This window comes from Arachis hypogaea, chromosome 5, assembly GCF_003086295.3.
Source record: "Arachis hypogaea cultivar Tifrunner chromosome 5, arahy.Tifrunner.gnm2.J5K5, whole genome shotgun sequence".
Classification (NCBI taxonomy): domain Eukaryota; kingdom Viridiplantae; phylum Streptophyta; class Magnoliopsida; order Fabales; family Fabaceae; genus Arachis; species Arachis hypogaea.
The window spans coordinates 16,171,418-16,236,755 of record NC_092040.1 but is presented as its reverse complement, the minus strand read 5'-3'; the positions used below and the strand labels follow the sequence as shown (position 1 = coordinate 16,236,755).

General features: G+C 34.2%; 4 protein-coding genes and 1 long non-coding RNA gene across 7 annotated transcripts; all 5 read right to left on the bottom strand.

Annotated features, from left to right (window-relative positions):
* Positions 1-13,354: 13,354 nt before the first annotated feature.
* Positions 13,355-19,109, bottom strand: LOC140184838 (uncharacterized). The gene is made up of 8 exons (XM_072238024.1): positions 18,900-19,109; positions 18,591-18,684; positions 18,345-18,404; positions 17,800-18,238; positions 16,759-17,681; positions 15,560-16,639; positions 15,422-15,504; positions 13,355-15,028 (listed from the first exon to the last, which is right to left on the bottom strand). Exons 1-8 carry the CDS (start codon positions 19,107-19,109, stop codon positions 13,355-13,357), a joined length of 4,563 nt encoding a protein of 1,520 aa, XP_072094125.1.
* A 5,064-nt stretch (positions 19,110-24,173) lies between these two features.
* On the bottom strand, positions 24,174-25,406 carry LOC140184837 (uncharacterized). Its single transcript, XM_072238022.1, has one exon. The coding sequence runs from the start codon at positions 25,404-25,406 to the stop codon at positions 24,174-24,176; it is 1,233 nt and encodes a 410-aa protein (XP_072094123.1).
* Positions 25,407-30,234: 4,828 nt separating this feature from the next.
* LOC112800905 (replication protein A 70 kDa DNA-binding subunit C) lies at positions 30,235-33,300 on the bottom strand. Of its 2 annotated transcripts, none has more exons than XM_072236745.1 (11): positions 32,799-33,300; positions 32,409-32,675; positions 32,238-32,337; positions 32,022-32,146; positions 31,840-31,924; positions 31,610-31,745; positions 31,376-31,539; positions 31,183-31,297; positions 30,902-31,087; positions 30,721-30,801; positions 30,235-30,636 (listed from the first exon to the last, which is right to left on the bottom strand). In XM_072236745.1, the coding sequence occupies exons 1-11, from the start codon at positions 32,950-32,952 to the stop codon at positions 30,451-30,453; spliced, it is 1,599 nt and encodes a 532-aa protein (XP_072092846.1). In that variant the 5' UTR covers positions 32,953-33,300; the 3' UTR covers positions 30,235-30,450. The 2 variants fall into 2 exon arrangements, with proteins under 2 accessions (XP_072092846.1, XP_072092847.1); XM_072236746.1 differs by having other exon boundaries at positions 30,721-30,824; positions 32,799-33,299.
* A 3,564-nt stretch (positions 33,301-36,864) lies between these two features.
* Positions 36,865-45,950, bottom strand: LOC140184667 (uncharacterized). Of its 2 annotated transcripts, none has more exons than XR_011881831.1 (4): positions 45,842-45,950; positions 37,880-38,835; positions 37,175-37,235; positions 36,865-37,051 (listed from the first exon to the last, which is right to left on the bottom strand). It is a non-coding gene; the product is annotated as an uncharacterized lncRNA (long non-coding RNA). The 2 variants fall into 2 exon arrangements; XR_011881830.1 differs by lacking the exon at positions 45,842-45,950 and having other exon boundaries at positions 36,871-37,051; positions 37,880-38,357; positions 38,629-39,187.
* Positions 39,297-40,598, bottom strand: LOC140184636 (uncharacterized). The gene is made up of 3 exons (XM_072236569.1): positions 40,475-40,598; positions 40,203-40,417; positions 39,297-40,122 (listed from the first exon to the last, which is right to left on the bottom strand). The coding sequence occupies exons 1-3, from the start codon at positions 40,596-40,598 to the stop codon at positions 39,418-39,420; spliced, it is 1,044 nt and encodes a 347-aa protein (XP_072092670.1). The 3' UTR covers positions 39,297-39,417.
* Positions 45,951-65,338: the final 19,388 nt, after the last annotated feature.

The following is a 65,338-nucleotide window of genomic DNA, read 5'->3' as shown; positions in this document are numbered from 1 at the left end:
AAGCCCTCACGTTCTGCATCTGAAAACCACAAATTCGCATGGGTACAACCGGAGGTTCAGTATTGTAACAGTGCCACATATCTAACATGTAATGTCCTGGGAAAGCAAAGCAACCTAGAATTCCAACAGATAATAAAGCTTATAAACAGACTAAACCACAAATGGCAACGATAAGATTTTGTCAACTAATATTCTTTCCAAACTTTAGACCTAATCACCAGCAGGAGTAATATGGAAACACAATTATATCAGACATGAATATCAATAGGAATAGAACAACTTGTGATTGCATCAATTAGGCAATCTCCATCACTATATGCATATTGTTCCTGTGATGATCATTTTTTGTGTGGTAAAGATTTCACAATAAGTTATCGTTGAAAGTATAGCTTCTAACAACAAGAACTCTCATACAAACATTTGGTTGTCACAAGTAACAAACCCTATAAAGTAAACCAAAGTATTCAAACTCAGGTCGTCTCTCAAGGAATTACAGGGAAGTGTACTTATAATTGGTTATGAGATTGTATCTTTTTGGGATTTTAATATAAGAAGCAATAAATGTAAATTGCAAGAATTAAACTAATAGCTAATAAAGCTCTTGGCAGGTATGAGAACTAAAAGTCCTATCCTCATTATCCTCATCAATTGTGATGACAAATGTCTATTGCTCCCACTTAGTCAACCTCTACCTATGAAGGAAAGTCAAGTGGATAAATCAATTTGATTCCTCAAGTCCTAGTCAACTCCGAAGGAAAGACTAGCTTTAGTGGAATTCAAATCAACTAGCAACTTCTAATTATCAATCAACAAAAGCATTAGATAAAGCAAGAGTCACTAATTACTCAACCAAAGCTAAGAATATAAAAAGCTAATTCAAAATCTTCCCAAGCATTTCATCAAACACTTGGAAGGCATAAAATAAAAGCATAGAAAGTAATAAGATAACATTAAATCTAAACAACTAATTGCAAATATAAATGGGGACAATTGAAGGAAGAAGCAATAAACATAAAATATCTCTAACTGCATTAATAAGAAAATTGAATCTAACATAGAGAATTCATAAACTATATTGGGAAAATAGAGGAATCAATAAGAGGAATAGATGAACTAAAATACTAGAATAAATAAAAGTAGAAGAGAAATGAAACTAAAGGAATATTGAACCCTGGATCTGAGACGAAATAAATCTAAAACTAAGATAAACCCTAAAACCTAGAGAGAGGAGAGAGCCTCCCTCTCAAGCGAACTACATCTCAAACCTAAAATTATGTGAATGAGAAGTGAATCATTGATTCCCCACTCTGCAACCTCTAATCAGTGTTTTTGGGCTTGAAATTGGGCCAAAAACAGCCCAAAAATTGCCCCCAACGATTTCTGATACATACAACACGTGGCTCCTTCATGCATACGCGTCACCCACGCGTATGCATCACTTGTCTTCCGCAATATCCATGCGTACACATCACCTAACAGCAAGGCATCTACGGAAAATTGCATATCATTTCGAAGCCCCGGATGTTAGCTTTTCAACGCAACTGGAACTGCCTCATTTAGACCTCCGTAGCTCAAGTTATGTCTGATTTAGTACGAAGAGGCCAGGCTTGATAGCTTTGCAATTCCTTCAATTTCTTGTATTCCTTCACTTTTACATGCTTCCTTTCCATCCTCTAAGCCATTCCTACCCTATAAACCCTGAAATCACTTAACACACATATCAAGGCATCAAATGATAATAAGAGAGGATTAAAATTCACTCAATTAAGTACAAGATGTACCACGAAATAGTGGTGCATCAGCCTGTCCTAATGGCTGATGCGTCTCATCTGTCAGATATAAAGCCAACCAGACAAGTCTTGGTAGCTAACCATTGGATTGTCCCTCTGTCGTGCATCCCCAACTCGAGTTATACTCAATATAATTCATACTGATAATTCATATCCAACACCCTCACTGGTGTATATTCACGGGGGCGAGCTCATCCAAAACTTTCACAGTGTCCGCCACACTTATGGTGCACGAAAATTACACTCACACTATGTAATTCCGCACAACTAACCAACAAGTGCACTGGGTCGTCCAAGTAATACCTTACGTGAGTAAGGGTCGATCCCACAGAGATTGTTGGCTTGAAGCAAGCTATGGTTATCTTATTATTCTTAGTCAGGATACCAATAGGGTTCTTTAGTTTCAATGTAAGAAGTAAAAGAGCATGAAATTAGTAATTGTTACGCAGTAATGGAGAATGTGTTGGAGTTTTGGAGATACTTTGTCTTCTGAATCTCTGATTTCCTACTGTCATCTTCTTCACGCACGCAAAGTTCCTTCTATGGCAAGCTGTGTGTTGGTGGATCACCGTTGTCAATGGCTACCATCCATCCTCTCAGTGAAAATGGTCCAGGTGCGCTGTCACCGCACGGCTAATCATCTGTCGGTTCTCACTCATGTTGGAATAGGATCCATTGATTCTTTTTGCGTCTGTCACACGCCAAACACTCGCGAGTTTGAAGCTTGTCATAGTCATCCAATCCCTGAATCCTACTCGGAATACCACATACAAGGTTTAGACTTTCCGGATTCTCAAGGATGCTGCCAATGGATTCTAGCTTATACCACGAAGACTCTGATTAAGGAATCCAAGAGATACTCATTCAATCTAATGTAGAATGGAGGTGGTTGTCAGGCACGCGTTCATAGGTTGAGAATGGTGATGAGTGTCACGGATCATCACCTTCTTCATATTGAAGTGCAAATGAATATCTTAGATAGAAACAAGCGTGTTTGAATAGAAAACAGAAATAATTGCATTAATTCACCGAGACGCTGCAGAGCTCCTCACCCCCAACAATGGAGTTTAGAGACTCATGCCGTCAAAGAGTACAAAGTTTAGATCTAAAATGTCATGAGATACAAAATAAGTCTCTGAAAGTTGTTTAAATACAAAACCAGTAACCTAGGTTTACAGAAAATGAGTAAACTAAGATAGCATCAGCAGTCCTTTTTCAACCTGAATCAGATTTTTGCTCAGCTCCCTTAATTTCAGCCAGAAAATACCTGAAATCATAGAAAAACACAAACTCATAGTAAAGTCTAGAAATATGAATTTTGCCTAAAAACTAATAAAAATATACTAAAAACTAACTAAAACATACTAAAATCTATATGAAATTATCCCCAAAAAGCGTATAAAATATCCGCTCATCACTTACGACATAGGGTCAGCAGAGTATCGAGTCTCAACCTGGAGCACATGGTGGCTAGCTACTACTTTAACCCAGGGAAACTCATCTCTCAAATAGTGGAAGTGCAACATTCACATTTCATTCAAGACGCATATATGCAATTATACTCAGCCATAAATCAATAATGGCTCTGCCATAATTCAGCAATAACTCAACCATCCGGCTCATAGTTCAATCCAGAACCAGCCAATTTATTAACAAATACAGCCCTTCGGCTCATGGAACAAAAATGAACTTTTACCGTCATCCTCCGTATCTCATATAATCATATTTGATAATCATTGATCATTAATTCTCCCAATTCTTCATTCACAAGTACCACATCCCCTAGCTCCTTTCTTATTGCTAGGCATATCATAATGATTTAAGGCATAGGGGTGAGATCAGAGGCTTAGAAGTATAAAATTTGGCTTTGAAAACTCAAAAATCAACTTTGGAGAGAAAACAGGGTCACATGTGCGCATCGCCCACATGCACGCATGGAATGCCAGAAAGTTCATCGATGCGTATGCGTCGCCCACACCCACGCGTGGATGGGAAAACAGCCAAGTGACGCCTACGCGTCAGCCACGCATACGCGTGGGTGCGGTTTGTGCCCCACACACAGAACTGGCACGATTCTCGCACAACTCTCGGGAATTAGGCTGGGCAATCGGGTGCAGTGCATCAACGCGTATGTGTCGGTCACGTGCACGCGTGGATAGCGAAAATGACGCGTACGCGTCAGCCACGCCTACACGTGGGGGTGCATTCTACCAAAAATTTTACTAAGTTAAAAGCTGCAGAATTTACAATTTTAAACCCCAATCTTCCGACGGACATAACTTTTTCGTTTCAAATCATTTTTCACCCGTTCTTCAAACAACATGAACATCCTGGATCCAATTTCATTTCTAAACAAGTTTGGCACAAAACAGGGATCCGGAGCCCAAGTTACGCTCCGTCAAAGTATGTCCAAAAATCATATTTTCATACAAAATCACAAAGTACCATTTTCAAAAGAAACCAATTTCAACTCTTTTCAAAATCAACCAAAACATACCAATTTCAACTCTTTTTGAAATCAACCCAAAACATACCAAAACCGAGACAATACCTTAGCCGATTTCCACCACTCAACCAGAGCACTTTCAAATCACTTTTTCACAAGCTCTCAAGGTCTCAACACCTCCAAGAATAGATTTTTGGCACACCGAAGCCCCTTTCCAAGATTTCCAAAAATCTCAATCAAGCTTCAATATTCACAAACACACAACCTAAGCAACAATGATCACATCCAACACAACAACTCAATACCCAAACATCATAGAACAATAATTTCCACTAGGGTTGAGAATCTTACCACACCCAAGGTTCAAGAAAACAAGATTAATCTTCTTCTTCAAGAGAGTTGGGTCCTATAACATCAAAGAGCCCAAAATCTCAAAACTTTTCTCCATGAAATTCAAAATTAAGGGATGAAGAACTGAAATGAATTCGTGGCTTACCTCAAAAATAAAGTAGTGGGTTTTGTAAAGCTTGTCGCAGTGAACGCGTGGCCGCAAATGGTGCGGCAATCGGAGCTCTAGATCAAAAGTAATGGTGGTTTGAAGATCAACCAAGGGTTAAAACTTAAGAGAATGTTCTTCCCCTTCCCATTTCCTTTTTCAGCGTGTATGAGTGTGTAGAGAGGAGAGAGAGTGCTATTTTAGGGTTCTTTAGATTTAGTTAGGTTGGGCCAAGGGCCCAATCTGGGTCCGGTTGGCCCGATTTATCCCGTTCGATCCAATCTTAGTCCGATTTCTATAAAATTGGTGTCGAAATTCTCGTCACAATCTCCTCTATCATATTAAGCCATAAAATTTACCTTTTTTGGCTTTCTAAAATAAATTCTCATTTATGGACTAATTAGTCATTAATTAACCTGGTTTTACAAGTTTGATAGCACAGTTTGTTGATTTGGACTAGAAATTACATAAAAAATACTTAATTTTGTAAAACTATATCTTTTGTTAAAAAAATCTAGTTTGGAAATTGGATTTTTAAAAACTGGTTTTAAAACTGGATTTTAAGAGAAAAATCGAATTTTAGATTTGGATATTAAAAAACTGGATTTAAAATTGGTTTATACATAAAATAGGATTTAAATATTGAAATTGGTTTGAAACCGAATTTTTATTTTTTCAATTCGGTTTAGAACCAGTTTCTCTTTTTTATCTGGTTCTAGTTTGGTTTCATGAACCCGAAAATTGGTTTTAAAGTGGATTCAGTTTGGATTTTTTGAAAATCCAAACCATGCCTACTCCTATATACAGTTATAGTTTTTACTTGCCTTTATCATTATATTTGTAAGAGGGATAAAAGCTATAATGATATGTATGTATGTATATCTGCAACTTACTTGTAAAAGAAGTTTTGTACATATATGTATATGTATATGTATATGTATATGTATATGTATATGAGGATTGTGATATGAATTGAGTTTTTTATGTATGTTTGATTGAAACAAAAAGTATTACCAGTTTTTCAAAGAAAAGAGCGATATGATTTTGAGTTAAAAGGTTCATATCTTATTATTAAATATATGGAAATCGTCGTAATATTCTCAGTATCAGAGTGGTACAGCTGAAAGTATGACATTCTGATAGTGAGAGTGTTAAAAATATGTTCTATGTCAAAAATGCATAGATTGCACTTTTCTAGCATTGATTCTACTTACAATGAACCTCTTGAATTGGTATTTGGAGATATTTAGGGTCCAGTTTTAATTAATTCTAGAGATGGATATAGATATTATGTGTGCTTTATAAATTCTTATTTGAAATTCACATGTATTTTTATGCTGATCAATAAGTCTCAAGTACTTCTTGTCCTCCAAAACTATAAAACTTTAATGGAAAAAACTGAAAAAAAAATTAAAATCACTGCAAACTGATATGGGAAGAGAATTCCTCTCTAAAGCTTTTACATCTTTTCTTGTAGTAGAGGGTATTGTTCATCAGAAGGCTTGCCCACACACTTATCATCAACAAGGTAGTGTGGAGCGCAAACATCATCACTTAACTGATATGGCTCTTTCTTTGTTGGCTATTGCTTCCTTATCAATGACCTTTTAGGCAGATGCTATCTCAAGTGTTGTTTATATCATCAATCGATTAGCTACTGTTGGATTGGGTAATAATAGTCCTTTTGAGATTTTGTTCAATCAAAAACCAACCCAAACACAAACGACTCTAATAACATAGATACACCTTATCAATCTGGGCTAGCTACACTACCAATATTCAAAACACACTCTACCAGAACACCAACCTTCTAAGTCTGACCTGGTACCCAGAGTCTAACCACTCCTATAAACATGCTCATATATTTAAATATGAGATCTCAACAACCCCTAAATAAAAAGGGAGTAAAAGTCATAAAGTTGTGGACATGATGATAAACTTACTTGCTATTTAATTACTTCAACTCTCTTTTGTTATTGAATATTTTGCAAAGATGATATAGTTAGAGCTTGTTATGACTTAGACTAGTATTATGATATTTTGCAAGGATAATATAATGTATGTGTGTGGATCTTATATAATACATTATTAATCAAATTTGATGGTAAATGTTCTATTAGTTTTCTTTACAAATTTGATTCAAATAGTTAAGGTTATTTATTGGAGTTAGATCTTAAAGTGGTCCTTAAACTTGCAATTGAGCCTCAAGCTCGTCCCTCAACTTAAAATTTCTGCAAAATTATCCCTAAACTTAACAATGGTCGTCTCTAAGAGGAAGTTCATTGAATTGAATAAGGTGTCAGTCGGGTTTAGGAAGAGGAAGTTCATTGAATTGAGTGAGAAGGTTTCGAGGTTCGAGAGCGAGACTACTGAGAATGAAAAGCTGGTATCTTTGGATGACATGGAGGTGGTGGTGGTGGTGATGGTGATGATAACGGTGGTAGGAGCAACACCGAAGAGAATAAAAAGGTTCAGATTGATGAGGGACGAGATTGAGCTAGAAAATACAAGTCCAGTGTGACCTCCGTCCAACCACATCATCAATCCGTCACTGAAAAATATTTTAGGGACGAACATTGTTAAGTTCAGGGACAATTTTGGGGCAACTTTAAGTTGAGGGACGAGTTTGAGATTCGATTGCAAGTTTATGGACCACTTTGATTTTTAACTATTTATTGACACTAAATTAAAAAAAATAGATGGAATACTAATTTCAATGTAGCATGAGAAAACCATTGGAATAACTACAAAAAAACTATTGTCAAAAATTGAAAAAAGCAATGGTGTTAAAACTGTTGTCAAAGGCAGATACAAAATGGCAATGGTATTAAACCATTATGAAAAAAATCACAAAAGACAATGGGTCATAAACCGTTCTTAAAAGTCATCAACAAGAGACAACGGTTTTTAAAATATTGTCCAAATTAGTAACAACGGCATAAGACCATTGTCTATCCTATTATGGTTTTAAACCGTTGCATAATGATAGACAACGATAAAAATCGTTCTTTAAAAATTGTTGTGAAAACCGTTATCTATTAGAGAACAAGGGCAACTATTTTTTTGTTGCCGTTGCCTTAGGTAAGAAGCTGTTGCCTATTAGCATTGGTAACAGCTGCATATAAAACAGGTGAAAAATCATTGCCAAAGCGTTGCCTAAATTTTTAAGAACAGTTTTTCGATTTATGGCAACAGTTTTAGGCCGTTGCGAAAACCTTTATTTGCTGTAGTGACTCAACTCTAGTCTATGCATAAACCTACCTAAAAAGTTCTTGTTAACTTAAGCATCAGAGTACCTTATAGGTACCACCCCAACCTCTCTGGAGAATTCAGATGGCATCACTTTGCCATAGGAGACGTTAAAGCACCTCACTAAAAAGGAGTTTGGACCTCACGTTGAAGTTCAAATCACATCGATTTCATATAACTGCTAGAATAATTTATATTTCATTATATATTTTATACTAATAATTAATTTTGATAGATGATTTTAATGCATATCTAGCCTTGTTAAATTATTATTTAGATAAATTCAATATATTAAGGTTTACTTTCTCCTATAAAAATTATGCTATAATTATGTAATATTAATTAATTGATCCGAATAGATACCATATTTAATAATATACACAACTTAATATATAAGGGCAGCACATGTATGATGAACAACTTATAACTCACAACATCAACCTCGAAGTTAGATGAAATTAATTAAAATAACACTTGAAATAATTAAAAGCATGGATAAGTTGTTAGCCATATACATGTTCCTTTGAAACCTAGTATATTATATACTAGTGGAATACCCGGGCTACGCCCGGACTAAATATTAATCTATTACAAAAATTTAGTTTTACTTATATGTTGATACTAAGAATTATACTTTCGTAAGATTTAAAGTTTTTAATATAATAATTATTTGTACAATTTATAAGACTGTTTTATTATCGCTTATATAGACTATAATAAATAGCTTTATAGGTATTTATCTAAAGTTTATGTAAAAACTGAAATTAAAAGGTATTTATTTATAGTATATCAGAATTATTTATACAATATATAAGATTGTTTTATTTTTGTTTGTACAGAGTAAATAATTAAAAACTGAATTTTTTTTTTACATTTTAGTCAAACAGACAAAATTAATGTAGTGAAACTTTTTTTTATATTAATAGATCCTATTGTATAGTCTAAATTACTCGCGGTTGGTGTGTTTAATACTTTTAATGGTATTTATCTAAAGTTTATCTAAAAAAGAGATTCATATATTTTAATGGAAACAAATTGCACGATCATAATATCAAAAAAAAATTAAGTGATTAAACTTTTTTGATATATTGATATATAATTCGGTTAATAAAAATATTTAAAAGGTAACCTTTAAAACAATTTTTATTAGCATTCTTTAATACGACGTTAGAATCACTTTTACGATTCGTGCCTTGTTTAAAAAAAAATATATACATAAAAGGCATTTTATTAAATATTGCTTAGATTAAAAAACCATTCACAATAATATGTTCCTGCTGTCTAATGTTTTCATTAACGTTTTTTTAATTTTTGAAGAGAATTAGACACCATAATAATTTTAATGAGATATATATAAAAGAATAAAGGTTATCATGTCTAGTTAAATATGTAAAATAAATAAAGTATAATCGTACATGAGTAAAATATATTCCCAAAATTATATATATTTTTTATGTTAAATTAAATTGTGAGACAGATTTTTATGAAACGTAGTTATCTAAATACTTATCAAATATTTAGCAATATTCAATTAAAAAATTGTAATTATAACGTGAAATAATTATTTATAATTCTCTATGTCGCATCTCATTTATAGAATATAAATTTATGTTTTATAAATAAAATTATTGTTAGATATATAGGGTTTTTTCATTGTGTAAACATGAATATGTTATATTAATCTTAAAAAATATATTAGGTTCAATTACAAATAGTTATGGATAAATAAACAATAGAAAAAATAAAAAATGCAACTTATATGTTTGAATGATAAATTTTCTTAAATGGTAATTTTTAGAGTATACTTTAACAAATTAAATTAATAATTAACTAAACGCGTATACGAATAATGTTTTATAATTTTTAAGTATAATTTGAATAACAGATGTTATCATTTTGAGTCATAAATAAATATTTTTAAGCATATATTTATTTTTCAAAAAATTGATACTATCATGTACTTTAACAGATTGTGTTTTATTTTAAAACAGGTTAAATTTGTACTATTTAATAAGCGCATTAGAAATACTTTTACAATTTGTACCTTGTTAAAACAAATGTCTACATAAAAAAGTATATATACAATAGTGTCTATTTATATAAAAAAGTTCCACTACATTAATTTTGATCTGTATGACTAAAATGTAAAAATTTTTTAAACTTGATTATGCTCGGTGGATTTATATAATATAAGTATTATATATTACATTACCATTTAGAAAGAAATGGAAAGGCGTTAAAGATGATTTATATTAAAAATAATATACCCGTTATCTATCCTATAATTATAATTATGTGATCTCATTAAATAGTTGCCCACTTCACATAGAGTGAGACATTTGAATTCTTATCTATTCATTAAATTTGAATTTATTGCAACCCGCCCGCCCCCACCAACTACAACAGTCTTCTTCTCCAAATATTTCACAAAACATATCAATCTAATAATCTTAAAAAAAAAAACCATGGGCATCAGAAAACCAAAAGCAAGGGAAAAAGGGTACTGGCACCACTTGCTTCTGGCTGCCAGGTTCAATTTGTCTGGTGTTGTAGCTTAACTCACTGTTGCTTCACACAGTTAATATTGGGGGCACAAATTTTTTAGGATCTAGTTAATCTATAGATGACGATTTCTATGGCTGTTGGAATATGATTGAATCCTTCCGTCGAATCCATTACTGCTCCAGTCTTCGTGAAACGTCTAGATCGGGATCAGGTACTATGTCTTCAAGTATAAACATATTAAATATTAGAAATATAATTTTCGATTGTTTAACTGCTGATTTTAAATCTACTACAACTGAATACATTTAAATAATTTCTTATATGAAATACATAATGGGATTGTATTTGGCGTTGATAGCTGACATTTCTTGGTGCGGTGACAGTGTTTAAGAAAATCAGAAGCTTTGTTACTTTTTTATGCATCAAGAATTGCAATCTCCTGCGTTAGCGTTTCCATGTGGGATGACCGCGCTTTGAGAAGGTTGGTGGAAGGTAGCCGAATGGGTAGGGACTTTAATTTCCAAGAGAAGCTCGCTCCATCCGCTCTTTGGGGCAAAGGTCGCCGAAATGGGTAGAATCCGATTCAAAAAGATTTGGTTCGAGATGTATGTAAGTATACCACGGCCATCTGATACATATAGTACATGTAATTTTGCTAGTAGTTAAATCATATATTTCTAGCTGGAAACTTCATGGTAGTTTGCTATTAGATATAATTCCTAATTAATGAATAAGACCATTTAAGCATACAGACACATCGAAAGTAACTATGTCTGTGTTAAGGATTACATTTTTTTCTTATCTAGTCTTCTTTGATATTAGCTAGTATGATAACTATAACTTCGAATACAATCTCCCAACCATGATGGCATTTGAATTGGTTGTTTCTGCGGGTTCCATAAGAATATATATACTTGAATTCAAGCTTAATTGGTTTATAACTTTAACTTAGTTCATCATTTGTCTGTTATTATTCATATATTGACATGTATTTAGGTGCTCCTTGATTATCATGTTTTTATCCAATTGGGTATACTCAATCAAATCTTGTAATAAACTACAACTGCTAACTATGGAACAGTGGATCAAGCTGAATGTAAAAATTACTAACTATGGCTGTGGTAGGTTTCTGAAAGCAAAGGACTTTGACATTGAGAAGACTATTCAAATGTGGGAAGACATGTTAAGGTGGAGAAAAGAATATGGAACTGATACCATCCTTCAGGTTAATGCTATGACTTTATGAATCTAAAAAACTTAGTAAAAGTTTCAACTTTCAATGGATGCTTCAAAGTGTTGGAGATTAATTACTTCAGTCCTGCCAATTTTTTTTTCTCTTTTTCGAAGGTGTCGGTTAAATATTCCCGGGTTTCTGTTAAGGGAGGATAGAATTAATTTATATAAGGGAAGAGTAAAAACACTTAAAAAAATAACTTATTTGCTACACTGTTATATTTAAAATATTTCTTACAATTATCTAATCTTGGGTTGTTGTGAACCTTAGTATAAATGTTTGACTTATATATATCATCTTAGTATAAATGTTTGACTTCAATAAATATCATCTTTATAGTTGGTACAAAATGAATACAGGATAACACTCACTGAATCTGTGAATCTGAATCATATATTGATTCATGAATTGAAGGGATTGACCTCTCTAGAGTAGATGATAGACGGATTCTTAAATGAGTACATAAAAGTGGGTACTAATTTTATTCAAGATACTCACCCATTCACAGATCCCACCTACTTTTATGACAGAAAACTTGTGCTATAGAACAATTTTTTCGGTTGATGAAGTAAAATAGGTTACTGTAAGTTTTTACTGTTATACAGATTCATATACTCTTTGTATGATTTGTATATTTTAGCATTAGCATGGATTCTGTGCTTGGTTGGAAGCTATTTCCTAATTGTTCATGAATTTTCACAGTATGTGCAGCTTATCTATTATGGAATTCCTTTGCATTTAGTAGTGTTGCAACCCATGGCTGCTGATTAATGTAGTAGAATAATATTTTGCTCTTATCTAGTCTTATTTGATATTATCTAGTATGAAAACTATCACTTTGAACAAAATCTTTCAACTATGTTGGCATTTGAATTGAATGTTTGTGTGGGTTCCATAAGTTTTTTTTTTTTAAATTTAAGCACGACTGATTTATAACTTTAGCTTAGTATTTGTTGAATAATCATGTCTTCTATTTTACTGAATATAACATGTATTTTGGGTGCTCCCTAATTATGATATTTTGATCCAATTGGGTACACTGCCACAAATCTTATAATACACTACAAATGATAACTATGGGAAGGTGGATCAAGCTATTTAATTGGAAGCTATTTCCTAAATATTCAAGGATTTCCGTGGTATGTATTTGGACATCAAGTCTAATTATTTTCCTAATCAAAGGGATGGTACAATGAAATTAAATTTGTTCTATAGAGGTATATAAATTAGATTGCACAGATCCAACTGTCATTAGTTTGTTATACTGAAATTGTGTCGGTAGCTAACTGAGAGTTATACAGGGTCTCGATGGGCATTATTTCTAACACTACTCATTTGTTTGACTTTAGGGTGGGGCTATAATGAGGACATCAGATTGCATATCACCCCAATAAACCTTCTAGCTGGACAATAAAGGTAATATAGTTCCTATAATGCAAAACATATTTTTCAGAATAGTTTTACTTTGGTTAAATCCTGCCAAAGGCACTGATTGTATACTGGTTTAGTTCTCTACACCTAAAATGGCTTTTTAAGAAAATTGTAACATGAAACAACAACTTAGTTGGTAGGCGCAAGTACCTCGTTTGTGTAACCAATGACTGCTGGATCTTTTCCTGGAATACTTGTAATGTTCAACATATGTTTCTGAATACTTCTTTGAAAACGACATTCTCTGTTTCTTTCTTTTGATCATCATCATGACACAACAAAATCTTGAGTCCTTCCTTATTTGTCACCCTGGAGATAGCAACATAGAGCTGGCCATGTGTGAATACGGGTTTCTTCAATATTAACCCAACCTTTGATAATGACTGACCTTGGCTCTTGTTTATAGTCATCGCGTATGAAACCATAATAGGAAATTGTCTCCGTTGGAATTTGAATGGTATTCGATGGTCAGAAGGACTTAGTGTCATCCTTGGTATAAACACTTTCTGCCCCTTATTCTTGCCCGCACACGTTCGTGCTTCAATTATGTGTTTTCCAAGTTTAGTAACAACCAATTGTGTTCCATTGCACAATCCTGCGGAGTGGTCAATGTTTCTTAACAGCATAATTGGTGTTCCAACTTTTAGTGTTAACTCATGGTTAGGGACACCTGAGCACTTGATTGTGTTTAGGAGTTCAGGAGTGTGTATTGAAGCCAATAAATCGTTATTAGGCTCTGTGGGACATGCCTTATCAGAGCTCAAATATGTTTGCGCTTCAGCCGGATTTAAACTCATCATGTAGTTGTTGATCTCATCAACTAACTGTAGTGTTGGTGCAAGGATAGCTCGATCTTCAATCTGTTGGTCAATATTTCTTCCTGAAAGGCTTTCAGGATAAGTTACTCTACATATTGCTTCAATTGGGTCTACCCAATCGGAAACCAATATGTCATCGGGAATGACAACCTTTTCACCTGTATTCGATCGTGACCCTTGGCTGCCATCACCAATACTGAGTATCCAATCAGCAAATTCTTTCAACTCAGATGACCTTGAATTTAAATCACTTGATTTTAAGCGCATGTTCTTTGAAAGTGTCAAAAGCTTGCAGTCATCCCACAAGTATGATGAGTTGATAGTGGCATTGACTATTTCTTGCCTAGACCCTTTCGGGATGACTGGAAGTATTTGGCGAAAATCTCCCCCAAAAACAATTGTCTTGCCTCCAAATGGCTGCTCCAAGCTATCTTTGTTATTGAACCTTAATATGTCACGCATGGTCCTATCAAGAGCTTCAATACAGAATCTATTTACCATAGGTGCCTCATCCCAAATTATCAACTTTGTCTTAATCAAAAGCTCAGCTAGTGCACTCCCTTGCTTAATATTGCATGTTGAGAATTCATCTATGTTAAGCGGTATTGCGAAACGTGAGTGAGCTGTCCTGCCTCCAGGCAACAAAAGTGATGCTATCCCGCTAGATGCAACTGTTAGAACAATATGTGATCTAGACCTCAATGCAGAAGCTAGTGTCTTCCAAACAAATGTTTTTCCTGTCCCACCGTACCCATAAAGGAAAAATACTCCACCTTTGCCGGTTTGAACTGCAGTGATGACTTTGTTATATACTTCTTTTTGTTCATCAGTTAATAGTCCTAAGTAGGTTACATGCTCTGCAGCTAGTTTTTGCCGATCATATCTGAGTTCATCGCAAATTAACCTATTCATGCCATTGGGATACAATAAATTGTTACATTGGTTTGTATCTGGCATTGGCATTGGTGGAAAATCTTTCAGACTTTTGTTGTATTTGTTAAGTATATTCTCAATCTCCATTAGGGTCAAATCTTTGATCTCGGCCTCTGTGAGGATTAACTTTGTGTACATAATAGCAACATATATGTCAAATCATGTATATGATTAAGAAAAAATTGTTAACTCAAATCGTAAACACTTGCAAAACCTTGCTTCAAACAATTGGTCAAATTTTTTGAAATTTTATTTTCTTTAATAAAGTGAATCTAATAAAATGAGTCCAAATCACTAATAAATCTAATACCATGTCTATTAAATTTTATTTTCATATCCTCTTTATTCATACTATTTATTATTAATTATGAAGTTATATGTTTAAGCAAGCCATAGCTAGTTGTACATAAATTGATATACACTTGTATTTTAAAATTTCTACCAATAAATATGTAGCTGTTAATTCTTATGTCATAATTAATCACACTATTCTTATAATGCCACAAAGTTTATATATACCTTGATTATCGAGTAGTCTCCTCTGTCTATGAAGTATGTCATCACATAATAAAGTCCATGTTTCTTCCCATACATGTTCGGGTCTGTCCATTGAATTGGAAAATAACAATGTAGCAAAAAGATTCCTCAAGTATGTACCTGAGCCCCAATAACTTGCTTCCACTATTGCTTCAACATATTCCTTATCATCATCTAAAAGACCACGTGCATAACATGCATCTTTGAATGATGAGTATACAACACCGTCTATAGTTCGAATGTCTTCATAGCAAGTTGGTCCCCTAACGCAATTGAGTAGTAGCCTTAGGTAATATCTCTCACCAGATCCAGGAGGCACAAAGAAGATTCTTCCAATTACAGCATGGCTCTTCCGAGGCAACCACACCCTTTCCTTTGCCTTCCACACAAAATGTGTAGGAAATTCTGCAAAAGTGAGCGACCTTGCTTCTGAGTAGATCTTGTTGGCTTGAAACCAACCGAGAAACATAGACTCCTTAACAGATGCTTCTCGGATCACATCATCGAGCTTTTCATTATCTTTAAAGATCAAGTTTTGTTCATCGGGTAAGTGAAATCCTAGACGAACAACCGAGGGATCCCTGTAGTGTATGTTGTAACCAAAGATCCTCCAAGCAGCTTCACACGGAGAAATATACCTGCAATCATAGTACATACTGACTTCATCATAGTCATCCATGTTCTCTTTGTCTGCAGCACTTTTATAAAATGAAGCCGTTACACGGTCATGACCTTTGTTCACATATTTGAACAAATACTTAATAGATCTTGACTGGTTACACCACTCAACATTAATATGGGCACCATATCTCATGAGTAGAAACCTATTGTGTGGTACAACATAACGATTGTCAAGATCGACTCCTGATTTGTTGATAGTCTTTCCATCTTCTCTTCGTCGGTATACCGGGTACCCATCATCGTCGATAGTAGTATTCTCAACAAACTTCTTAGGGAAGTGTCGAATGCATTTAGAATTTTCCATACATGGTGAATCTTTCCTTGCCACTCCACATGGACCGTGCATCATGTGCTTTTCGACTGCATCAAAGTATTCCGGGTCTATCTTTTTATCGGGTATCTCAGCTGATATAATCTTATCAATATCTTCGGCAGTGGGAAATTTGTCATCCTTGTGTAAGAATAGTAGAATGTGTGCATGTGGTAACCCACGTTTCTGGAATTCGATTGTGTATACCACTGCAAGATTCATAATGAAAAATTCAAATCCATGACAAATAGACTATCATACATAAAACATTACAGCTATTGCTATTGGAAACTTGAACCATGACATAATTGGTTTTGATTGGACATACCTGCAGCAACTCTACCAAAAACTTTGTTTGCTCGTACATCTTTAATTAGTGTATCTAATTTTGCCTTGAAAACCCTACAAATAATGTCGGGTCGATCTTGTGGATTCAGCTCTCTATTGTTCAAAAAGTCTTCAACCTCAGGCCACTTCGGATTGCACGTGAAGGTTATGAAGAGGTCTGGATAACCAACAACCTTACATATTGCCATTGCATCCTGATAGTTTTGTATCATGTATCTTGGTCCACCTGTGAATGACGAAGGCAATATTATACGCTTGCCACATGATGACGGCGTTGTTTCTCCATTCAGTACTGCTTCCTTTACTCCCTTGTACATCTCACACCTTAATTTCTCTTGGTCACTGCGTATGTAGTTTAGCCTTGATGACTCAATCATGGAGTACCCATCAACCAAAAACTGTTGAAAGAGTCTTCTTGAGTATAACAGTGGAGATCCGTCGGCTAGTCTTTCTTGTATACGAAAAGCAAAAAATTCTCTCATCGACACCTCCTGTCGTCCTTTACCACGGTTATGGTGTCTTTTGTTTAGCGGTATATCTTCCTTGTATCCATCCTCGCCATAAGGAAATAGCAGGGGATATTGTAATCCCAGATATGCTGGATTGAGTTGATTAATCCTTTGTAATCTTCCGCTCTGTGTCTCCACAACAATGTCTCTGTCTGTCTTGTCAATGTCAAAATCACCGACAATCAATGCAGCAACCTCATCTGTTGATGGTAAGTTATATCTTCTACCATCCTTTCCCCTTTTTCCCAATAGTCTAAGTTTAATTGTTGAATTTGATTCTTTGCCCATTGAATCCCTAACCATGCGGAATGCCTTCACCAACACATTCTTTTCATCCAGCATCTTCTTAAGATCTCTTACAATGTCTTCATCTATGTTTTTGTTATCTTCACCCCTGCATGTTTTAAATAATGTCAAGTTTTTTAAACAACGCTCAATTATATAAGGTTAATTAGTTTGATCTAAACCCTTGAAAATATTTTAAGTAAAATAAAAAGGTTATAGATACTTGCCTGATAGCTGACATCCGGTTGTGCACCTCATTTTGTGAATCAACTATGTATAATTGGGCAAATTTCGCATTATTCCCTTCTGGTGGAATTAGGCTACCTATTAGATGGTAGTTTTCGCCACAAAGAATGAATGTAGGTGGACCTCTAGAAGTATTTATACCGCGGTCTATTTTGGCACCCATTGAAGTGAATTGAAACATGCTATTATATGACCTGATGTTATCACGAAAATGCTTGCTCTTGGGGTTATTATTGAACAACAACTCATACAAAACTTTTGGTGCTTCTGGTAGGTGTGGCAGTTGGACTTGACCTCCTTTACAACACATCGTAAATTTTGGTTGGTCTGTGTTATAACTTTTGTTTATCCTTTCATCGTACCAAAAAAGGGCAAAGCAGTGTTCGCATATATACATTGCATCTCCCATGTGCAAATACTCTAAAATTTCAATATTAACATGAACGGAAAAATCCATTAATTACATGCATAAATATAATTTGCAGTTTTAATAATAAATTGATCCTTTGAATATCTCTCAACATACCCTTGCTTGCCTGCTCCTTACAACTGGCAACTCTAGCATCCCTTGTTGAAGCCCTTCCACCTATGTCATGCATTGGAAGATCATTTCATTATTAGAACGGCTTTGACAAAATTTAATATATATTATTAAATATCTTTCCCTAATTCTGATGTATATTGCTAAGAATGGCTTAAATTTTGTAGTTAAGTGAACTTGTAAACTATTCAGTTTTTGGATAGTGAAATTCATAGCCATTTAATATCGTACCTTTGTTATTTTCTTGTCGATGTATGACAGTGATTCCTATTTTGCGAGTCCTTGACTGCTCTGCATCCATTTTACAATGGGGCAAAAAGCGGTTCTTCATTATTTATAAACGGATATGACAAAAATATCTAACACATATAATAAACTAATCTTGGTTGATATTGAGTTTAGGACCATACATCAATGCTTAAGTGTCATATATTCTATATCTATTTAGTATTTAGGGGGTTTAAATTCTCTGGTTGTAACTTTTAAACCTCATATATGAATTTAGTAGTTTTCATGATTTTGAAGTTTTATTCCACAAACAAAGATTAAGGCGTAGGCCTTATAGTTTCGCATATTAATGTAGGCAAATGCAGATCGGACATATTGAGCGGAGTCGTTGAAGCTGGCAACTTGGGTAGAGTTAAAGGGCACAGAGTTAATATCTCCAAGGGCTTCGAGATTTACATATAGACATATGCTAATGCGGTAAGATTGACCATTTAAGCATATATTTCTAGCTGGAAACTTCATGGTAGTTTGCTATTAGATATAATTCCTAATTAATGAATAAGACCATTTAAGCATACAAACACATCGACAGTAACTATGTCTGTGTTAAGGATTACATTTTTTTCTTATCTAGTCTTCTTTGATATTAGCTAGTATGATAACTATAACTTCGAATACAATCTCCCAACCATGATGGCATTTGAATTGGTTGTTTCTGCGGGTTCCATAAGAATATATATACTTGAATTTAAGCTTAATTGGTTTATAACTTTAACTTAGTTCATCATTTATTTATTATTATACATATATTCACATGTATTTAGGTGCTCCTTGATTATCATGTTTTGATCCAATTGGGTATACTCAATCAAATCTTGTAATAAACTACAACTGCTAACTATGGAACAGTGGATCAAGCTGAATGTAAAAATTGCTAACTATGGCTGTGGTAGGTTTCTGAAAGCAAAGGACTTTGACATTGAGAAGACTATTCAAATGTGGGAAGACATGTTAAGGTGGAGAAAAGAATATGGAACTGATACCATCCTTCAGGTTAATGCTATGACTTTATGAATCTAGAAAACTTAGTAAAAGTTTCAACTTTCAATGGATGCTTCAAAGTGTTGGAGATTAATTACTTCAGTCCTGCCAATTTTTTTTCTCTTTTTCGAAGGTGTCGGTTAAATATTCCCGGGTTTCTGTTAAGGGAGGATAGAATTAATTTATATAAGGGAGGAGTAAAAACACTTAAAAAAATAACTTATTTGCTACACTGTTATATTTAAAATATTTCTTACAATTATCTAATCTTGGGTTGTTGTGAACCTTAGTATAAATGTTTGACTTATATATATCATCTTAGTATAAATGTTTGACTTCAATAAATATCATCTTTAAAGTTGGTACAAAATGAATACAGGATAACACTCACTGACTCTGTGAATCTGAATCATATATTGATTCATGAATTGAAGGGATTGACCTCTCTAGAGTAGATGATAGACGGATTCTTAAATGAGTACATAAAAGTGGGTACTAATTTTATTCAAGATACTCACCCATTCACAGATCCCACCTACTTTTATGACAGAAAACTTGTGCTATAGAACAATTTTTTCGGTTGATGAAGTAAAATAGGTTACTGTAAGTTTTTACTGTTATACAGATTCATATACTCTTTGTATGATTTGTATATTTTAGCATTAGCATGGATTCTGTGCTTGGTTAGAAGCTATTTCCTAATTGTTCATGAATTTTCACAGTATGTGCAGCTTATCTATTGTGGAATTTCTTTGCGTTTAGTAGTGTTGCAACCCATGGCTGCTGATTAATGTAGTAGAATAATATTTTGATCTTATCTAGTCTTATTTGATATTATCTAGTATGAAAACTATCACTTTGAACAAAATCTTTCAACTATGTTGGCATTTGAATTGAATGTTTGTGTGGGTTCCATAAGTTTTTTTTTTTTAATTTAAGCACGACTGATTTATAACTTTAGCTTAGTATTTGTTGAATAATCATGTCTTCTATTTTACTGAATATAACATGTATTTTGGGTGCTCCCTAATTATGATATTTTGATCCAGTTGGGTACACTGCCACAAATCTTATAATACACTACAAATGATAACTATGGGAAGGTGGATCAAGCTATTTAATTGGAAGCTATTTCCTAAATATTCAAGGATTTCCGTGGTATGTATTTGGACATCAAGTCTAATTATTTTCTAACATATAGACATATGCTAATGCGGTAAGATTGAGCAGAGTGGTAAAAAATGGCAAATTGGGAAGAGTTGGAAGGCACAAAGTCAGTGTCTCTGTGGGAGGCATAGGTGAAAGGGGAAATTGAGAGAAAGAATGATCGGCCAAGGATGGAGACCAAGGTTAGTACCTTCGTTTACATACAAATTTGATAAGTTATATAACTTTGATTTGCATTTATCTTACAGTACTTGTTAGTTGGTATGATTCATTAGCTAATTCGATTACCATTTGTGTATCAAGCCTATATATATAGACCATAATTAAATAAAACTGACCTTTAAATGGGCCATTTCTGGGAGCACAATTCACTTGATTTTCATTTGAACATATGTTGTTTTCCTTATTCACAATCAACCTTTGCTTCTGAATGTTAACCAACTCAACTACAAATTTTATCATGTTAGAAAACATATAAATTAATACAAAAAAGATAACTCAGACTAAGTTGCGACACAGATTCATATATAGTAACTCTGAACTGTACCTATTATAACTCAAGTGGAATAAGCAAGTTATTCTACAACATACTTTCTATAATTCCTACCTTGTGGGGAAGACGTTCCCATATATTGTCTTTTCTTTGCTAGCTTGTTCGCTCGTTCCATCCTAGCATGCCTAGCATTGTCTGTCAATGAAAGATGTTTGCTAAATTACTATATTTAGAATGCATAAATTAGTCGGATGTGTAGTTTGTTACTATTAGTCCATTACCTATACTTCTTAAATTGTCTTGTGTTGTTAGATTTGATGGCAACAATATCCATTTTTGGTTGTTTTGTAAGTTACTGTATTCATCCCTCTTCATGGTTTGCATAACAATACTTGGATAGAGTGTGCAATCTGCTAGAGTAGCTGTTACATTCCCTGTGATGACACAATCTATAGCTGAATTTGCCGCTAAGCAATAGTAAAATACACTTGGCATAAGTGAACAATAATTACCTTATAGTGATTTAAGAACAAATTAAATTAATTATTATTGCACTTTGTATATAGTTATGTAACTCAAGTTGGGTCTATACATATAATTTTTTCAGAAACTGTTTTCAGTTAGATCCCTTCCCACACCATTCACACAGATTTACAATTAGATCACAATTTGCACATTAATAATTGGATAGTAGCAAGAGCTGAAATAAAGCATTATTTATTCAGGCTTTACCTTGAGGTATATGTTCTATTGCACGTTGTTTTTTCTTGGCTAGCTTGTTAGCTCGTTCCATCCTAGCATGTCTTGTAGTATCTGTCATATAAAGATCTTTTCTAGTTTACCTATCCATAATCTAAGTAAGATTTTGATTTCTATTTTGCTAAAATATAAGATTACCTGTGTTAGTTATATCTGCTAGAACATATGGTTTTGTTGCCAAGCTTTCCCGGATCTCATCGTTTTGTAGATTGTTATTCTCGGTAAAATACCTAAAGTTGCCAATGGTACTGCTAGAGCTAATCTGAACCCCTTTGTTGCATTGCATATCATCAACTGGCTGACTCCAGTCAACCGATAATAATGTTGATGACAAAGTCCCTGCCATGATACCTTTGTTACCTTTCTCACTTATAACACCATTTTATACAACTATTTAGAGATATTCAAGGTACTCTTGTAGTGGTATACACACTATAACTGAAATTTACCTTATTGTGGATAAGCTATTTTCCAACTGTGATGAAAATAAGTTCGTTTATATTATGTTAAATGAAAGCATGTTATCCATATTTCGTACCTTGAATTTCACTGTTGCTTGACCATTCATTCATACAAAATTGATCAACCTTTCTCTTATTTTTAAGCGTGTTTCTTTCCTCCATCTCTGCACATTTCAGATTAAACAGGATTGTTAATATTCCAAACATAGAGAATATAAGCAAAAGAAACATGTATGCTAGAAACCATGTCTTATTTATGTTAGAAATCATTATACTTCGATCTGTATACACTAAACTTTGTTCCATTCGTACTAACCTAAATGGAACCAAGATATTTTGACTTTCTATTCTAAAACTCATTATGAAAAATAAATCTACATTTACTTATACCTTTTGACCTTGAGTTCAGTGGGATATCTTTTAGTAGCCTTCCGCTCATAACTATATCTGCATTTAGTCCTTGTGATGATTGTATTGCGTTAGGTTTTCTTCCCCAGCTTTAACTGTTGAGGACTTTTGCCGTGGAAGGCTCCACTTGTGTCTAGTTTTTTTTTTATCTCTCTTTCTCTTCACATGCTATGCTTTGGTATCTGTAACAATTAACTGGTAATAATGGTTGTGTGGGTGTGCCAGGTAATTTTAATACGGTTAAGTTGGTCTTACAAATCTATGTGAAAATTTAAAATACTATATTGTTCATTGATTGGCCTCATTGTTACTACTTTATTCCACATCTATCATGATATTAAACCTTTATTGATATAAACCGGTTAAATACCATGCTGTAAGACTAAATTCATATGATATATAATTATAAATCATTTTTTTACTACCCTAGTAATAGCTATCATTGGTATATATTATGAATTATGTAGTATCTTTTTTATAGTCATTAAGTCAGACTAATTTTAGCAACCTATTACTAAACACACCTCCACAAGGCATCCTAACTTTCTTTTTAAAGATGATCCATAATATATTATCTGTTTTTCAAATCATCCACAGCCAATGATTTCTTTCTATAAAACCCAAGTATCGTACTTATAAGGCCTAGTTATTGTACATGTCTACAAACCGTAGTTTAAAGTCGTTCTTAGCCTTGGGTGTGAATATGTCATATACAAAATTTATAAAGTCCAGTATATGATAACTTGTTTATGAGCCGAATATACTTTTTATGTTAAAATGATATTAGTGTAATCAATCAATTCTGTTTAGTTAGATCTAGGTAATGTATTTATTATTGATAATAGATAACCATTATCAACTTAGTATTAGGGATATTAAATTAAGGTGGCATGTCTTAATAAATTTACAGATAAATATGTAAAAATTAAGTATATACAAATGGGTATATATAGGAAGTTAACCATATATATTACCTGCTACAACTAATACTACTACTTTAATATCAAAAATAAAATGATAAAGAAACCTGTAAACCCTAAACCTTTAAGTTGTTACAAAATTTAGAAGAGTGCATAACATTGATTAACAAACTAACATTGATAACTCTTTCAAAATCAAAACGAACCCAATAGATGGTTATATTGAAACACAAGGGATCTAACTACATATATTCTACCCTATTGTCTAAATAAGCAAACTAAACAAAATAAATTGCATTTAAAACTCAGGAAGATCATCTAAATTGATCATAGAACTCTAAACCATGTATAGCCCATCTGAATGCATTGTAATTGTCTTCACGTTAACATGTTCCTGCCATGTGCGTTGAACCAAATGCTCCCTTCTTGATTCCATATATTTTAGCCTCGAAATCAGGAAGTCTGTTCGCACGGCATCATTTGCACTTCCTGACCCGTCTCTGCACTCCATGACTGTTATTATGTCATTGCCTAAGAACAATGAAGGAGTGTATGGGATTCCAAGACCAGAAACTCTAATCATCCTCTCCCAATGGATGCTGTGATCACCATTTCTTTTCATTTGCCAGACCAGGACTTGCCTGCTGAATGCAAGATTACGGTATGAAATATACCCGACACCATCGTTGAAGTAAGTTAGTGAGTTGTAATCAGATGGCACGTCTGGGGGGATCTTTGCCTCATGGAACATCTGGATGCGGAGGTTGAACGTGACTATGGATGCTGGCTCAAAGAAATTAGCTCCCTGCCACCCAATCCAATAGACTATCCCATTGTGCACTATATATTTGGGCCCAAGTTTCTGGACATCACTCTTAAACATACCGGAATGAGTCCATTCTCGTTCAAATGAAGTGTAAAGAGACCATGACATATTTCTTTGTCTAAATGCACGCTTGTAGACATGCACAATACGGTACTCGATTTCGTCCTCCAAAAAACCAAACGCATATAGAGAAACGGCATGAGCGGAATGCTTGCTTGCTTCATCGGTTACGTATCGCCTCTTATCCGATACTGGATTCCATACAAGAAGCCGAGAATTAAGGCCACCCAATGAGATCTTTATGCATATGATTCCGTTCTCAGACCCAATGACTGAATATAAGCCATATTGGTTAGCATCCATTGGGACATTGAACTGAACCTGGCGACCCGAATGAAGATACGCTCGAACGAACCAAATCGAGTTGTAATCACCTGGGGGATAGCCAATGCCTACGATCACACTCTTGCTTCGATCTTTGTTTTCCTTATAGTTTGCCTTCACGAACAAATTAGTACACAGCCTGAAATTCCAACCCTTGCTTAGCGTTCTGCACTGTCCAACTGTCTTAGGATCTGCCTTCACCATGATCTTCCAGATAAGATCCTCACTAAGGTGTGGAAGTTTTTTCATATTGGGTGGAGTGTCACTCATTCTAGATATACAGTTTATTACGGAGCCGCTAATGGCTCTTAGTGTTTTTGAGTAGAAATTATGGTTCTTGTAACCTTTCTCACAACTCATGACATATATATGTTTTGAATGAGAATATCAATAGCTTATATTGACATCTAGAAGGTGTCATGCAATGGGTAAGACAACAAACTGCAAAATAAGATATTTATATTAAATATTTAAATAAGATTATATTGACTCTATGCATGAATAGACATTGCTTTGTGATTACCTTAATAAACACAGGCCAATTGCTTTATCATCCATGCAAATCTAATGACCATTGGATATTAGTAACATTAATGGGTAAAAGTATTTATCTACACTTTTTGTCATTTGTGCACTATTTGGGGCACCTCATATACTTCTTTTAGAAACTGCTAAGGATGTATTGGAAGCAACAGAGTAGTACCTAATTTTGTGTATGACTTGTGCCATGAGTCTTGCATTTAATTAATCCATCAAGAAAACTTTAAAAAAGTTCTTTATATTGATGAGATTTTTATCATTCTCTATATGTGTCGTTACCCTATGCATGTGTGATAATCATTTTGCATTACATGTTACTGCATCATAATTTAATGACCATTGGATATTAGGGACATTAGCTAATTAAAGTATTTAACTATAAGTCTTCTCTCTTGGGCACTCTTTCGGCACCTAAACTCCTTCTATTAGAAACTGCTAAGAGTGTATTGGAAGCAGCACCTTAGAACCTATGATTGTGAATAAGTTCTCCAATGAGTCTTATATTTGGTTAATCAATCACGAAATCTTTAATCAAGTTCTTTCAATAGATTGGTGACCTGTTTTTCATTCTATGTGTCATTAGCCTATGTATGTGTCATACCCATTGTGTATTATATGTTATTGCATCATAATTGAATGACCATTGGATATTATTGGCATTTGCTAGATAAGGTTCACCATTACTGGTTTTATAACTTGGTATGAGAAATAATTTTTTAGTGGAATATGTTTTATAATGTTAAGTCTTCTCATGTAACTGAAAGCCCGACTGTATTGTATGCCTTGTTAATCATGATCCACAATTTATATTTATCTCTTAAAAGTATCTAAATACAAAAATAGAGATCACACACCTCTTTATTCTTTTACAGTTGCACAAATAGAAATGATAACTTATTTGACTACATACCTCAACAGGTATGATTCATAAGGTGCTACATTATCTTATGTTGCAATGTCCTACTTTATGTTGAGTTTTTTTATATTTATTTAAATATTGCCTGCTGCTATATTCCCGATAAAATGCATTTTTGCCTTCTCCTTGTTAGTGAATTAATGCAAATCCTGGGAACATATCAACATTGCATTTTTTTCGATGGTCCTTATGGTTTTACTGGGTCAATGCACTAATTGTGTTTCACATCATTAGTTTGCATAATTTTGGCTTGGACAAAGTCTCTTTTCAAAAAAGGTAATAGCAGTCTTGTTTGAACAGAACCCCATGTAAACAAAGATGGGGATAAATATACAGATAATTGCTTAAATTTGACAGATTTACGATGAAGTATTCATCTTTATTTATCATGTTATATTATAAGAATGTGTGCCATTTTGTCCAATTTAGACTATGCCAACTCACTGCATTCAACTCGTTTATTTAATTGAAATCTTTCAGAAAAAAAATGCTTCATTTCAATCCTACTTCACCATTTTGAGCTTTAGTCACTTTGAAATATCTTATGATGTGTCAAGTTGATACCTCAGATTTAAGTGCAGCGTATCTGATCAGCGTTGATTTAAAATGGTGAGGCTCTTGATGTGTGTCAAAATGAGCCACCCTATCTACTATTACCTTAACCATCATTTAAACTCTCAGGATAGTCCAGGCTTTCTTTAATCGTTTCCCAAAGAAACCGACTTTGAACAAAGTCCTGCATTTCACTAAAACATTAAGGCAGCTTTAATCACGTCCTTTGATAGTTGTAGACGGGTGACATTTTTATCATTGTATGCATATTTTCTCCTATATGTGTGATAGAGATTTTGCTTTACCTGCTACCACATATAAATCTAATTGAATCCAACTGTTGTCCACTTTCGAATTTACAGATAAGTGGTCTAAATCGGTTAACCATTCATGGTATTATCACTTTTTTTAAGAAACAACCTTTACTTGGGATACAATTTAAAGATATATTAAAATTAATTATGCATCTATGTGAATTTTTGTGGGATCAAGTGCCCATACTATCATTCTTAAAAAATGTTAGACAGTAAATGTGTGCATATATATACCCCCATAAAAAAATTAGATTTGACCCCAAGTTAAAATAATGAAACGATTTAATTAACTCATGTGTGAAAGAAAATTATAAAATTTAGTATCACCAAATAACAAAATTTTAGATATATATATATATATATATATATATATATATATATATATATATATATATAGATAAATAAATAAGTTCTGCCAAAAATTATATAATATTAGGATACCATTCAGTTAGAAAATTTTTTCGGTTTAAGATTATATTGGTGATTATTTTTTCTACTAAACTATAATATTAACTTGTAAAAAAAAAACTCTTTGGGCTCATAATATATAACGTTTTTAATTTAGTTAACACTCTTTAAAAATACAAAGAATTGTGTATTTCTATCCATGTACATATGTATCTGTTTAACTAACAAATTTGATAGTGGTTGTTGCCAGTAACAATGTTATTAAATATCAAGCTTATTTTTTTATTTAAATAGTTGAATAATGATTAGATAGACTATAAAATATATAATACCTTATGAAGGGGTTGATGGTCTTATTTTAAATAATTACATTGCAGTTTTCATCATATAAAATTCATAAAAAGCGTATAAATAGTAAATACCATTCGGAAGACTCGTCTAAAAATTTTCTCGTTAAAAGTTAACATATTGGTGGTCTTGATTAATATTATATTTATTATTATTATTAAATGTTGACAAAAATATACTCAAATTATACTATTAATAAAAATGCGTTCAAATAATTTAAAAACACAATAACAATACCCAACAGTAAATGTATATTTTAAAAAAATACCTTGGAGATTGAATTTGATATAATTTTTTTTAAGCGTAATTATAAAAATAAGATATTATTATACATAAAAATTGGTGATTTTTCGTTGAGTATATATTTTTTTGTAATTTTTTGGTTAACAACTAATAATTCTTTTAATAAATCACATAAAATTATATAATTAGAAAGAAATTATCAAATCTTAAGAATACTAATATCTCATTTTTTTAATTATGCTGGTGAAAATCTACATCAAAATTCAATCTCAAAGACATATTTTGAAAATATATATTTACTGTTGGTATTGTTTTTGTATTTTTAAATTATTAAAAGACATTTTTGTCCATAATAAAATTTGGGTACAATTTTTTCAACCTTTGAAGAATTTGATAGCGTTTTTGCTGGTTAACCCTAAATCTAAAATTTTTCGCTTTTCCAAAATATGTAGAACAAAGGTTGCACATTGTAACCCTAATGAAGTGCTTTACAGTTGCACATCGTAATACACATCGTATTTCACACCATGTTATGTTTTTCTTTGATCAAATTGTACATCGTGTTTCACACTATGACTTTGCATGAATTTGGCTTACATTATCCCCTTCCTCAAGAAAGACAATAAAGGTTTACTTGTTTTAATTTTATGGTGTGGATAAAGATTTTGTTTCTTCCTTCACTATGAATAAACTTCACCGAATAGTTCACATATTTCTTCATCGTTTCCAAAATAAAGTCACATTTAAAAACCTCTTGGAAACTTGTGCCACACAACTCAATGTAGATATGTTAAAGATCTTGTGATGCAATTTATCTGCTTTATATAGTTCTGATAAGGTTTTAACAGCTTGGTATAGAACACTTTTATGGAAAAAGTTTCTTTTTTATCCATCTCATCAATTATAATTTCTCACTCCCTATGTAAGTTGACCTTTCCACATAATTTAATATAGTTAGATGTGTAAATGACGTATATGACACATTTTTCCTTTGGTCTTTGTGGGCATTAGTAGTCTGAACCTAGAACTGGCACTACATTAAGGATCGAGATTCTGGTTTGTAAACTTAGCTAAAATTGTTAGCACTACATCTGTTTAAATCCAGCATACTTGCTGATTTTGCATTCATGTGAATATAAAAATGTCTCGCGTCTATTTGATTACAATACTTCAATAACATGGACTAATTCTTTTTGTCATATATTTTCACTAATGACATCAATCATAAGATATTAAAATGATAAGTTGATTCTCAAATTCTCACCCTTGCATAAAAGTGTCACACTCTCTTATAAGTATACACTTATAAAAAATGCAACAGTGTTTGTAATGCCACTTTATTAGTTACATATATCATGGTTATATTTTACAAAATTTGCAAGATAGGCTAATGCTAAATTGATTAGTTTAGCACTAATACCTCTGCATATATGTACACACTCTCTTATAATTAGATACCTATCAAATTCTCCCTAATTCTTTGCTTAATGGTTTTTTGGCAACTACAAAACTATGATCACATCAATTATGTGTAATGTTTAATACTCATATGTGGATAGTTATTGTTATCTAGCTTGTTGGTTTGTCAAATTTAGAATGATTGGCATTGACTATTAATGAAACTTGTTTGATAATGTACTTAAAGAGGTTTATGATTCAATTAAAACTTTAGCTTTAATCAAGTATTGACCCTTTCCCTATGGAAAATAGTGTCTGATTCTAGCATGACTTAGCGATAGCCATTGCTATTGTATAAAGTATCCATTATTATTCATATAATAAGACTTTTTTTTTCTATTACTTAGCTAGTCATTTTATTATGTAACTTAACACAAAACAAATATATGAAATCACTATTACAGCCACGTGAAGAAAAATCCAGTGCCTGAGTTGTCATTCAATACTATTAAAACATATAGAATCCATCTTAATCAATATCTCTATTGTTAAGACTCTAAATCCTCATTACTAATTTTAGTTACATATAAATAACCCTAATAAGAACATTATCAAAACATGAAGACAATAATAGCTAAGCAAAAAACAGTTTATAGATATCTCTGAAATAAGTATTTCATAAAGCTCATTCATTGTTATCATGAAGTTGCATCTTCTGTCTTTTTCGACGATTGCGGGTAAGTTTGTTGGTTGAAAACCCCAGTTCTTCTTCATTCTCAATGTTGATGGGAATTTGTTGCTTTAAAACCATGGTAGCTGTTTTGGCTGGAGTTTTGCACTTGAGGCTTGTAACACTATCCTCCACAACATCCTGTCCCATGAAAAAAAACTGTCAATTTCCTGCAGATTTAACACAAAATAACCAGTTCTATAAAGTATATAGCACAAGAGTTACCACAGAATATTGAGAATCACTAAGATTGTTGATATCAACCATAGTTGCTGACAAATCCACCGAGTTACTGCACCCGGTATCCTACAACCATATTGGAGATATTCCTACTTAGATATTATAGCCAAATAAACTGCTCAAAGTCTCAATATAATCAAGGAACCTACAAACTTTTAGCACATACAGTTACAGTGGAGAACGTTTTATTTGGGAGATGCATTTCAAAAATTGTATCATCCTCGCAGACCTTCATCACTGTATACACCTGGTCATAGAGCTTGATGTTGGAGGATTTGACATTCACCTTAAAAAGAAGTTTTCTTTCTAACAGGCTCTCAAGAGCTGCAGGGTATCCTTCAGCATAAAGTTCCTGAAATTAAATCACAAAAGTCTAAAGTTATAGTTTATTTCATTGACATTTATATAAAGTACATGACATAATACTTGTTATAATTTACTATGAACCTCCTCATCCTTGATCTGTTCTGCTTGTCTACCACATAGTTGAACCGTTTCTCGATCCCATAGAAGCAGTGTTATGCTACCAGTGCCATCATAGGCCATCACCTCAACCTTAAACCTATTATATAAATTGCACAACTTAGTAAATTGCAATAACATAGTCCATCCAAAACATATTGTAAATCTGAACACAAACCTTAACGATGCACTTCCGTGAGTGTGGCCACACTTTCCACACTCGTATCTATTTCCAATTGGTGTTTCAACCTTCTTCGGACACTTTCTACATGATTTGTAAAACCAATCATCCTTGCCAGAATTGATTGCCACAATTGTTCCAGCAATCCACAAAGGGCCTTCCTGCAAATACATGAGGGTTTATGTAAATGCCATATCATGTAACGTGGATTTAAATAGGTGATGGTATGACCTGTGTTGAGTTTAGTGCTTCCTCTATTGTGTTCACCGTCACATCACCCCGCTTAAGTTCATCTGCCCCAGAATGTGAGTTGTTTGTGTTGACTTGACTAATTCTGACCAAATTTGAGGGTATAGCGGCAAGCCTCCTACGCGGTACAACGAAAGTATTTTTTTAATGCTTGGCTACATCTGACCGTTAAAAAAAATTTGAATCTATAGAAATTGAAATGTGGATCAAACCTGTCACGAAAGTCGCGAACCTCCTCGAGATCGGGATTGATGCGTAGCTTAGAAATGTCGAAATGACTCTGTACTGAGGTTTTCTCTGTTTATTTATAAAGCTGATAGTGAGAAAACTTCTGACATCACTTAATGTGTACATTGTATTTATATAGTATAGGATAAAGGGTTTAGATTCATACCATTCCATCTACTCGGTCGGAAGAACTGCAAGACCACTATCAATGGTTCAACTCTTCCATCATCTAGGTATGGTAGTATTTGATCAACCATGTCCCCAAACAACACACACCCAATACGATAATTACTGCAAATCAGTGTGATTAAACAGGTTTAACCCTTATTATCATTATAACACAACCTATATTATGTCACTATAATTCACGAACACAACTTACTCAAGATCTTCAACCAAAATAGCTAGACGCTTCGTTTCCTTCCCTTTGCTTGTGATGAGTTCCTTTGGATCTTCCTTTCCAACCACTTCACCCATAATATCTGCGATTTCCATCTTATTGTTAGGTAGTTATGAGTTATACACTAAGGAAGTGTAAATGTATTCGCCTCACCTATTAATTGAGAGTCATTGATCCTGTCAGCATTCAACAACTCTGAAATTTGCGTTAATCGAAACGCTTGAAGTGGGAAAGTTGGATTCTCCACCAAGAGCACCACAGTTCGGTGAGAGAAATTTAAGGTCCACCGATTCATAGATGTCTTGGTTTTTTCTCTCTTGTCTACAACAATGAAATTTGACATTTTATACATCTTGAACTCATCAATGTTATCATTCCATCTACGTACCAACGCCTTAGGGACCGAAGCTTGGATCCTCCCTCCCTGTAAGATAGTAAATACAGCTCAGTTTGGAATGCATGTGTAAGATAGTAAATACAACTCAGTTTGGAATGCATGTGTGAATGTATAAGATCATGTAGTTTATATTCAATTAATATTACTTGCCTGACTATCTTGAAGAACCATTTCAATACTATTGATCTCCTTAGGATTGTACCGGCAAGGAGTTTTCCATAAACGAACAACATGGACCAAAAAGTTCCATGCAAGCTTTTTCGGACTGACATCCATCAACAAATCAAACGATTCAGCCATGGTTAGCTTGATAAAGGAGAAACACTACAATCAGCTAGCCTTTGACACTTTTTTCAAACTGGAAGAAGTGATGTGTAGAAAGATAGAGGTATGAACATTAGATGCATGCTCCTTTTTATAGTGAAGTCTGTATCTCAAAGACATAAAATGTCTGTTTCTGTCATCGTAATAACAATTATTTTTTATTCATTTCGAGATTCGATAATTTAATAACTATTATTTTTTATTCTTCATTTCAGGTTCAATAGATATGACATTACAATTTTGGGTGTTGTCCACGTGTCAATCACTCAGCGCACCACTTGTCGATTGAACAATCAGCCACTACTCTCCTATAATATATAGATAGATAGTTGCCGTAGCCAACTAAAAGGCTACTTAAAAGTTTTCTTTAACTAGCCGTTGACCGAATCTACACATTAATTATACTTGCTTTTTCCTCGCACTATATATACGCAAGGACACATATCATATATAAAAATAAGAAAAAGAAGAAAATGGAAAGCACGCATCTTAAAAATAAAAAATACATATTAAAGTTATTAATTAAAAATTATTTTTATAAAAATATGAAGATTTATATTTTTATTATAATTATTATATATATATTTACTAAAATAAAAAATTTAAAAACCTTTACTAATATTAATCTCAACTTACGACATATGTCTTTAGTTAAATCCATGAAAAATAACATCCAATAATTCCACAAATTATGACAACATATTCACATTTCAAGAGTCACATGTTCAGATGTTCTCCACAGTCGACATATATAATTAATATCTATATGAGCACTATAAATCCCAAACATGCTGGGAGTTCTCACATTCTTGCAACTCTTAACAATACTCCATCACCTCTGCCTCTCTCTCTGAAAGAGAGAGTATATATTACATGTCAATAATTTAGGAACCAGGAATCGCCAAAGCACGTGGCCACTACTAAACGATCTTTTCTGATTCCCCTATTTGTTAATTTATTAGTTATGATAATTAGGTCCACTAATAATAAATTAAGATTAAAAGCATAGTTGGCTTTCTGAAAGCTTCCATCAAAATGCCAAAAAATTTCCGATATTTGCTATGTATTTTTTAAGCTAAATTCACATGATCCCATGAGTATAACAGCGCAATATACTTTATATGTATAAATATATTCAAGGTAAGCCAGTGAATATTTTTTTTCACATGCAATTTTTAATATATATTATTTACAGAAATTATGGATCTTGATATAACATGTATTTACAATGAAACCGTGCATGACACAAACTAGGGTTACCCTAAATAATACGACCACAATTCAATTAATTATGTGTCAAATAATTTGATATTATTATTATATTAAAATATTAATATGATAAGATTTTTGATTAAATTTAGTGATTTATTATTATAATAATGATTATAATATTGAGAGATAAATCTTTTATTATTTAATCTAAATTGTTCTTGATCACAGAATTATTAAAAAGGACATTATAATCCAAAAAGATCAATATATATATATATATATATATATATATATATATAATGGTCTTCATTGGATGAAAATTAATAGATCTCATTTATTAAATTATATATATATATATAGATGGTGCATGTAGAGATATGACCATTAAACTAACCCACTTTGAGAATTCATAATGATTATAATTACCGCATATTTGTCAATAGGATATTCTCAAGATGAACATTGTAATAGAGTTTCATTTGACCTGCGACTATCATAGTAATTAACAATGTATTTATTATACTTTGATTTCGGACACCTAATATTCTAGGCTGCTAGTTGAATGGATATTGAGTATGATTTAAATACTTGTAGAATTAATGATTAGTCAATAAAGAATTTGTCAACTCTCATTAAAGAATTTGAGCTCTATGATTATAATTACTGGGATGAATAAAACCTTGGTCAAGGGGATTGAATGAATGAAGAAATAAGTTTCTTAAGTCATTCACAGTTCATTATAATAATGGTAAGAAGTTAGAATTCGACAATTACACCATACTCTAAGGGTTAACCAAGAGTTGGAAAGATGGAAAGAATTATACTTTGTTCTTCTTGGATTTTTAGTAAAAATATATTACTTCATACTATCGGTGCGGGTTGTTAAGGAGTGTTGTTAGACACCAACCTTAATTAGTAAATTTAGTATGACAAATTTACTACCCGCTTAGTATTAAACCTATGGGATCACCCACTAATGAGTGTTCTAATCTTTGCTATAAAATTATTTAATTATTATTTTGATTTGATCAAATAAATAATTATATTAACTCAAATAGAATATTATTGTATTCTTTGCTAGCAACAAGAATATAATAATAGTATGATAATTGAGAATATTAAATAAGATTTAATAATAATTAGTTTTTCTATTTCTAAATTTGAATTCTAAATTTGGATGAGATCCTAATTGATTCTGTTTTAAATTAAGTTATAATATGATTCATAAATATGAAAGATTCAAGTTTAAAATAATAAGATATGATTTAATTTGAATTGAGATTCAAATTTAAAATCAGTAACAAATCTCATACTATATATATATACGTGCCAAGAGTAGAGGAAACCAGTGAGAATAAAGCACAAGTTTTATTCCTTTACCTCTACACACATAAACGTATGTGAGCCTAGTTCTTGGAGAAGAATTTTATGGCATACAAAGAGTTACATTAGGTTTCTTAATTTAGATTAGATGTCCATTGGTCAAGAAATTGACAGCAAAGGTTAGTCTCAGTGTGGATACGCATAACGCCTTCATACCATCGAAGGAGAAATTAATTTTTACTAGCATACACAGGTATTTAGATCTGATCTATATATTGTTTATTTGAATAAAATTTAAGCACAAAATAGATCTTTAGGATTACTTTCTTTTCTTTTGCCATGTATAATTATGAACACATGGTAATCCTTCGGTGGTGAGGTTTGAATTTTTTGTGTTTAAATTTTTATTCTTATTTTCTTAAAGTTTGTGAATTAATAGTATTAATTCAATTTTTTAAGCATTTGATGTAATTATTTCTATTGAGATAGTTTTCTAATAAATTAATAGTTAATTTATTTTAATTTTAATTATTTAATTATGATTAAATTATCATTCTTTTAATATAATAGTTATATTATTATAATCAAATATTTTATTTGATTTTGTTTATTTCTTAAATTTTATAGTGGTTTTGGTCACAATAAAAGCACTACAACAAAATAGCATTTTGGCGACGTTTTTTTTAATGCTTGGTGACGGTTTTAACTGTCACGAAATAGTTTTGCGACAGTTAAAAAAAGCGTCGCAGATTTGAGCGTCGCCAGTTGACATAGTGACGGTTTTGGACCACCGTTGGTAAGGAGTGTCGCTAAATTGTTTGTGACGGTTTTTAAAGTATAAAACTGTCACTAATTTGTAACACATGTAAAGATATTTTTTATGCTGTATTTCGCGACGTTTTAAAACTGTCGTTAAATTACTAAATTTTATGACAGTTTTTTCTTATATTTTATGACAATTTGAAACCGTCACTAAGATACTAGTTCTTATGACTGTTTTTAGACATATTTAGTGACTATTTAAACTGTCATAATATTTTTAGTGACAGTTTTTCGATTTAAAACCGTCACTAAGTTACTTATTTCTGTGACAATTTTTTCCTATATTTAGTAACTGTTTTAAAATGTCATAATCTCTCCAACATTAAAGCTTTTTTTATTAAATATTGCAAAAAATATTTCTATTTTAAATAATAATATTATTTGTCTACCAACAAAATAATAAATGACATTATATTTAAACAAATTTAAACTAAATCCCACAAGTTTTACAAAAATAGCAACAATGTATTTCAAAAGTTGAATTTGATAAGTTTTACATAGTCATAATCCATAAAATGTAAATTTAAAAAATTCTAAATTAATCCAAACATGTAAAGCTAAAGCTATCAATTGTACTTGTAACTTAATCCTCAACTTTTCTCCGCAACTTCGCTTCACCTTCAACCTCAATAGTATCAACTTTAGCAATTGCTTCACAAGCAATTCTTTAACACAAGAAACTCTCTCTTGTCCTCTTCAACAATTTCTTGTGATCCTCCTGAAGACCCAAATAAGACAAATCATGCATCAATGAATAATATTCTAGATGAACAAAATAATATTATAATAACTGAAACACAAAAAACTATAAAAAAATTTCCAAAATGATATACTGGCTTACCCATTGAACCTGCAGAATTCATCAAATAAGTTAAGAAGCTGAGCTCCCCTGTACTCATGTTCTGCTCAGAGCAAAGAAGATAACAAATGAGGAAGTCTCAACTTAATAATTGACTAGCATTATAGATTAAACAATAATATGACAAATGCAAAAGTGTAAATGAAAATATCATCAGAGATGAAAACATCCTAGCCTAGGAATAGTAAAAGCACGTAGTTTTCTTCAACATGCAGGATGAACAGGAATATAGATTAGTCAAACCAAAAACTCTTTTATGAAAGCTTCAAGTGAATCATCAATCATCATGCAGTGCAAAGTGCACAATGAAGGAACCCATTTACTCAGTGCCGCATAGGAAAGAAGTTGGGGAACCAAATATCACAATCATATATGCTTGTATGTAAGTAATGCAACCAGGTATATTCTCTAGTATTGGAAGCATATAAGGCATATACAAGCGTTGACTAATATACCGCAGAAATTAGAATCACTCCTACATAAAACTCATATACAAGTGTTGACTAATGAAATTAGAATCAAAGATAGTGCTCAAAATTAAAGCGTTGACTAATAGAAATTTCTAATAGTCTTAATTATTAACCAAGTATTTTGAATTTCTAGCCAGTGCTGTCAGCAAGAAATTTAAAAAAGAAGCAGCAAATTGCATAGTTTAGTCTGAACTCTGAAAGCCTTAAACAATTGTACCTCTTTACCTACTGGTGGAGTGTGTTTGCCCTTTATGGTTCGAGATCTCCTGAAGAAACCAACCCGCTCTATGGTTTTAAAGAAGCTTAGATGATTGTCTTCAAGTTTATTCTGATGCCATCGCAATTATTAAAGAAGCCATTGAAGATTACAAGGCTAAGCGTTATGCTGATTCTAATGTGAAGCTAAGCTCTGTTATTGATGCCTCTACGACGTGCGAAGATGGATTCAATCAAAGAAACAGTGTCGTTTCACCGTTAACCAAATGAAACAAAGACACTATTCTGCTTGACAAGGGAGTTCCTAACAATGACTATTTAAATTATCAAATCCACAAAGACAAGCACACATAAACCACAACACAATAGAAAACACTGCAACAAGACCCTTTATTTGAAATCAATGACATAAGCAATGAAACAGGAACAGAATGCAATTAAACCATGTCATTCTTCCTCTGACTCTGATTCTGCATAGCCTGCATGGTTAAATATTATGTTAGTGTTCTCTTTGTAGAATCCAATAATGTCTTGCATAGCCTGCATTCAAACGCAGCAAGTCACTTCTGTAGCTTTTTTTAAATGATTAAGAAAGCATGTAATCGTGCATGAGCGACGACAAACTCTCGGATCATAAATTCTTGGACCCTTTTTTTAGGGTGTGGAAGGAGAAAGGGCAGAGCAAGAGAGGATACCTTCCATGGTGTATTGAATGGATTAGTTAAACAACTAATAAACTAAATAACTGACCTTAAGGCCATCTGGTGAAAAGCAAGCCAGACCACCAGCCTGGGAAATATTTGATGCACCACTGAAGCAAGTACATACAATTCGATTGAAGTCCTTGGCAACAGGAAATCCATCAGAAAATAACAACTGCTTTGGAATCACAGTCCAACCCAGTCAAACTCCAGTGAACCTGGCATACTTGCTAAATAACGAAACCTCAAGGGAAACCTGCAATTTGCCATAACCACTCAGTCATACACACAGATATCCAACAGAAATCAACAGTATTCATCAAATGTAAAAAGCAGTCACTTGGAAAGCTACAAATAAAAGTGGCATAATTACACTCGAGTCTACATAGGCCTGCATATTAATTAAAAGTGGCATTATTTACAGAGAATAGCTACAAAGGTCAGTCACTTGGAAAGCTCAAATAAAAGAAATAATGGTTGAGGGGGCATGGTGTCTTGTAAGCTCAAATAACACCTTTATCAACTTCTCGGAATCACCTGCAATCTAGAATAAATTCTGTAAAAGTGCAGGCCCAGTTGCCCACTATATTATAAACTAAACAGAGAAGAACAAGGAACACTTTGAAAGCACTTTCTCTTTCTTACAAGATAAAGGCAATTTAATCCAAACAAAGGAGGAATCTAGGCATTCAAATGAAGCAATGTCATCTAAAATACAAGAATAATTCTAGATCCTCCTAAGGAATTCTCCCAACAGTCCTCATAATTGCCAAACAAGAAAAAATATTTAAATGCTTTGAAAATGTATTTAGTAACTTCTGAAAAACTTCAATGTCTTTTACACAAGCATATCCTCATTCTCATCATAGTTTTCATTGATTATTGGAAGATCATCATCTACAACTATTCTCGCCAATTTTATATTTGTATTTTCATCTGGAAAAAGAGACTCTAAGTCTTGTGGTGGATAATTATCATTGGATACTGTAATTTCATCATCTTCACCCATATTATCTCCACCCATGTTATACAAATCTCTTGGCTTCAAGTGAATTGGTATGCACCATCCTTTTTCTTTCTCATCATCCACATAATATACCATCTGGGCTTCAGAAGCTTTAATATATGGCTCGTCATCTTCATGTTCACCAGTATGTATGAGCCTTGTAAAGTTCACAGATAAAAAACCCAAATTGTCCTTTTTGATTCCTCTAGGACTAGTTGTGTTTGCCCATTGACATTTAAACAAGAGAACTGTAAAGCCATTGTAGAAAAGCTCAATGATGTCTACCAACTTTCCATAATAAGGTACCGCAGCAAAGTTCATTCGGGTATCTTTACTACTTGAGTAACTTCTTGTTCCAAATGTACCAAAAACTCTGCTATTCTGAGTTTTTAATCCATTATCCCTTGCTAAAGTTCGAAATCTATATCCGTTAACATCATATGAAGAGAACTTTCTTGCTTGGTCATATGGTCCTTGAGAAAGACTGATAAGAATGTCTTTATCCACATCAGGAAGTTTGTTGAGATTAGTACAAATCTAAAAGCACATTAACATGTTTGTATTAGTCATAGACATATTGCAAAAATAGAAAATGAAATAAGTGAAATTTCTCTTACATGATTAGAGAACCAATCAACAAATTCTCTATGAACCTTTTTGTCTATCTCAGTAGTATCCCTTGTTCGGCTTCTTAATCTTTTCTTCACAATATCTCTATAATCCCTAAGATAGTTATCAACTGCACGACAATTTGTCAAAACATGCCTATGAGCCTGCCTCTTCTCAATTGGTGATAAAGTAAAATATGTGAAACCAGTATTTGATTCTCCAACTTGAGGAAACAGCTTAGATATTCGTGAATTGGGATATATCTAGGTAGGCTCATTACCAACACGCTTACGTTGATTCCATATTGTCTCAATATTGTCCAGGTATCTTGAACAAAATGTAAGGATCTCTTGCATAAGATAACCTTCAGCAATAGAGCCCTCTGGTTGTGCTTTATTATGCATATAAGATTTTAGTTATCCCAAGTACCTATTAATTAAGCCAAAACTGTTAATATTAATAGGAAACTTATACACTATTTTAAAATCAAGGTAAAGAAATTTATTCTTTGTTACCTTTCTATCGGATACATCCACCGGTAGTGTACAGGACCTCCAAGCTTAACTTCTTCAACAAGGTGAACCACCAAATGAATCATAACTGTAAAAAACGATGGAGGAAATAACATCTCCATATGGCATAGAGTGAGCACAATTTGATCTTGCAACTTATCTAAATCCTTAATAATCAATCTTTTTTCACATAACTTCCTAAAGAACGAGCACAATTCAATCAAGATTGCTGAAACTTCACTAGGCAAACTCATTCACATGGCTAATGGTAGCAATTGTTGCATTAATATGTGATTATCATGGCTTTTTAGCATCCCATTGATCTTAAGGTTGTCAACATCAATGCACCTAGATATGTTACTTGAATACCCGTCTGGCACACTAATATTTTTTAAAGTTGACAGAAAAGCCTTCTTGCCTTTATTAGTCAGTGTAAAGATAGCTGGAGCGTAATTTCCATTCTCATCTGGCCAAAGATCTTGTTTACAGCCTAAAGCTTTAAGATCTTTTCGAGTATTGAGGTGGTCTTTTGACTTGGTGCTGTCATTTAGTAACGTGTATATCACATTATCACATACATTTTTTTCTATATGCATCACATCAAGATTGTGACGCAATAGGTTATACTTCCAATAGGGAAGTTAAAAAAAATGCTTTTCTTCCTCCACTGCTTAGCACCTTCTACAGCACGCTCACCACGTCTTCTTTTCCCCCTAACTTTTGCCTCTTCTTTTCTACCAAATGTGACATTGATGTCCTTGACTTGCTCAAGTATATCAAGACCAGATAACCTCTTCGGTGGATTGCGGAATTCTTGCTCTCCATTAAATCGAACCCTATTCAATCTAAACCGATGCCTTTGATTAAGAAAACGACGATATCCTATGAAACATGATTTTCTACTATGAGGAAGTTGAAAAGGAACAGAGTCGAAGTTATAAGATGGACAAGCAAGTCCAGTGTACGTGTTCCACCCGGAGAGAATTCCTAACCCAGGAAAGTCACTTATAGTCCACATCAACGCCGCATGCAATTTGAACGCCTTTTTCTCAAAAGAATCATATGCATCCACGCCCTCATTCCATAACTCTTTTAGCTCTTTGATCCACGGTTGTAAGTAGACATCTATATTGTTTCCTGGCATCTTTTTTCCAGGAATTATCATTGAAAGAATAAAAGACGTCCGCTTCATACAAATCCAAGGAGGAGTGTTGTAAGGAATGAGAATAACTGGCCAAGTACTAGAATTTGCATTCATACTACGATAGGGATTAATACCATCAGTAGCTAATGCCAAACGTATATTTCGTGGATCCTCTACGAATGAAGTGTTTTTTAAATCAAACATCTTCCAAGCTTCTGAATCTCTAGGATGCGTCATTACACCATCTTCCTTAGGAGCAACATCATGCCATCTCATGGCCTCGGCTGTCTTTGAAGACAAAAATAACCTTTGCAAATGAGGTTTTAGTGGAAAGTAACGAAGAACTTTAGCAGGCACCTTCTTCCTAATATTCCCATCATTTGATTCTTGAATCTCACCACCCTTTGTATCTAGTTTCCATCTAGACCTGTTGCAAACTTTACACATTTCTTTCTCCTTGTCTTCACCCCAATACAGCATGCAATTGTTCGGGCATGCATGTATCTTCTCATAATTCATACCAAGCTTCAAGATAGTTTTCTTTGCTTCATAAAATGAACTCAAAATCTTTGCATGTTCAAATGCATCATGTAAGAGTTCAAATATCATCGACATTGCCTTGTTAGTCATCCCACATATACACTTAATATGATACATCTTCACCAAAAAGGACAATCTTGAATATCTTGTACACCCTGCATACAAAGGTAGTTCTGCATGACTTGCTAATTCTTCAAACTCCGATGCATCAGCTACATCTGGCATCACTCTTTCAACTCCATCAATGTCTTCATCTGACTCTAATGAGACTTCATTTGCCCAGTGCATATCAGTTCCAAAAGCATCTCCAAGCATGTCATGAATAGAATCTTGATTAAAATCATCAAAAGCATTTGAAGCATCACTATTTGAGACGTTACTACTGGGATCCCCTACCTCAGTCTCTCCATGATAAAACCAAAGTGTATATTCTTTCGGGAATTGGGTACATATCAAGTGATCGTACATCTCACCCTTTGTCACTTTTTTTCTAAAATCGCACTTCAAACAAGGGCATATAGTTGCTTCAGCTAAACTATTTTCGAAGGCAAAATCAATAAACCTCTTAACCCCTCGCTCATACTCTATTGAGTTTCGTGGCTTTGTGATCCATGACTTATCCATTGAACCAATATAAGAATATTCCTTCAAATTTCAAACAAGAGTATATCCTTAATTCTATCTACAATGCAATAAATACTAAACTATGAAAAGTATCATGCAATAAAAATATAGTTTGTACAGTAGTAAAAATAAATATAAACTAAGAAAAAAACTAACTGAATGTGGCGATGCTGCAAGGAAGCTCCACCTTCTAACTCTCTCACTTCCAACAATACTTATATGAATCTTCTCTCTGCATTCATATAGAAAATTCTAATGAGAAAATTCCAGGTTGACTTTAAGGACTTAATAAATATAAACCTTCATTTTCACTTGACCTTAAAATTTCACCGCGTGGGCCAGAGATTATTATCAACGAAAGCAAGCAAATACAAGTCAAACCATGATGTGCACAAGGCAAGACCACATATCTACGTCAATCATATTAGATATACATTATTAAAATAGTACAATAAGATATTTTTTTAAAATTATCTATCATTTAGTCTTTAATCATATATATATGGAAAATGCTTTAATTAAATTTGACGATCCAGATGTCTTAGTTTTATCCTTCCTGATCCTGGTCCAACATTGAAAAACACTAATTCTGGTCTAAAACTGGTATTAAAGAGAAAGAAAGCACTAGTAAAAATAGCAGCAGCAGTAGTCTCGGAATGTAAAATATATTAGCAATGGAGAATTGGAAATCTCATATATATATTAGCTCCATTAATTTATTTCCTATAATATAGAAGTTAGACACCTAAGTCAATATGAACACAAGAAAGTTAGTAAGAGATAGTTTTTTTATACTAGTAGTGATGGTGGTCTTTTGCTTTTAGCTTTTGCTATAAATTAGTCATCAAGCTCACATCAAGTTTATAGGTGCACAAAAACAAAACTATCAGGTTTTATAAGGATGGACATAAGATAGAGAGATGAAATCTAAGACTAAAGTTCAGCTAATTAGCTTTTCCATTTCTAGTATAGCAATTTGCATAATTCAGGAAGATGACTAACCGATTCATGATGTCATCAAGGCACAAAAACATCAAAGAAATCAAGAGAAGAAATAATAAAGGGAGAATTCAAAGAAATCTAGTTGAAGCATTTCATCGAATATGTTAAGTGCAGAAAAAAAAGTGAATTCTATACTCTTAATACTGTTACATGCACACAAACAAAGTAAAACAAAACACAATTGCACGATATATAAGTAAAATGGAGAAGAATTATGACCAGAACAGTTCCAAGATTGTAAATTGCCTGATGGAAATCAAATTGTAAACTGAATAGCTGCACGGAACTGCATTGAAGAATATTGGAAAGTTAAAAAGTGGAAGAGAGAATAAGTTATATGCTAAAGGACATAGTAAATGTAAAGAACTGGTTTGCAAATTTTATCTGGTATCCTCCTATAACTTTTGTACCTTGCTGATAGCAGTTCTTACAATCTTTTGCTTTTCTCAAAATGGAACAATGGCACTAAGTTCCTAAATTGGAAAAAAAATACAAAGCACAAAGAAAATAAGTTAGAACTCCAATACAGAAAAAATATAATTCATATATCAAGATTGATAGCAATATCTTGTTTTGTTTAATTAAGTTCATTTTATCAAAGAAATAAAATGATGAAAGCCTGGGTGATTATTTACTATAGAATAATAAATTTTAGCAACATAGTTACACAATCAGTGATATAATGTAAGGACTATTACTTAACAAAATAAAGAAATAGTAGAATAAGCTAATTATGAAATAAGACTCTGGTTTAATATATCTGGAGTGTGCTACATGTATGTACGGATAACCTTGTTAGCTAAGGATTAATAAAAGATGTGACTCCCCTAAATTTACTTAAATTGATAACTAGCAGTAGTTGAAGATAAGATTTGTTTACGAGTCAAGAAGTGCTTTTGGTATAAACAAGGCCTTTCAGGAGAAATTCAAGTGTTTGGTTCCCAGAAAGGTGGTGAAAACAGTTTCTTTAATATCTTTTCCAAGAAGCTCAAGTTTTTTGCTTCAACAAAAGTTCTACTATAAATCGTTGCCCCCAGAAGAAGCACTACCCAAAAATGCAGTAAGAAGCATGCAATCGTAATACAGACTCATTGCTTTCTTATGCCTTTTGTATGAAATTAGTCTATTTATTTTCACTATGAATTAAAATGTGAAAAATTAGTCCATTTATTTTCACTATGAGTTCTGAGTTCAGTATTATGCAGTATCCATCAACAAATTTACAATCTACAAGAGCAAGAGCTGCCAAGAACCATATTTATGCTGACCTGTTTCCATAGTTCTTCAGCTTCCCTTGTGCGACCATGCATTTTTGTCCGATCAGAGATTGCTATAGCCCAATTGTAGAAAGCCTAAAGTTTGATAGAGGGAAAAAATTGTGTTTTATGTCTATAAAGGTGTTTTAATTAAATCACATGCAGCATGGAGTAGATAATTAAATTAAAACAAAATGCCTAAATGGATCAAATCTTTCTCTAACCCGCATTTCCATCAGCAGCATTAACACAAAAGATCATTTCCAAACTTTAAAGCAAATAATTTTATCTATCTTAACCATTAATTGTTTCATCTTCTTGTTCATCGATATTGTGGCATTAATAAGGAAAATATGTGAATAATCTTCTTATTCATTATATTTTATTACCAATTCTTAGAACCTTGTGTTGTGAATCTCTAGTAAAATTGATTAGCATTTATTCTTACTATGACAAATTTCTTTTAGAATAATTAATTAAAACTTCTTAATATTAGAAGAAATCTGTTCATGCTAGTAAGGTTCCACCCAACTAAATAGTAATAATCAATGAAGACCAAATAATAATACCTTTTTGACAGGTCAACCGTCTCAGATTTTACATTTATTCTTCTCAAGAGCTTCTCAAATTTTGCTTCAGCTTCAGTGGTTCTTCCTCTCTGAAAAATACCTCTAACAAAGTAAGATCAACACTTAAATACTAGATTTACAAGATGATGAATGACTTCGGTTATCATAGTAATATTAACTAATAAATAAAATGAAATTTAAATACCTGAAAAATTTCTAAAACATCTCGGAACAAGTTCATCTGGCTATTAAGATCCTTTTTGGCAGAATCCTTGCCACGGGATGAATGAGACTGTTTAGCCCAAAAATCGCACAGCACGATATTTCACTATAACTGAAACTTGAAAGTAGTAACTAGTAGTAGTAAGTATTGAAAGGATAATGACAAACAAAAAAGAATTCTCAAAATTGTTCATTAATAGTACTCAGAAACTCGGTTAAAACGGAACACAAATTAAACCAAGATCCACTAACAATATCATTCTATAGACCTAACACAAAAGAAAATAGGTTGAAGCATTTCATCGAACATGTTGAGTGCAGGTAAAATTAAAATGATATAAGAGAATTCAAAGAAACAATCGCAAGTATGAACATGAGGATATAATCATAACAGTAAATTGCAGCAACAACAAAGAAATTGCAGGGAAAAATATAGTAAAAGAACAAGTAAATACTCACTATCAGTGTTCAGTGGGGTTGGAAAAGAAGAAAAAAATCGCCAAATGGAGAATTAGGGTACGGTTCGCACACATAAAATAGGAGAAGAGAAAGGACGACGCAGGGGACGACGAACAGTGAAAGGCGAGCGTGAAGCGCAACGGTGAACAGCGAACGCGACTGCGACGCAGCGACGGTGAACGGCGAACACACTGTGACGGTGAACGGTGAATGCGATCTGCGACGGTGAAGGTAATGGTGTTACTTTTCCTGTTTCTCGTCTCTTCTCATTTCATCTCAAACAGCAGAGTAAAAGGAAGAGTGAAGATAGATAAATTTCATTACTGACGGTCAAAAAAATTATATTATAAGTGTCACAATGTTAATTAATGGAGACCCTTAGAATTAGGGTCACAAATTTAGTGTAGCTATATAACTAATTTGGTGTAGTGAAGGAATAAGATGCAAAATATTTTTTGTTTGTTTCTTATATATATAAGTGTATATATAAAGTATTTAATGTGTTTTAAACACTATAATTTTAGAAATTATTTTTTTTCTAATGTTCTTGATTATAAAGAGTGGCCTGACAACCAAGAGTTTTATTTTCAAGAATATAATTAGTATATACATTTAATGTATTAGGGATTTAATTTTATATTTTTACCTAGACAACTTGGGAGTATAAAATTTAATTCACGTGTACTGATAAAAAATTCTCTAACAATAGAGATAAATTCTAAAAGTTAGAAGATTGCAAAAAAGAGAAATAATAATAAATTTATCTCTTATTTACAAGGAGCAACCTGACAACCATAAGACTTGTACTCAAAGATAGAATTTATTTATGCATATGATGATGTATAAGGAGAATTAATTTTATACTTGAACCTAAACAACCTAGGGGTATAAAATATAATTCATTTAAATAATAGTCTGAAAGCTAGATAATTATTTGGGATTATAATTGTATGAGATATAATTTAATCATGTTTATTTAGAATAGGTATGAGTAACAACTTGATGACCAAATGCTAATTCATGATTCTAAATAATTTTAACAAAAATATAAATTTCTTAATTTACTTTCATATTTTAGATTTTTTAAATATGTCCACTTTTTGTATGGCATACTTGAAAGTAATATATTGGCTATAATTTGAGAATTATTTTTTCAAAAGGCTATCATTGAGATGATAATCCTACTGAAATAATATCCTTCAATAAAATTAGTTGTGGAACGATTAAAACTTGTGAAGTATTTAGAATATTATTTTACTGCAATATGGGTTGTTTTGGCAACCATGAGTTTGATACACCATTATTTTATGATATATTTTGGACTGAATTGAGAGGATTTTGTCAACTATTCTCACACTTATTCATGTAAATTGCATGTTTTTAAGTTTCCTTCCTAATTTTGTGCTATAATTGAAAACATGCTTCCTTGGCTTAAAATTGTAAATTGTAATCCTCTCTTATTACCATTCGATGTCGTGATATGTGTGTTAAGTGTTTTCAGGTTTTATAGGGCAGGAATGACTTAGAGGATGGAAAAGAAGCATGCAAAAGTGGAAGGAACACAAGGAATTAAGGATTTCAGAATCTGGTAGTGACGCGCACGCGTGAATGACGCGTACGTGTGGCCAGGTGCAAGGTTCAGCAACGCATACACGTGACAAGCGTCACGTGCTGCACTTAACAGAACTCGCTGAGGGCAATTTCTAGGCTGATTTGGACCCAATTTCAAGCCCAAAAACGCAGACTAGAGGCTGGGATGGAGCTGAGATTGCAATTTTGACTTTAGTTTTTTATTAGTTTTGAATTCTAGTGAGAGAAACTCCTACTTTTCTCTAGGGTTTGGCATTCTTATTTGGATTTTCAAATTGGACCTTGAGAGAGTTGCTGCTACCTTCATTCCTCATCATTTTATTTCTAGTTTCCTCTTTAATTCCCTTTAGACTCTTTTCTAATTGGTTGTTGAATTCATGTCTGGATCTTGTTAATCTTGAATTTTATTAATGCATTGCATTATTTTTATGTTTATTTTTATTCCTTGTTTGATCATTGCTAATTATTGTTAGTGCTAATTTTGATTTAATTAATTTCTCATAATTATCATGTTTTTTATTTACACCTACCATGTGTTTGCGAAAATAGCATTCATGTTAATGGAGTAAATTTTCCAACTTGGCATGCCACACCCATTATAAAGCTCCGAGAACTTTTCTCTAGATTAGATAACTGGCGTGCCACGCCCATAGTGAACTTTAAAAACTCTCCTTTGGAAAACATAGCTGGCGTGCCACGCCCATTGTGAAACTTGGACATCCTTCTCTAGAGAATAAGCCTGGAGTGCCACACCCAGGCACGCCAGCAGGCACACCAGCTTTAAGATCCTGGCGTTTGCTTGAGGTGGCACACCCACACAAGCGCCTAGTCACCTTTGCTTGTTTTCTTCCTCTTTTGTTGCTCTTTTCACCTGAAATGCAAGCAAGAACTCATTTCAAAGTAATATCCTATAAATTCATGATATAGCTCTTATCAATACATTAAATCAATGAGAATTTATCACTTCTATGTCCCTTTTTTATGAGAAAAAGAGGTAGATGATGCAAGTCATCAGGATCTAAAAACCTTGAAGACCAAGTAATCCTCATGCATCTTCAAAATGAATTCACCTTTTTTCACATTGATCAAAGCTCTCCTAGTGGCCAGGAATAGTCTTCCTAGAATTATAAAGTCGTTTTCATCTTCTCCCATGTCAAGGACTACAAAATCAACAGGGAGGAAAAATTTTCCAACCTTGACCATGACATTCTCCACTATTCCATGTGCATGTTTCAGAGATTTGTTACCATTTGTAGTGCTATCCTTGTTGGATGTAATTCTTGGATTTGCAACTTTTTCATCACAAATAAGGGCATTAGATTGATACTTGCACCAAGATCACACAGAGCTTTGTCAAAGGTTGTGCTCCCAATGGTGCATGGAATCTGAAAGCTCCTTGGATCTGGCATCTTCCTTGGCAATTTGCTCTAAATTATTGCACTACATTCCTTGGTCAAGACCACTGTTTCATCTCTCTTTAAGGCCTTCTTCTTAGAGAGTAAGCCTTTCATGAACTTGACATAGAGAGGCATTTGCTCCAGAATATCAGCAAAAAGAATATTGATTTGCAACTTTTTAAAACTTCCAAGAACTGTGAGAATTGCTCGTCCTTGGTCTCTTTTTGGAGCTTTTAAGGGTATGGCATCTTCGGCTTGTGCTTTGGTGCCTTGGGTGGGGCGTGTACTATAGTACCCTCAGTCTTTTCTGGAGCTTCTACTTTCTCTGGTCCCTCAGCAACTTGTACTTCCTCCTCTATCACTGGTTCACTTACCAATATGATGGCCTTACACTCTTCTCTTGGATTAGGTACTGTGTCACTAGGAAGAGTGTTAGGAGGCCTCTCAGGTACTTGCTTACTCAACTGACCCACTTGTATTTCCAAGTTTCGAAGTGAAGCTCTAGTCTCCTGCATGAAGTTATGAGTGTTCTTGGAGAGCTCTGCAACTTTCGAAGCCAAGTCAGAAGTATTCTGAGGCTAAGAGGGCGCTTGTTGTGGCTGAGAGGCTTGAAACTAACGATTGTTATTATTCTAATTAAAACCGTTTTGAGAATTGTTGAACTTTGGTTGCCTCTAAGATCGATTTCTCCACCCAAAGTTAGGATGATTCCTCCATCCCTGATTAAATGTCTTAGAATAGGGATCATTATTGGGATTTATAAAGGAGTTTCCCATGAAATTAACCTGCTCAGGAGTAAACTGGCCATAATCGTAAGTCTCACTTTGAGAGAAGCCACCACTCATATCATAGGAGGTGTCTTGAGTACTGACAGCTGAGACTTGCACTCCACTCAAGTGTTGTGTAATAGCATTAATTTGCTGAGATATAGCCCTGTTTTGGGCAGGAATAGCATCCAAGGTATCTAACTCCATGACTCCTTTCTTTATAGAGGACATCTCAGAAGAATATAAGTATTAGTTGTTAGCAACCATCTCAATCAACTCCAAAGCTTCCTTAGGGGTCTTTTTCATGTGGAGTGACCCTCCTGTAGAGTTATCCAAAGACATTCTAGCGGTCTCAGAGACTCGATCATAAAATATCTACAGTTGAATCCAGCCTGAGAATATATCAGGAGGACACTTACTGAGCATCAACTTATATCTCTCCTAGGCTTTATAGAGAGACTCACCCTCTCTCTTCCTGGAAGTCTGGACATCCATCCTCAACTTAGTTAGCCTTTGAAGTGGAAAGAACTTGGCCATAAACCTGTTAACCACCTTATCTTAAGTGTCCAAACTCTCATTGGGTTGAGTGTCAAGCCACTATTTAGCTCAATCCCATATAGCAAATGGGAATAGAAGTAGCTTGTAGACATCAGGATGGAATTAGTCTTCACAGTCTTATAGATTTGCAGGAAATTAGAAATAAACAGATTTGGATCCTCCTGCGGGAGTCCATAAAATTGGCAACTTTGTTGTACCAGAGAAATCAACTGAGACTTCAGCTGAAAGTTGTTAGCAGCAACAAGGGATACAACAATGCTATTCCTATAGAAATTCGGGCTAGGAGCAGTATAAGAGTCAAATGTTCTCCTAGGTTGTGCAGGCATATTCTGAGGAGGATTAACAACATTGACATTAACCGCATTGTTGTTGTTATTGTTGTTGTTGTTGAGCTCCAAAGTTGACTCTTCAACTTCTGTCTCAAAATTATCTTTGAGATTCTCACCGGCTTTATAAGCTCTTTCTTATTGTAAACACCACCTCAATGTTCTTTCAATATCAGGATCAAAGTCTAAAAGAGGTTCTTTATTCCTGTTTCTGCTCATAAACAATAGAAAATAAAAAAGAAGTGGGAATCTCTACGTCAGAGTGAAGAGAATTCTCGGTGTGATACCTTGAGTAAAAGAAATAAATTAAAATAAACTAAACAAATAAAATAAAGAATTCAAAAAATAACTAAGAAAAATGGAACAAAATTTTTGAAATTTATAAGGAAAAATAAACAAGCAAAATAAAATAAAATAACTAGGTGACACCAAACTTAATTTCAGAAATTAAGGAAAAATAATTAATGCAATTTTCGAAAATTAAGGATAGAAATTAAATGAAACTAAAGCTAAAATGTCTAATCTAAGCAATCAAATAACTAGTAGTTGTCAATCACAGACAATTCCCAACAATGATGCCAAAAACTTGTCGCGGAATTTGAATATCCACAGCTAAACCAGCAAGAGCGCTGGGTCGTACCAAGTAATACCTCAGGTGAGTGAGGGTCAATCCCATGAGGATTGATGGACTGAGCAACAATAGTCGAATGACTCACTTAGTCAGGAAAATAGAAAGTGGTGTTTTGAGGGTTATAAATCGCATTAAAGAGTACTTTAGAGAGTAAGAAAGCAAATAGTGAAAATGGTGTGAAATATATATGAGAAAGCAGTTAAGATTTTGGAGTTATTTATTATTTCGGATTAAGTTTTTCTTCCAACTCTTTTAATCATGTAAGATTCACTTCATGGCAAACTATAATTGATTAAACCCTAATTCCTTAGTGATTTAGTCTTCTCTAACTTAATCAACCGCCAATGTCTTGGTCACTTAATATAGATTAAAGGGTTAGGTTCAATTATAGTTTATTAGCCACAAAAATCGTAATTACCCAAATATAAGAGGATTATATGTCACGTACCCCGTTAAGTCCAAGTAATTAGCAATTTAGGAGGAATTTACTTTCAAGTTGGTATTCAAGTGAGATAACTCTTCTGAGAATCACAAGAATGCATATAGAATAAGGGTTGTTCTTCTGATATAGCTAGATTCATAAGATGAAGAACGAGAATAATCCTTGAAATTGAATCAATACATTAATTAAAATAGATTAATTATAGTATTAATCCATCGAAATAAACAAAGCTTCTAACCTTAACCAATGAGGTTTAATGGCTCATTATTTAGAGAGAAAACTAGGGTTCAAAAAATATGAAAGTGCATAAGAGAGAAGATCCCCCTAAGGGCTGAATCTTTTCCCTTTTATATCTAGCCTAATTTGATTTGAAACTAAAATAAAATAACAAATTCTAAACCTAAAAGATTTTATTTGTAAAAAAAAAATAACTAAAATAAAAGATAATACAATAATTAAAAACTAAATCCAACTAAAGATGCTTCATTAGTGAGAATATGATCTGGATCATTGGCGCTAAACGCCAGATTTGGTGTTTAGCGCCTTTGTGGGCAGAAGATCTCCCTTCAATTATGAGTTCTTGGTGCTAAATGCTAGGCTTGGCATTTAGCGTCCAAATGTGCATAGGGCTTCCACACATTTCTGAGTTGCTGGCGCTAAACGCCCAGATCCGCGTTTAGCACCAGCTTGGCAGCTTCCAAACTCTTCTCTTTTCTTGCATAGGAACTTTGCAAAACCGATCCGAGCTTCACTTGAAATAATTAAAACACTGAAGCAACTCAAAGTAGTATTCAAAGAGGTTTAAAACACTAGAATTAAATTAAAACTCCATAAATTTGTATCTAAAATAAATAGAAAATAGATGAACGATGCTTACGCATCAATAAATAACCAAAAGAAGGAAAAATGGGATTCTTAACATCACAATGAAGAGAATCCCAGTAAAGTACTAAAAAATGGAAGAAAAAGAACTAAAATAAATTGAGAAAAGGGAAAAAATTTAAAAGAAAATAAACTAGAGAAAATGAGAATTAAAAAGGAATAAAAATAAACTAGACTAAACTAAAACAAAATACAATAAAGTAAGATAGAAGCTAAACAAAAATAGGAATAAAGAAAAAGGTACAATCTAGATAACTAATCAACTGGTAGTTGTTAGTCTCAGTTAATCCCCGACAACGGCGTCAAAAAATTTGTCCCAGAATTGACAATCCACAACTTACCGACAAGTGCACCGGGTCGTACCAAGTAATAAATCACGGTGAGTGAGTGTCGATCCCACGAGGATTAATGCACTAAGCAAGTAATGGTTGATTAGCTATTCTAGTTAGACAAGTTGAAATAAGATTTTTGGTTGTCAAATAGCATAAAAAGGCAAAAAAGTAAGAAAGCAAGCAATGGACGGTTGAAAAAATGATGTGAAAATGGAGTTAAGGCTTTGGAGATGTTTAAATGTCTGAATTAATATTTGTTGTCAACTACCTTGATCATGCAATGATTATGTTTACAGCAAACCCCAAGTGATTAAATTCTTTTTCCTATGCAATCCGATATCTTATAATCTAATTGACCGTCAATTCCTTGATCACTCAATTATATTAGAGGGTTAAGTTCAATTTCTGATTTATGAGCCACACAACCTTAAGAATCCCAAATTAGAATGCAGTTATAGGTCATGTACCACAATAAGTCCAGATAATTAGAAATTATAAGGAGTTGGTTTCAAGCTGTAATTCTAATGATATAACTTTTTCACGACTCAAATAGAATTCAAGTAATCAAAGCATTAATCAAGAGTAGAAGAACAAATATTTCTTAATCTATTCAAGTAAACAGACCTCCTAACCCTAACAATAGAGGTTTAGTTGCTCATGGTGTAAAAAATCCTAGGAGAGAAAAGTGTAGAAAGTGCGAAATGAAAATTAGGAGAAGAGAAATCCCTGCAAAGGCGGATCTAAATCCTATTTATAGTCCTAATTAAAATAGATTAAAAACTTAAATAAAACCCTAAGAGATCTTTTCTAATAGTCTTGCAATTTCAAAAATCAAATCTCCAAAAGCCTTGTTGATTTTTTATAATGTGGTCCCATCCTTTTTAGTACGTACTCGGCACTAAACGCCAGGTTCTGGACATTTGGCGCCATCCAAGCAGTGGAGGTTGTACGTGAAAAATAGGCTTGGGCGCTAAACGCTGGTAGCTGGGCGTTTAATGCTAGGTCTCCTGAAACGAGGCACACTTTACGAAGCTTTGGGTGCTAAACGCCAGGTCGTGGCATTTAACGCCAAGCACCCAGAGAAGAATTAATCAAATTGAGCTCTTGTGGTCGTGCGTACACACAACGTATGCATACACACGATCTTCCTTTTTGCTCCAATGATCCTTATGCACTAATTCTTCACCAGGATATTACTTGAAATCAATCAAAATCCACAAAACTCAAAGTAGTATCCAATGGGGGGCTAATCCACTAAAATCCTCTAACAAATCAATAGAAAAACTATATAAATCACATAAAAAAGATACAAAGAATGCTCACGCATCAAGGAGATACCTGGGTTGGATAGATCTTTGGTCGAGCACAAGCTCCCTATTATGCCTAATGCTCAACCCATTAAACCAGCTCCCAAATACTTTGCACCTAAGATCATGATCAAAATGAAGAAAAAAGTTGAGCGTCTGCTAAAACATGGATTTATTCGAACTGCCAGGTATGTCAAATGGATTTTTAATATTGTACTTGTTATTAAGAAAAATGGAAAATTAAGAGTGTGTATTGATTTTAGAGATTTGAATAAAGCAACAGCAAAAGATGAGTATCGCGTGCTAATTGCAGAGATGTTGATCGACTCTACAGTAGGAAGCAAACTTCTGAGCTTCATGGATGGATACTTAGGATAAAATCAAATATTCATATCCCAGAAAGATGTATTAAAAATAGTTTTTCGATGCCTTGGAGCCATTGGCACCTATGAATGTTTAGTCATGCCATTTGGACTGAAGAATGTTGGGGCTACTTACCAAAGAGCAATGAATTCTATTTTCTATGATTTTATTGCTAAGTTTATGAAAATCTACATTGATGATGTAGTGGTGAAGTCGGAGTCGAAACAATCTCATTTGGATAACTTAGAAACTTCTTTTAAATTAATGAGGTACCATCGAATTAAAATGAACCTATTGAAATGTGCTTTTAGTGTGTCTGCAGGAAATTTTTTGGGGTTCATTGTGCAGAAAAAAAGAGTAGCTATCGACACTAACAAGTGCAAGGGTATTTTTGATTCATTAACTCCCAAAAACAAGAAAAAACTTCAATATTTCTTAGGTAAAGTGAAATTTCGTCAACGTTTCATTTCAAACCTATCAGAAAAATAAGGATATTTACTCTTTTATTAAAATTGAAACAGGAAGAAGAATTCAAATGGGAAGAAGAACATCAACAAGCATTTGCCCAAATCAAGTAGTATTTAACTTCACCATCAAACTTGGCACCTGTTAAGCAAGGTCAACCACTAAGGATATATATAAAGCTGTGTCAACTTTAGGGAGCATACTAACCCAAGAAGACCAAGATGGCAGTGAAAGAGTAGTTTACTATCTAAATCGAATGTTAATTGATGTATAAACTCGATATATTGCAGTCGAGAAGCTTTGCTTAGCCTTATATTACTTGGTACTAAATTAAAAGTTATTTGATTGGAAAGAATGCTTATGTTGTTTAAAAATTCGATGTTATTAACTACATGCTTTCTTATCCAATTTTGAGAGATTGAATCGGGAAGTAGATGTTAAGTGTAATAGAATATTCTTTATTTTACATTCTTGTTAGAGCTGTCAAAGGATAGGTGATTGTTGACTTTTTAGTAGATTACTCTTGTGTGGACATTGATGAATGACCCGTCGAGAATAAAGCTGGATATTTAGAACTTAAGTCTTGGAAATTATTCTTCGATGGGTCAAAGCATCAAAATAGGTAGGAGTTGGATAGTAATGACCACCCCTGTTAACTTATCAACCAATTTTATGTTTTGACTAAAGCCAAGATTATTGAATAATCAACCGAATATGAGGCCTTAATTATTGGCCTAGAACTTTTAATAGAAAAAAGGGCTCGAACAATCGAAACCCCGTGAGATTCACAACTAGTGGTTCAATAGTTACCCAGAAACTTTTATGTTGTAAGCCAAAATTTGGCTAACTATTTTGTGGTAGCAGTTTGACTATTAGTTGAATTTGACTCATTTTCAATAAAGCATATATTTAAAGTGTCGAATCAAAAGGCTAATGAATTAGCCCAAATGGCTTCTAACTATAAAATATCTCCCAATTTGATAAAAGAGTTCAGTGAAATCGAAACTACCTTAACTCATTTAGAGTTAAGAGGAGTGTGTTGTGCAAATGCAATAGATCCAAGTGATTGGAGGTTCAGGATCATAGACTATCTCAAAAATCCCAATCAATTAAAGAGCAGATCAAAAGGTTAAATACCTAATGTTGAGCTTTGTATTGATTGGAGGAGATTTGTTTAAGAAAAATATCGATGGTTCTTTACTCCAATGTATTGGTATTCAGAAGCTCATCTGGCTATGGTTAAGTTACATGAAGGTATTTGTGGAGATCACGAGTCGGGTCAAAAGATGCATTGAATCTTGCATCGACGAGGATTGTATAGGTCGAGTATGATAGATGAGTTAAATAAATCAAATTAAACTCGACTAATGGCTTTAGATAGAATATTTTGACAAAAAATCTATAGCTAAGTCATAATATAAGAAAGTAAAGAATAAGCGATTTGTAATTAGTGACTTGGTTTTAAAATTAATCCTTCACACTGAGCAAGTTAAAGGAAAATGGTCACCGTTATGGGAAGGACCTTTTAAGTTTAAAAAGATATTTGATGGTAATGCATATGAGTTAAGAGATATAAGAAATAATCAACAAATTGGGCAGATAAATGAAAAATATCTCAAATCATATAATTGTGGTGAAAGTTCATACAAAACATCGACCAAGATATAAAATTAAAATTCAAACAAAGTCCTGAACTTAAGCTTCAACTCCTCCTATTTTCGACCCAGAGCGGCTGAAGCCTCCGAAATTTCATCTTGGACTTTGTGGCCTGAGTTACTACTTTGACTAGGGCAGAATGGCTAGTGGACTTAGAATCATAAACCTTCTAGACCTTCTAAAGTCAAAGAGTTAGTCAAGTTAGCTACTGCAATCATCTCTTTGCTATCCTTTAACTCAACCAATTCTTTCTCAAGAATATCAATTCTAGATGCCATAATTTGTTCTTTAGTTTAACCCTCTGATGAAAGTTTTTTTACTTGAGACTTGGCCATACCATATTTCTTTAGTTGGTTCTCATAATTGGCCAACGCCTCAATTGACTCGTTTAGGTGTTCTTCAGCCATTTCAGATTTAGAGATATGATTATAAATATCCTTAATAAAGACCCTTTGAGTTGTGTGAACCTCAATTAGAATTTTTTGATCGAGAAAACTGAGAGAATCGAGTAGTCAAACCTTTAGGACAATATTGTTGTTAATATCCTCCAATGGTTGATTAAGGCAGTTGAGAATGGTGTTCATCTTCTCGACAACAAAAGGATAAAGATCTAGTGGTGTTTGAGGTTGAGGAGAAGTGGCTTCCTCCTCATGGGTCAAAATTTTTAGCATTGATTCCTGAACTAAGGATACAAGGTTCGGCTATGGATCTGAAGAAGATAGCACCCTAGTTCCCTTTGTGGAATATACCTGTTGAGCTTTAGATAAAATATTGGCAAGGTCAAAGTCGAGGTCTTCAAAGTCTAAATCTCCAGCCTTTAGAGTAGGAACATTGAAATAAGGCTCTAAATCCTGTTCAACAGTAGCCTGATTTGCGCCAGGTGTGATCGTAGAAGTGGCTGCAGCAGTTATCGAAAAAGGAATTGACTTTTGATGTGTTTCTTCATGACTTGGCAAAGGCATATAGCTTGCCTACAAGAGGAAGGAAAATAAGTATGAATATAAACAAATAAAATGAAGTACGAAAATGGTAAAGAACTTTACCAATGGAGAATTAGTCGAGACCTGAGAAGCAGTAGTCGATGGAATGGTCCATATTGGACCTAGAATGGGAATTGAAGGTACGACCATTTGTCAAGGAATAGGATGAATGACTGCAATGTCGACACCGGATGGGTCCACCTTTAGTTCATAACGACTTTTTGTTTCGACCCGGGACTTGGAGCTCTTCTTTGACTGCGTAGACTGAAAACAAATGGGATAACAGGAGATACTAAGTATTTGTTTAAACAAATCAAACATAAGCTCAAAGGTACTATGAAACTACCTTAGAAGAAATAGTGGGATATGTTCTTTGTACCTGATGACAAGTCATCATATACCCATTTTTCAAGCTAATTTCACTTGTTTAGTTAGCATTTATGCACTTTCTTGCATTCTAAGTAAGTGATTTGGAATGAAAATGCACAACATCTCTAAATCAAGCAACCACCATGAAATTAATGTTAAATCATGAGGTTTGAGCTAATTTTAATTGCATTTTAATTGATTTATAAGCCTCTTGAATTTAGTGATACTTTGAGTGGTTGTTTGGTTTATTTTAGGTGAAGAAAAGGAAAGAAAATGAAAAGCGTGGCCTAAGAAGTGTGACGCAAGAAAAGGAAAGCGTGGCAAAGGAAAGGGGAAGCGTGCCGCATTACAATGGAGAAGCAACCTTGCCCTCCACAAGGGCAGACTACTCTCTGGGAGGGCAACATTTGGTGACCAAACAAGAAAAGGCAACATTGCCCTGCCCTTGTGGAGAGCAGGATCGGGCACCTCAAGAAAGAAAATCCAAGGAAAAATAGCTCCCATGCATGCCACAAGGTTCGAACCAAGAACCATGAGGAAGCCAAGCCTTAAGGGTGACTAGCGTGCCAAGAAATCAAAAGAAAAAGTAGCGTGTTTGCAAGCCCCCAGGATCGAACCCACGACTTGAAGGAAGGATCCTGCCCTGCCCTTGGCGCGGGCAGGGCAGCAATTGGAATAGCGCACCACACAAAATTTTCTGGCGCACCAAAATTGATTCCTGGCGAACCAATTCCTTCCTTGGCACGATCCTGGCGCGCGCGTTCCATCCCTGGCGCACCAAACCGATCCTGCCCTGCCCTTGGCGTGGGCAGGGCAGCCTCCCACACACCAACGCACATCCTGGCGTGCCAATTTCCTTTCCTGGCGCACCAACCTTCGCATCTGGCAGCACCAAGCGCGCGCACGTCTCATCCTGGCGCATCAGCCTTCCCGCCCTGCCCTTGGCATGGGCAGGGCAGCCTCTGGCCGCACCAACTCACGCCAAACGCGCACCAACTCGCACCAACATGCAACATGGCCGCACCAACTCCAAGCACCAAGCATCAATTTTCTGCCCTGCCCTCCACAAGGGCAGGGCAGCCTCCTGGGAGTGGTTTTTGGGCCAAAATTCAAATTAAAAATTATTTTGAATTCATTTCTTCACCAATCCAAAAGCCCATCCAAATCCCATTATCCAAGAATAGAAAGTGTATAAATAGGACTTAGTTTGATGTAATTAGAACTTTTTTTAGCTACCTTTACTTTAAGCTTTTGAATTTTTGCTTTCATTTTGAGCTTTGGAATTTTGTCTTTGAGCTTTCTTGAGAGAATTGACCGAGCACTAAGAGGATCAAGGAAGAATTGGCAGATCTTCTTCCTCATTTCCCTTGGGCAATTCTACTCTTCTGTTTTCTGAGTATTGGGTGTGTGAAATTGGGGAAATTCTGTCCCAATTCCCATTCAAGCTCTTTGCATTTAATTTTCTGCATAATTCAATCCAAATTCTGTTCTTCTCTTGCTTCTTCTTTAATTTTCTGTCAATTGCTTAGATAATTCAGATCTGGGAAGGAAATTGGGTTTTAGGCTCTGCTACCTAAGCCCTTGGGATCCTGAGATCACAACTCATTTTGGGTTCTTCTGTGAACCTCTGCAGCATCTCCTTTCAATTCTGTTTGAGTGCTTGTTGCTTCTAATTTAAATTCTGCTCAATCTCTTGCTGCAATTTACTTCTGCTTTGTTTATATCTTGCAATCCCATTCCTCAATTCCCTTTTATATTCAAGCCATTTACCTTTCATGCCATTTAAGTTACCGCAATTTAATTTTCTTGCACTTTAAGTTTCAGTCATTTACTTTCTTGCTCTTTAAGATTCTGCACATTTACAATTCTGTTCTTCAATTTACTGCACTTCTCCCTTCCCCCTTTACATTTACTGTCATTTACTTCCTGTTAAACACAAATCACTCAACCAAAACTTGATTCGCTTGACTAAATCACCCACTAAACTAAAATTGCTCAATCCTTCAATCCCTGTGGGATCGACCTCACTCATGTGAGTTATTATTACTTGATGCGACCCGGTACACTTGCCGGTGAGTTTTGTGTTGAATCGTTTTCCACACATCAAGTTTTTGGCGCCGTTGCCGGGGATTGAAATAGATTGACAATGATTAAGTGAAGTGGAGATCTAGATTAAGCATTTTTCCTTTTCTGTTACTTTAATTCTCACTAACACACTAACTGTTTGAGAGATTGCCTCTACTAACTCACTAACAATTTGTCTCAAATAACTGCACTTAATTCTCAAGTATGTTGTTGATTGGTCATCCTGATTGTTTGCGTATCACAGGAAATCAAGTCCCTACAGACAAATGAGATCATGATATGAAGCCACCCCTCATTACACTCATCAAGAACAATTGTTCTTTTGATGGAAGTCCATCGGAAGATCCTCAGCAGCACATAACCACTTTCCTAAAAACCTGTAATGCAGTCAGAACCGATGGATCAGATCGTGACACTTATAAGATTCTGTTATTTCCCTTCTCATTGAAAGGTGAAGCTGCACAATGGTTTGAAACTTTTCCCCAAGGAAGTATCACTAGTTGGGATGATTTGGTTACCAAATTTCTGGCCAAATTTACCTCATCCAAACAGATCACCCAGCTGAAAGAGGAGGAACACCTATTCACACAAGGGGATGAAGAACCACTCTTCAAGGCCTGGGAAAGATACAAGAGAGCAACTGATAAAGTAGGCTTCCGAGCTTTCTATGAAGGATTAACCCCAGAAACAAGAAAAGCAGTGGACTACTTCTCAGATGGCCTATTCAAAGCAACAACAAATGCTCAAGGAATCACAGACTTCAATGACAAAGGAGTCAGCAACCAACATCCATCTGAGAAACCACATAATGCAAGCTCAGAAAAAGAAGTGGAAAATATTGAAGAGGTGAATGCGTTCAAGGACCAAAACAAACAGATGCACCATCAACCGCAGCAAAACATAGAGTTGTCTGCTACAGTAAATGCTAAATTTCCACCATGGAGACCTCATTCTTATCTGAGAATGAGGGAGCCTCAACATCAAGAACAAGGAAGTTTCTACCAGGACAATTCCATGACCACAACCAATCAACATCCCCCACCCACTAATACCACCCAAAGCCAATACCCACAACACAGACACTTCCAAACCCATCTTAACTGGAGAAGGGGTGAGTACCAAAATCACAGACCAAGAGAATTCCATTACAACAACCCTAACTTCATAAACCATCAAAAACACCATTACAGCAATAACAACCACTACATGCCACCACCACACTCACCCTTCCCACCTTCAACCTGCCATAACCATCCGACCTTACAAGACTCTCAAAGAATCACAAACTTGGAGATCCTAATGGAGAGAATGATGAAACATCAAGAGGAAACAACCAGGAACCAAGAGATGTTAATGAGAGGACTTGAGGAGCAGATAGCCCAAGTGGCAAAGCACTTCGCAGAAATGGGAGAGAAGAAACCAAATACTTTCTTCAAAACCAGTAAAGATAGACCAACCAATAACGAAGACGCTACAAAGAAGAAAGGATGGAAAAGGATCATAGGAGACAATGAAAAAGGAAGTACCAGTCAAGAAAAACACAACAGAGAATTCCTTCAAAAAGAGACAACAGAGAAAACTAAAGACAAGCAGAAAATCTCCACTGGAAAGTTTTCACTGGGGGATCGAGTGATGATCAATAGTCAAGCCATGAAGGTGTCCCCACAGTTGCATGAACACTACACTGTGACCAAGATCCTTCCACAAGAATCTATAGAAGTCATCAAAGAGGAAACCGGAAGGAGATTCACAGTGAAGACAGACAAGCTAAGGCACTATGATTTTCAACCTCCATGATGAGCAGAAAATGAAGATGTCAAGCTAATGACAATAAAAGAGCGCTTGTTGGGAGGCAACCCAACCTGAGGTAGTTTCTTTTCATAGTTGTTTTCAATAAAAATGTTGAACAATTGGTATGTATTGCAAGGAGCTAAGTTTGGTGTTGCACACCAAAACAATTTGAGGGAGAATGAGAACTTTTAAGTTTGGTGTTCCACCAAAAATTTCATTTAATACATTCTCACCTCTTGCATGATCCTATCTCCAAGTAATTAACCACATTATTCAACTGTTAAAATAGTTTTCTAGCTTTAGTTTCATTAACCTTTAGCAAGGATACATGGTTTCAAATATGGTTAACTTGGTAAATCTGAGACAGTGGCAAAACACTTAAGTTTGGTGTTCACACACCAAAATAAATCCTAAAAGCCACACTCAATTTATGCTTACTAACCATATAATTAAGGGCTTGAGAATCAAGCAACTTTGAGAACTATGCAGGATATAAGCCAACATTTGAAGACATTATGCATTGTAACTCAAAGAGGACATAGCAGAAAGAAAAATCAAAGGGCTGCAACTTCAAAGGTTGTATCTGAACTTAATCCTTGCTGCTGTGTGATGTTTCGAATCTGGAAGCCATTGTATTTCTAGCTAAAGTGTTCATTTAGCTACAAGTGAAATTGTTTGTGAAAATGTCAAGTCTGCATAATGCTTGTATCCATCACTTAGCTTTAAATATTGCTTTGTTTCCCAATTGCTTAAATAAAAGAGTTTGGTTTGAATTGAAAAGTAAAATGTCCAATGTTGCATGAGTATGAATGGAAGTTGGTGGTGGCATATGTGTTTGATTAAATGCATGACTCATAGAATAAGTGTTGCATAATATCATTCTCATTAATTGTGAGTTAGCTTGCTGTTACAGAGATTTTCCTATTAATAATGAGACAACCCTTGGTAACAAAAACAGAAAGAAAAAGGAAAGAAAAAGCCAAAATGGCAAGAAAAACAAAGAATAAAGGTTGGACACCAATGGCTTGAACCTTAGGACAAATGTCTGTGGTGTTCTTGTACTGAGATCTGCTTGGATGAGTAAATTCTAAGGGGTATTTTGAAACCCGGTCACTTAGATCAACTGATTTGGGATGGCCAATTGAAAATCCACAATAAAGAGCAACTTAGATACAAAGCACTTAGTGATCCAAAGAGATGCTGGGCATCAATGATCCTAGGAAGAATTAATGAGCTAAGTGTCTGTGGTGGAAAGATGTTGAGCAAAAGAAAAGAAAATAAAGCCAAAGGCTATGCTGCAGCATTTGACACCCAACCTATAAGAAAGTAATAAGCTTGTTAAAGCATTATAAGCCAAGAAGAGTTACCAAGGGAGTGATCAAAAGAAGAGTCTTATAACAGCAAGTTTAGCAAACCTTTGATGTAAAATGTATATTATGCAGCAGCAACAATAAATGAGTGTCATTGTCTGCATAAATGCCCCATAGATCAAGTTCTGCTATCTGCATAATAAGGATATATACACTTTTCTTATTCATTCCATTTTCTCTTAGTCTTGATGCTTGCTTGGGGACAAGCAAGGTTTAAGTTTGGTGTTGTGATGACAAGTCATCATATACCCATTTTTCAAGCTAATTTCACTTGTTTAGTTAGCATTTATGCACTTTCTTGCATTCTAAGTAAGTGATTTGGAATGAAAATGCACAACATCTCTAAATCAAGCAACCACCATGAAATTAATGTTAAATCATGAGGTTTGAGCTAATTTTAATTGCATTTTAATTGATTTATAAGCCTCTTGAATTTAGTGATACTTTGAGTGGTTGTTTGGTTTATTTTAGGTGAAGAAAAGGAAAGAAAATGAAAAGCGTGGCCTAAGAAGTGTGACGCAAGAAAAGGAAAGCGTGGCAAAGGAAAGGGGAAGCGTGCCGCATTACAATGGAGAAGCAACCTTGCCCTCCACAAGGGCAGACTGCTCTCTGGGAGGGCAACATTTGGTGACCAAACAAGAAAAGGCAACATTGCCCTGCCCTTGTGGAGAGCAGGATCGGGCACCTCAAGAAAGAAAATCCAAGGAAAAATAGCTCCCATGCATGCCACAAGGTTCGAACCAAGAACCATGAGGAAGCCAAGCCTTAAGGGTGACTAGCGTGCCAAGAAATCAAAAGAAAAAGTAGCGTGTTTGCAAGCCCCCAGGATCGAACCCACGACTTGAAGGAAGGATCCTGCCCTGCCCTTGGCGCGGGCAGGGCAGCAATTGGAATAGCGCACCACACAAAATTTTCTGGCGCACCAAAATTGATTCCTGGCGCACCAATTCCTTCCTTGGCACGATCCTGGCGCGCGCGTTCCATCCCTGGCGCACCAAACCGATCCTGCCCTGCCCTTGGCGCGGGCAGGGCAGCCTCCCACACACCAACGCACATCCTGGCGTGCCAATTTCCTTTCCTGGCGCACCAACCTTCGCATCTGGCAGCACCAAGCGCGCGCACGTCTCATCCTGGCGCATCAGCCTTCCCGCCCTGCCCTTGGCATGGGCAGGGCAGCCTCTGGCCGCACCAACTCACGCCAAACGCGCACCAACTCGCACCAACATGCAACATGGCCGCACCAACTCCAAGCACCAAGCATCAATTTTCTGCCCTGCCCTCCACAAGGGCAGGGCAGCCTCCTAGGAGTGGTTTTTGGGCCAAAATTCAAATTAAAAATTATTTTGAATTCATTTCTTCACCAATCCAAAAGCCCATCCAAATCCCATTATCCAAGAATAGAAAGTGTATAAATAGGACTTAGTTTGATGTAATTAGAACTTTTTTTAGCTACCTTTACTTTAAGCTTTTGAATTTTTGCTTTCATTTTGAGCTTTGGAATTTTG

What these genes read in the sequence shown, in the direction of transcription:
- LOC140184837 (XM_072238022.1), bottom strand. Translation starts at nt 25,406, where the DNA reads ATGAGTTGTGAGAAAGGTTACAAGAACCATAATTTCTACTCAAAAACA.
- LOC140184636 (XM_072236569.1), bottom strand. Translation starts at nt 40,598, where the DNA reads ATGCATAATAAAGCACAACCAGAGGGCTCTATTGCTGAAGGTTATCTT. An exon ending in GAATCAACGTAAGCGTGTTG is followed by an intron (nt 40,418 to 40,474) that starts GTAATGAGCCTA and finishes TGTTTCCTCAAG; the next exon opens with TTGGAGAATCAAATACTGGT. An exon ending in TTGATTGGTTCTCTAATCAT is followed by an intron (nt 40,123 to 40,202) that starts GTAAGAGAAATT and finishes ATGTGCTTTTAG; the next exon opens with ATTTGTACTAATCTCAACAA.
- LOC112800905 (XM_072236745.1), bottom strand. Translation starts at nt 32,952, where the DNA reads ATGGCTGAATCGTTTGATTTGTTGATGGATGTCAGTCCGAAAAAGCTT. An exon ending in CAATGACTCTCAATTAATAG is followed by an intron (nt 32,338 to 32,408) that starts GTGAGGCGAATA and finishes TGGAAATCGCAG; the next exon opens with ATATTATGGGTGAAGTGGTT. An exon ending in GTTCGCGACTTTCGTGACAG is followed by an intron (nt 31,746 to 31,839) that starts GTTTGATCCACA and finishes TGTACCGCGTAG; the next exon opens with GAGGCTTGCCGCTATACCCT.
- LOC140184838 (XM_072238024.1), bottom strand. Translation starts at nt 19,109, where the DNA reads ATGAAGTTTCCAGCTAGAAATATATGCTTAAATGGTCAATCTTACCGC. An exon ending in TCGACAAGAAAATAACAAAG is followed by an intron (nt 18,405 to 18,590) that starts GTACGATATTAA and finishes TGCATGACATAG; the next exon opens with GTGGAAGGGCTTCAACAAGG. An exon ending in AACCGGATGTCAGCTATCAG is followed by an intron (nt 17,682 to 17,799) that starts GCAAGTATCTAT and finishes TAAAACATGCAG; the next exon opens with GGGTGAAGATAACAAAAACA.